This window comes from Lissotriton vulgaris, chromosome 2_1, assembly GCF_964263255.1.
Source record: "Lissotriton vulgaris chromosome 2_1, aLisVul1.2, whole genome shotgun sequence".
NCBI classification, from domain to species: domain Eukaryota; kingdom Metazoa; phylum Chordata; class Amphibia; order Caudata; family Salamandridae; genus Lissotriton; species Lissotriton vulgaris.
This window is the reverse complement of record NC_141687.1, coordinates 412,839,300-412,911,388: the sequence shown is the minus strand read 5'-3', so window position 1 is coordinate 412,911,388 and position 72,089 is coordinate 412,839,300.

Sequence of the window (72,089 nt, the reverse complement as noted above, 5' to 3'; positions counted from 1 at the left end):
GTTGTCATCCCTTGACTCTGAAGGATCAGTTTGTAGGACCTAACATATCATAAGATTTATGCAAGATCAACACCCAGGTGTGGGATCGAGGAATGTCTTAGATATATTAGTAGGATCCTCACCCACAAGTACTACCTATGGCATGCTTCATCACAGGATCCATGCCCACTACACCTAGTGTAAGTGGGTGGGTTCGACGCAGTTTGTAAACTGAGCTCTTAACTAAGAATAAGGGATTTTAGGTGTGCATTAAAATTGCCTTCTGGATCATCACTCCATTTTAGGTCCTTTGGAAAAATTAAAAACAAAGAGATGTTTTTGGGTGTTGTGACCCATAATATAAGTGGGTCGACATGTTTAATCCTTCTGTGTGCCACTCAGGGGCAGCAGGCGTTCTCCAGGACCAAAAACGTTGTCTAATCCCGACACTTCCTCGTTGAGAATACAAACACTTTATCAAACATAGTGAACATACAACATGAAGCATGCATGCGACTTACAGACCACAGAGGACCTTTTCCTCTTTAAAGCCACTAGACTGGGAAAAGGTAGATAAAGCTATATACCTTCACAAGGTTTTGGTTCTTGCCCCTTTACATAATAGTATATTATTCTCCTTGCACAACATGCTTTGGTATGCAATCATGTGAGTTCACTCCCCTATAACGCTGACAGGGCATCGCCCGGTATTTTGGATCACATGAAAACCATTTAAAAGAGAATTAAAAAATGCATGCAATAAGGCAAATTAAGGTGATAATCAATAAACAACATGCACACACAAGTGTCCGTAAGAAGGGTCCATCTTTTGACCTCCGTGTAACATGTACTCGTTAGGCATCATTAGGCAGAGGGGGTGGGCGATCCCTGTTGTCACATGCTGAGGAAAAAGGAGATAATGGGAATAGGGAACTTGCGTTCATCCTCAAGTTCCTGTTGGTCCCAAAGTGTAAATGCCCGAAATCTTACTTCATCAAAGGACATCGTCCTCCCTTAGTACCTACTTGGCTCCCTACATGCCTTGGGTTAATGGACCAGGCTGTTTTTAAATTGAGTTTCGGTTTCAATGAGCTCTGTCATGTGACCTGTGAATTTTGCGTGCCAAAGGGACACAGGCAGCTGGGAAATGTACTAAATGTACTAAAACAAAACACAGACTCCTGGTAACCAGGCTTAAAGTAGGGCACACTACCGTCAGTTCGGGCAAAATTATAATATTTACAAAATAATAAGTAGTGCTTAAAATTTTTGGGGACTTTTGAAAAATAATTATCATCTAAGATTATTAAATTGTACTTATCTAGAGTGTGCTCAGGGAGGAACTGCATTTTGGGGATGGGAAATGTAGTTCCGTCTCCCACGATCCTTGTTAATATAAGGTCATTGCCCTAGATTTTGTAAAGTCCGGTATATGATGTGCTACATGGGAGAATAAACAAGGCTATTCCATTACCTTCTCTATTTGCTCTTGTGTGTGAGGTCCGTAATGTGACCCGTGAATATTGTGCATTACGGAACACAGGGCTGCTGGGAAATGTAGTCCTGCCTCCCACATTCTGCGTTAGTATCCATGGTCAGATTGGTAAGGCGGGCACTCGTGCAGTGGGCCAGTATTCGAGTTCTAGCTGTGGGCTATTTTTTTGGGCAGCGCGGGGGCCAATATGGGCTGTGTCCGTGCAGTTCAGATGTGCAGCCTTTCTGGAGGCAGATGGGCCTCTTTTAACTCCCTTTTACCAACAGGGCAGAGGTGTAATTCCTGGTCTCTTGCTTGGTTGGCCAATTAATGTATGCAGATTGACAGGGGCAGGAGCCTCAGCAGAAGTGACCTCACTTATATTCAGGTGTGGCTCAGCATTGTGAGCAAATCCGTAAAAATGACACCTGGCAACATTTGTATTATTTTTTAAATCTTAGTGAAGTTAAGATAACATGCCTCTTTAATAGAACCCCCCCTCCTTTTCTAACACTTACATCACTGAAGCATTGTTTTGAAAAAAGATCTGCATATGTGGCCCACATTTTTTAAGGGCTCCTGGGCCAATTTTTGATCCCAAAGCAACCCTGTTACTATCACTGGGTATGTGGTCACTCTCTGTCCTTCAACACGTGGTAAGTGATATCAGCCACAGCCGTGCAGGTAAGAGTGGTGGGGCCGGGTGGGGGGATTTCAAAAGACGATTACGTGGGATAATTAAATAAATAATTAATTTTCCCTCGCCACCGTTTATTGCAGTACCCCCCACCCGGGCCCCACTACTCTTACCTGCACGGGCCGCGGCTGTCTGATATTAAAAAATCCTGTGTTTTGATAATACTAATGTTGCTGAGTACTGTGCGTGAACACGAAACAAGGGAAGGACATGGTAGTCCAGTCTTTTCAAGAATCTGTTGTATGTTATATTCCCAGTGGCTCCCTAGGGTTCAGGTCGGAAACATTACCGATTAATATGCCACTGGCCATAAGCAAACATGCCAAAAAACCCAATTCAGGCAGGAGACTACCGATTTTTCATGCCACAAATGGCTTTATTTTAGCTGTCTTCTGTCTAAAATTTAATTTTTAGGCCTCGCCTGTGCAGCGCACATGCACTGCTTAGGCAAAATAACCTATTGCTGTCGCCATGGTTTTTCACCCAAGCACGTGCACGCGTTCCATTGCCTTCAATGGCAACGTGTGCACGTCAGGAGATTCACTTGCGGGAGCGCACGCCACCATATGGTAGCAATTATCACTGCCGCAAGTGAATCGCGCAGGCTCCCCTCCTCCCGTGCGAGGCACAAGCACCTCCCCCTGCTGCCAGCAGCCTGCCTGGCGCTCCTCTCTCTGCTGCCGCGCAAGCTTGTTTTTTTCCGAACACTTTACTAAGGCATGTTTATTAATATCGTGAACGTACACGGATTTGTGATTTTTTTTTCTGCGTCAATCGGTGTAATATATTTACAGTCCTGGTACAGTTTTGGATGTTAAAACATGCAAGGCCAGTCCCGGGGCCTTTGTTTTGAATTTAATGCACTGGACTCTGTTTGCGTTCTGCCTGGGGCTAGACTTGAATGCAGGAATGTAGAATCTGGGAAGGGGTTCAAAACCTGACATGCCGTGCCGGCCTGGAAGCCAGGTTCAGCAGAGACCCTGTGCCATACATGCACCCTGCCACGTCCACACACTACATAGGCTGCACAGTGCTGCCATGTCTATTCACTAATGCAAAAGTTTGAGGCGTTTTATGTAAAAACGCATTGTACGCTGCTGACTGAGACAGACCCCCGTTCACACAGATGATCGCACTTACAGTAACGGGTAATGTTATATTTGACCTGCACAACACAACCTTTCCCTCCCCATTCTGCCAAAATTGTCAGAAGGTTCATTTGAATTACGTTCGCAGTTCTTAAAATAATGCACACACTACCCGCATAGAGATTCTATGTTCACAGTGGCATGAAATGTAAACCGTACAAGTACCACGTGGTAGAATGTATTTATTTTCTATACAACTTTTCAGTAAATAGTAGGTTTAAATTTAAGTCACTCTTTATGTTTTTTAAAACCATGGCAACTTTAAAAATCCGCAAAAAGTGATTGAGTTAAAAATACGGTAAACATTGAAATTTTGGGCGGATTGATTTTAAGAAAAACTAAACGTGTAAAAATGTGATATCTGAGAGGGAGGAGGCAAACTATTTGTTTTCTTCAATTACTAACCCTGTACTTATTATTTGTATTTTGCCTGTGGCATTCATGGATGTCGGACACAGGCTTTTTTTCATTTGATGTGAACTATATTTTGTATTTTACAGTTTGCTCTGTTTCAAAGACATGAGCGCACATTGCACTTTTTTTTGAACGATTGGTAAAAACATCGAAAGCATTAATTCCACGTTAACTATCTGGCAAGGAACCCAGACAATACTACTGTAAGTTTTATATATTCTCTTTTGTCCTAGGGGCATGCCCTTACTTTTGTGGCTTCAGCTTTTAAAACAAGCCTAATAAAACCTTTTGTGCGTTAATGAAGCAAAACGACTCAAAACAAAAATAGTTTTGTAGCTATTATCTCAACTTTTTTTTATCTTCTGGCCTAAAATGTTGCCATATATGATGCGCAATTTATGATGCGCAATTTATGCTGTGCAATTTATGTACTCGTATAACTGCCGACTCTGAGATTTCCAGCCTCCTGGATGTCCGTTTACCAGCGCGGTCGCTTTCAAGGGTCAAATTTTTAACATTAGTGAATATCCACTAATCCAGAGAGCGTCGATGGCCGCCTACTGTTTACACACCATTCCAACGACTTTCACAGTGGGACCTCAGTGGTGCATTAAAGACTCCTTTCTGGAGGCTGTTTAAGTGGAAATTATAGCCTAATGATTCCACCGTCGGTACATAATGCGGGTTTAGCGGCCCAAAGGGGTTCACAGAAGACGAACCCAGAGGCTAACTTGAAGTGTGAATTAGCTATCCAAAGGAACCATGCGTTCCCTCCGTTCGCCCTACTCCCACGAGCAGCCTATGAGGAGAGAGTTCACAGTTTCAGCTGCTAAAAGGGGACCACGCAGTTGTTGATAGTTATTCCTTCTGTGTGGCGACCAGGGAAACAAGCAGTGGCGTAGCCAATAGGTCTCTACTTTGGGAGCTTATAAGTGTTTAGCAATGCAACAGTTGATGTTGTTGCACCAAGGATATTGTGCTGGATAACTAAACACTTATAAGGTCCCAAAGGCGAGACATATTGTCTATGCCAATGCTTGTTTACAACAGAAGTCAATGAGCAATTATCATTCTCCCGATTTTTTACTTTAAATCTCCCACGTCCCTGTCTTAAAATGTTGGCCTTTATGCATAATTCTCCTGCGCCGTACTTCACAGATATTCATTGACTTGAGCCTAATGTGTGCCACAAAAGGAGTTGGGGCGCTTTGAAGTTTTGATACCCCACCACCCGCACTGTAAGAACTGCAAGGCCTGTATTTCGCCCCTCCTCCAAAAATTCATATTTAGCACTGAATAATCCTTGTGTCAATGCCATTGACCACACTTCAAGTTGTGTTCCTCTGACAGCAAGGGCCTGGAATGGTCATGCAAAAGTCCGAGTTGCAGCTGTTTTTTTTCTGATGGTTATTCGGTTTCTTTACGAAATTGTATTTGAGAGACTGCCTATTTTGGTACCAGTATTCTTTAAACATTGCATGATTTTTGTGAAAAACCCTGCTTTTATAATCGCACCAAGAGAGTTGACCAATAATGAGAACAACAATCACCGTAGTGTGCTTAATGTAAAACTATATTGTAAAATTGTTATCTAAAATAAAAAGCTGCAGGGTGCTATACTGAATGCTGTCTCTCCAAGCCAGGAAAAACAGCTCCATTAATCATTGAAGTGCTTTATGATGGTTATTTTCCATGAATTTTAAGTGGCTCCATTTCCAGCATTTGTGCGCTTTCTTTAAAATAAAATTGCTCGTTTTTCGTTTTGTTCTTCTGTGACTGTAACGTGATCTTAGCAATACTGTGAATGGAAGATTAAAAGACAAAACAAATGATGATAAAAGGCAGACACCAGTAAAAATGCAACACACAGTTGGCCATATGAAAGTAATTACAGGAGCCAGGAATGAAATACGTGCGGAGCAATTCCAAAACAAATTATTAACGGGTAAGAAATGATAAATAGATACAATCATTTGTTTAGACCAGGCGCATTTAAAAGAAATGAAGCACGAGTGCAAAAGCAACAGATCGGTAATAAACATGTTTACAATTTGCACTGACATTATGGAGACTTGCAGCTTTTACAGGGCCTCAAATACATTAAGCACATTCGTTTTGATAGTGAACAGCAGTCTAGTGACTTACTTGACGACTGTGGAACTAAGTTCTCACTTCTCATATGGCCGGGATGCCTGTCACCCCCTCCCAACACAATCCCCAAGGATGGGAAGACGGACGCAGTTCTGAACTTTTGGAAGGCGGGAGGGAGTTACCCTCCCGGCCGTATTTATTAAAATATGAAACAAAATTAAAACATTAAAATAAACGTTTCATATCATGTACAATTTTTCATTTATACATTACAATGCAGTCACGTTTATTGGCTAACCTTTACAAATCTCTAATACAAAGGTTCTCCTAGCCGAGTCTAAACATCCTGCAAATGCATACTTTCTAAATAAAAATTGTACATCCTAACATTACGGGCCAACGGCAAGGTCGTAACCGGTGTCAGATCCCTACTACCAGAACTCCCCCCTCACGTGTGAGGGGCGGGCGCACAGAGGACTGTACCTCTGTGCCAACTTCCAATTTCCCTTGTCTTAGCGGGGGCCCCTTATTTAACTCAACGCCATCTTAATGGTCGTCTGAGGACTCGTGTGAGGTGTCTAGAAGGGAGCGTGGACCCCCCTCCCACCCCACACTGTTCATCACATCCGCCGTCGCGGATATCCTGGCCCCGGGAAATTCCTAGGAGGGGCATTGAGCCGCCTCCTCCCCTGGGAGGGGCCTATGACCGCCTTCCCTTCGGCGACCCCATACTTAGTGGGTGCCGCCTCCCCGTGTGAGGGGCCAATGGCCCCTCCCCCCGGGCATCCATAATGGGTGGCGCCCCTCCTCTAGGGATCTTGAAATTACTGCTCACCGATCATGACCTTACCGCCACAGGCCGGATAGTTGACCGGCTATCCGGACCCCCCACACTCCTACTAAAGGTCATGATTATACAAACCCTTTAACCATGCTACGAAGTCTCCTATGAGTAAGACATTCCCCTCCCGGGACAAATGAACCCCATCTTCGAGATACATGTTATCCCCCCGAATACATCCATGCGGAATACAGTGCAACTGTCCTGAACGAAACAATCTACCCAGTTTGTTATTGACTTTCTTAACTGAATGATTCAAGGCTGACACAGAGAGGGCCCCCCGCCACACCTTCCTTGGAATCATGTGTGACCATGCTATCGTGCACCCCGGGATCCTCTTTGCCAACCAGCTAACAGTGGATAGAACCCGCTCGAGGAGTACTCGTCGACCGAGCGCCACCAAATCATTCCCTCCCAGATGCACTATGAGTATAGACGGCGGTGACCATGTCAGCCCTAACAGTTCCTCGACAAAACATTGAAACCGGTCAATACAGATCCCGCCCCTTCCGTGGAAGGTCACCCTGTACCCGTATTCCCCAGCTGCGTGAATCATGTCACCTACTTTGAATACGTCCGCGGCACGTCTCACGTATGAGTGGCCCACGACCCACACCACTCTTTCCTCAGCCGGTGGCCTTTGACCGCTGGTCCCCAGGTGTCGGGTCGACTGCACAGTCCGCCCCGCCTCGTAAGCTCGCGAAACTGTAAATCAAACAAAGAAAAGAAGCGTGAGTGCATGACATTAGCTTCACAACATGTGCAACCGCACATACCTTTTATAACAGGTCGAGGACCAACGCCCCAATTGTTTCACCTGTTCCACACTTTGACCCCTGGCTGTAGCCTCTGTAGCAGCCCCGATCCTAAAGGAATGGGTCCCAAAATCGCCCGGGTCCATGCCCGCTGCCGCGATTGCCATTGTAAGCACCCGCTGAAACTGAAACCTAGTCAGTGGGGTGGCGTCAGTGTGTCTCAGCAAGCTTCCCCCCCATGTTACAGCCCTTTGCGCTAGATATTCCTCAACGCACTTCACTGGGCACATGGGGGACCCCCGCATGCGCTGGACAACAATACTGTCCCCTATAGCACCTTGATCGGTCTTGGACATGGCTATTGTGATTACCATAGAATCACCCTTGATCAAAATGTGATCCCGACACAGTCCTCCCCCCACATCCTGCTTATTTTTTGCCACCAGCTCGCTCACCCGCATAGCCCCATGGAATGCTAATGCAAAAGCGGCCCGGAATAGCACTGCCTCGGACTGGGAAGAACATGTGGCGGGGAGTACTGACATCAACAAGGACAATCTCTGTAACCCAATCGGGCGCCTCTCGTCAGCTTTATGACCCTCGAGGCGTTGCCACCCACGTAGTGCCTTCTTTACCAGGAAGGACGATGTGGGGTCCTTGATGCCATGCGCCTGCGCCATGAATGCAATGGCAGTACTGTGCAGTAATTGACTACAAATTACATTTGAAGAGCTATTAATTGCTCTATCAAGCTGACCACTTTTTCAGTCAATGAAGATTTGAAACAAGAAGCTTCTAATTGATATTTGTTTATTAAATTTAGTTTGACTTTGAATTTGACTTTTTATTCAGACTTTGTTTTTTGTTTTTTAGTTAACTAAAAAACAAAAAACAAAGTCTGAATAAAAAGTCGCATCGTTTACCGAACGACCCTTAGGAGCTGACAAGTTATGAATTAACCTAAACTCACCTGGGTCCTTCTTGGGGACAACTCCCAACGGTGAACAAATGAAACTAGGAACTGGCGGGTGCCTATATGGGCCGGAGACCCGGCCCCGGGCAACTTCCTTCGCAATCTTGCTTTCTACCACCACCGGGTGCTGCTGAACGGACAGTTGATTTCTGCACAGTGAGTCCCCCCGAGAATCCCCCGCCGGGATGCGGAAACCATACGAGAAACCGTCCCGTAAAACCCCAGCGGAGACATGATCAGGGTATTCGTTTAGCCAGGGGATCATTGCCATGATATCTACGGGGGTAGGTAGTGGTACCCCTTGGCCTATATTAGACCTGTTTGGCACCTCCTCTACCCCCGGTATCCCCATTCTTGGCTCTGCACGAACTCTCAGGGTGTGAGGAATGTCCGCAACCTGCACACTCATGCCTGAACTTACATGTCCCTTGCGGCCTCGTGCACTTGCCTCTGTTAAAATTCCAGCAAACCCCTTTCCTACCCCCATTCCCACCACTCTTGGGTTGGTGATCACCTGCGGGGCTTGCTCGAAAGGGCGCCGCCGATTGATGGCGGGAAGGCGCCGACCCATACTCGCCAAGCGAGGACGACTTCGTCGTGCCCGGCAGAAGCTGCTTCTGCCAAAAGACGGAGTCGAGACAGTCCCACGTCAGAGACGAATCGTGCTCCTTGGCCTTACGAAACTTACTATCATAACCCCTCCATTGATCGCCCTCATATGTTTCATAGAAATCCATTATGCGTGTCTGATAACAGGCCAATTCAGTCATAATCTCTGGCTTACGTTCACCCATAATAGCAGTAAACATCCCAAAGGCCTTGGCCCAATTAGAGATCGTCTCATCCACCCTGAAGCCTGCCATTTTTGCGCACCACACACTCGGATGCCACAAATCCTTCTGAGCCTTAACATACTCAATCTCGTGATGGTCAGACAGGAGCGAAAACATATTTACATATTTATCAGCCCAAATCATCTCTTTCGTGGCCAGTGGAATATGCTGAACTACTTTCTCCCTTCTGGAGGGCAAAGACCCCCCATTTGCCATTGGCAATGGCTGCTTACCAGACTCCATAGCTTGTCCCGCTGATTTTCCACCGCCAGCCGCTGGTCCTTCCGAGGGAATCTGTGGGGGGACAAGAGGGAGATTCGTCTTTGCAGCATCTCGCGATTGTCGCAACTGTTTCATTAGCAACCTAGCCTCTTTGGCCGTGTCTCCGGGTGCCGCTGCACCCTCGGTATTCTTACCAAGCCATGCGGCCAACTGGGCGGCCAACTCCGGAGGCATTTCCTCCTCGCTGGTGGGCGTAACTACAACCGGAATCGGTCGGCCTGCATACGGGATCGGTACCGGTGCCTCGACTGGACTAACCGGGCTTACCGGGGGTGACTCGGGAACTGGGGGCTCCCCCCCTGCCACCCTATTCCCGGCCCTTTTACCTCTCCCTGCGGGGACTACTCCCGGCAATGCTGGTCCGATGACTTTCTTCGGTCTGCCCGTATTATTCATTGCAGCCATCTGCTTTTTCATGTTCGCCATATCTTTCACCAGCATGCGGAGCATCTGCTCCGTCCCTGCCTTCTTCCCGACCTTCTTGCCAGGCATCGTTGTCGGATACTCGACCCTTGCTGCTTAGCTGCTCAACTAGGTCCTGGATCCGGAGGTCCGAAGGCTCCTGGAATAAAAACACAAAAATTACAAATTCTCAAAAAATTGCTCCTTGTTCCGTCGAGGGCTCACGTGCAACGAGAGGGTGCAGCTTCCAAGCACAGGAACAAGAGGATGCTTCTTTGGATTGTTGCTCCCTTTATTCCTCTTCGGGAGGGCATGTACCCTCCTCTGGTACGCCTACGGGGCGGGGCCATCTGTGTAGGTGTCTAGGACAACCCTTCTTGGGCGGGAAAAAGGCGCGCCCCGGCTACGCCGCTTCGGGCATACCAGCCGAGACACCCCCCCCCGCCCAAAATGGTTTCCCGGGGGGATCCGGGCACCCTACCATACGTTCGGGGGGACCGAGTGGTCGCCCCTTTTCCATTCTGTTTTTTCTTGTGGGCAATTTTTGTGATTCTAAGCAAATCAATCAATAGTCTTTGTACCTAGTCTACTATTTACGCTAAATGTACGCTACCCTTGTAGTATTAAGCAATACATAAAAACAAAGCATTTACGTAAGGAGCTATTGTGCCGAGGAAAATTGTCAATTTTTGTAATTGAACAGAACTCTTTAAGTCTCGATGGAGACATCACTTGAGCTGTCACTTACAAGGCATTTTAGTGCCTTAAATTCGGACTTGGAGCCGCCCATTGCTTACCAGTCGTTGGCTTCATGGTCACTCTCCTGTGCTTGCTTCTCTTTCTTCAGCCCATGACATCTTCACCTACTCTTCTTGTGTTTGGCACTGCACTGGAGCATGGCCCAAGTACGTGTTTCCTTCCACTGCTCTTGCTTTTGGAGCTAGGTATAATAACTGAAAGCTTTCGGAGCCTGGATACAGATTCATGTCTCTCCATCCGAAGAGACTGAATACATAAAGGGTCATACAAAGGTCATGACTCCAGGCCTGGGTGGTCTTCCTACTAAATTTGTTTGATTAGAAAGAATCTTATACCTTAATTAATCAAGTAATGTGACAAGATACTAATGTGGGTTAGGATTAGCTCTGTTACACAATGAATGGCTTTGCCATGGGTCCATATTGGTCTATATTTTGATCTTGACACTATCAGACAGGATCCCCACATGTTCATGTTAGATGTTCATAGCAAGGGTGCCATCATTTCTAGCTAGATCTGTCTTGCCCTGATTTTGTGCCTTCTACCGCAATGTAATGCCTGACCATGTGGGAGAAATTGATCTATGGGTCCACTTTACTGTCTGTAAGTACTTCATTTTTGAAAAATGAAAGTTACTCTTTGGTGAGAAAAATGCATGCCATCGCTGTTAACACAGATAACATTTATACCTATGATTACCAATCTTGTTACTGCTTAGCACCTTTCATAATTATCATGGTGGGAAAGCACAGAAACAGAGAAAATGACAATGTTTACTGTCTTTACCCAAATTGAGCATGCTGTCTATAACTTACAAAGTTTTTAGTTTAGGTCCATTGAGGAACTATCTTCTACAGCTAATTGTCAAACTAAAGAGTCAACAAACACAAAATATAGCAGGAGAAGACAAGCTCTTCTCCTTTTCCAGTTCTTTCTCAAAGCTCTGTTACCAAGCCACGTTTGCTAGAAGTAGGAAAATAAAACAAACTTTAAATAAGACTCAGGTTCCAGCACTTTTCAGCCTTTGCATAAACATGGAAATAGATATTAAAGACAAGCAAAACGTTACCAAAAATCACAATATAGAAAATTAAAATCCTGATAGGCAACCAAGAATAAGCCTGTGTGCAGTGGGAAAGAACGCGTCTATTGTAGGGGAGAAATGCGTTGAATAGAAGATCAACAATCCCAATCCTGCTCGAGAAAGCAAAAGGCATAATTGAATTTCTAAAGGAGGTTTCTCTTCTCAGTCCCCACTTGGGGTTCAACTGTCCAGATGTGCAAAAAAGAAAAGCCAATAAGGAAGTCATGACATTTTTCTTTATATAGAAAAAAGTGTCTACTTTGTGCAAACAATGAATGTAAAATATAAAAATATAAAAATATCTCAACAAGTATAATTGAGAGAACGTTTCAGATAAAAAAAACATATGATACTCTAAACAAACAGTAGTATGATGTCTAGAGAGAAATACTACTCTGGGCTGATCTAAGATCTGATTGACAATGCCTTTCGCCAATGATAGATTGAGGCTCATCCAAGTTAGTCAGTGGTTAAAGGAGCCTGACCCAAAGCCCACTCTCTTTATATTGTAAGCAGTAGGTCAAACAGACAGTGCACTGTCAAGCCAGACCTTAAGAGAAAGGACATTGGGATGCCCTATACCACTTCATTGCTTGCCTCAGAGTTTGGGGTGGCCACCTTTCTGGTTGTCTTATTTAATGTTCCAGTTGGGATTTTGGAAAATGATGATTAAGCCTTGTTACTTCATATTCCCTGTTTTTGTTGGTTGTAGTTTTGTTTAGTGATTGATCTGTGACAAGACATCATGGTCGGATTGTTTTACTGAGGCAGCACTGAGATGGGCTCCGGGTCATGTTTAAAGACATCTGCAGTAATGTCAGAAACTTCCTTGATCAACTGGTTTTTCTTTTGATCCCATTCTTGACAGAATTTGCTGTTGAACTTCAGAAAGACTGCACATCTTGCCACAGCTTTTGAAGGCACCACAAGGAACCCCTCCGTGATGGCCCTTCCTCCGTTTATTTCCCCTTCCCTTTGGTTACTATGCTACCTTTTTATGATCTTGATACTTGATATGGCCGACACTGAAAGGCTCGTACACTGCCTCCTCATTTTTCTCTTGAATTCACTACAACATTGGAGGGTTTTATTCTCTGACCCGACTCATGCCTGTTTTCCATAAGACAGCAAGTTACCACTAGCTTCCAGACTCACTGTCAAAATTGGAAATGCAGTTTTGCCCCTTTCTTAGAGGCTGTTTGTCCTCCCATTTCGAGAAACTGTACCCAGCAAGACACCAGCCCATGGTATATCACGTTGAAGTAGTCTTGTTCTGTCGGCTTGCAATTAAAATGGTATTATCTCCATGTCTTCTTTCCCTTTCAGTCCATCTTGCCCTTCTGTATTATCTCAAGGTCTCTGTTTATGTTCTCTATTCTATGTCTGCTTCTGCTGCTACTACTTAGGGGTGTAACGCAGATTCTTGCAGCCCTGTAGGGGGACCCAAAACCTTCAGCCCCCCCCCAACCCTTTAGTATGGCTCATTCAGCCCAAAGCCAATGGATATCCGTGAGATATGGGAGACTTGACCTCATTATATTTCTGCTGAGCGGTTTTGTCACTGCTGCCTCTTCCTTACACTGGACCGTGGCAGAACAGTAGCTTCTGGGACAATTCTACTGTAACACATTTTGCAGTCCGTCATAAAGCATTGAGGGTGCAAATCCCTTTTTGACAACTCTGCCATATCAAAAATATAATTTACCCATTGTTTTAAAAAGTCCTCAATTCACGCTGCGCTCCATGCGTTTCTCATTGTAAACACAGAGCACAGCGTGCTCCACAGACTGGTTTAGTGTCTCAGCTTTTTTCAGCAATCATAAGCAGTTAGAGAACTGAAAATTAACTGATGCTAGAGCGGGGGCAGTTAATTAAGAAAACGAAACACATTGGAATGGCTGGCCGCCGTCTTCTCTGGCCCCTCTACCTTCTTCCTTTCTCCAGACCGGCTGGCAGCAGGAAGCACCCGCCACACAGTCTCCCCTGAGCCTGCAATGCAGCTTTGTGATTGGTCTGAGCGCCATGGTTCAGAGTTCAGACAGGAACAGGGAGCCTGTCCATGTTCGTCACCAGGCTGAGTAATGTAGCCTGGTGGGGAACATGCAAAGTGCGCATGAACTGTTTGGTAGGCCCAAGAGCGCCAGCCAAACAGTTCATGCGCACTTAGGAAGTGCAAACCACTCCTCCCCTGCTCTGGCCAGCCCCGCCCTGCCCCACATTGAACAAGGCCTCTGACTGCATGCAATAGGAAAAATAAAATGATAATAACGATACGTTATTGTTGTTTTATTTTTCCTTTTTGTGCAGTGGGGCAAAGCTCCACCACCTTAGTGGAGGAGCCGCCACTGACTTGTAGGAGATTGAATTTCTGCTCTGTACATAGAACGGACTTGTTGGCTTTGGAACAGGCGGATATTGAAGATTAAATACAGATGAGGCCCCTGACTGGGTTTTACTGCGCATGCGCATCACCCACCTGGAGCTTATCTCCAAGGCCAAGGCTGTCTTCCAGTCTCAGTCAGCGCTATACGACCATCTCCATGTATCACTCCTGCGTAAATCAATGTCCAGCGACTGACAAGGACCAGGCATCTGCTTGCACTTTTGAGCCTCAAGGCCCTCAAGCCAACATTTCCCAAGATGTATGTGTTTTAAATGGGATTTCCCATGGATCTTTGCGGCTATTGATTTACATAGCATCAATGTGGATGGTATTGCCAGGCTGCTGAGCCAGTAGCCTTGGGTTACAGGGCTTGTGCTCGCTGCAGAGGACAGTGGGCGATAACTCACGCTACACGCCCAATCAGTCTCAGAACAGCCAGGCTGCATCATTTATGCCGCAGACGTCTATTTGAGGCTTCGGCGAAACTGCCACTGTCTGCAGAAAAAGGACTATTAGTGGGAACGAGAAAGTTTCTCAGTTGCCACTCCAGTCTTACATTTTCCCTGAATTACGGAGCATTCGATTATTTTCACAATTTGTATTAATTTGTATCAAAGCAAAACATGCGAAAAGGCTAATTTCCTTGCATGAAGTGCTTCCATTTGTCCAAATACAAAGCAGCACATTACAAGAAGAGTGATACGCGCTTCCCCGACGTTTTACTATCTAATTCGACGAGAAATACCAAATTAATCTTTATTAAGCCTTTAGGATAGTCCACTAAAACTTGGGAAGAGGGAAGAAAAGCATCATTCTAATCTACCTATTTGCGCCCTTCGTGAAATGTCACTGTCAGGCAGAAAAAATTACACAAATACAAACACATCACCAGGCATTGTATCCTTCCATCCATGCACACAACTCATCTCTCGCGCCATGAAATATGCGCCTTAGACATACAGATAAGTCAGAGTTAACTGCCACAGCCTATATGGTAACATTTACTGGTACTGCAGCAGGGCACAAGACGAGGGTGCACGCGAGTAGACAGCGTCTACTCCCGACTCCACCTTTTCACCAGGAAGACGCTGTCTTCCCTGCCAAGAAGTTGGACCCACAGAAATATGCTGAACACACCCCGGTGTACTTTTCAGACACGGACATGCAGCAGCGCCAGCACGCTGTATGCTTTCATTCCGAGCGAAAGGTGCAGGCCAGGAGGGGCTTTGGGGTAGGTTCTTATTTTAAAATCCAGCTGAGCCCAAAAAGGCTGAAGTTAAAGTGCCTCCAGGCCTCCTTTTGATTGTGTATCCTGGCTGGGAGCTATCTGGAACTTCACACCTAGCTTCATATGCAGGGGAAGGGAAACAAATGCTTACAGCTTTTTTTATCACTTCACATGATTTGAGAGAGGCATGCTTTTGACTTCGTTTACTCCCTGTGTATGAGATATATACATGTACTGTAAGAATATCAGATGTGTTCTCTCACAATGTTTACACGTATAACAATTTAAGCACCACTTGCACGAATAACCTCAATCCAGGGGCCGGAGTGCTTTACATCAGGCATACACATTTGAAAGTGACAAAAAATCATATGTGTGTCAGTCAATGTACAGGATGTGTTACATCAGACGGTGAGGGGTAGAAGGTGTAGAAGCCATATGCCCTTCATATCTCACTGTGCTATATCAGGAGGATTACAAGTTATGGAGTGCAAGTAACAAAAGGATCTCTGTGTTAAAAGAAGCAACCCATTTACCCATCTACATAAATAAAAAATCTGTCATCTGCCTGTCACATGATGTGCTTTGCAGGAGACATATTAATCCGCTATGCTCCTTTGAATCAAAACTGGGTCTAGACAAAACAAAGATCTCTCCAGTAAGTGCATTAATCTCCAGAATTATTTTACCATTTTTATTATACCCTGTCATTTATTGGGCACACAAAGATCTATGCAGCAGGTGACTTAACCCATAAGATATTTTAAAAAGTACTTTGCAAAAAATTAAGCAGAAACAGATTTACTGCCACATTGCTCCTTGTTGCAAATTTCTTTTGTGGCAGGGTTAAAAAAAAAAGGAGAGATGTAAATTGAGGCCCAGATTTTGTGTCAGGTTTGCATCACTTTTTACTTTGTATTCATGGCAGACCTACTAAGCATATGTATGAGTTCTTAAGATATGATGTTGCTTATTGTGATGTCACTTCCTCTGAGGTTATGGGTTGTGATGCCACTCGCTGTGATGCCAAATGCAATGTTATGTTCCATGACGTCACTTGCATACTGCTTAATTTGGTTAGTCCCCCAACCTCTATTATTAGGACAGCAGTACCCAAGTGTACAAAGGCAAGACACATTTTCAGGCATTTTAAAACATTAAGGCGAAATATACATAAGGAATTTATATAGTCATGTTCTCCACGTTCTTCAAAGAAAACTGTCCACTTGGAAGGAGTGAAACAATATGTTAAACCTGGAAAGAGATGACGAAAGGGAACTTGCAAATTCCATCAGTGAGTGACCTGGAGAGATGCTGTTTGGGTAGTCCATGTTTTTGAGAGAAAACAATGAGGGTATTTCTGTCTAAGTGTTATATGGGGGATAGTGTAACATTGAACACATTTGATTTTATAATGGTAAGGTTGAGAAAACAATAACCTTAGATTTGGTTTATGGTAATGTAGTATTTCAGTTCAAAAATAAAGATTATTTAGACCATTTGGTCTTTAAACCACAGCTCACACATTATCATTTAGAAAAGTCTACACATTACAAAGTCATACTCTTAAGCAATAAAAATCAGATTATCCTTGAATCTTCACATGGTCAGCGACTGGCTGCCGCCCCCCTCCCATATGACCACACCAACCCCCGGACACATGAACATGAAACATGGTTATCTTTGGAAGGCGGGAGGTCGCAAGACCCCCCGGCCGTATTTATTAAGATATAAAATTAATAAACTTTAATTGCATGGTAAACAATTTATACAAAAATCAGCAGGACATTAGATACAATATTGTCAACAAGTTTGAGAGACTAACCTTAACAGAAACTCTATTACAGATTGTTTCCTAACCGAATCTAACATCCTCATCTAGATTTTTGTATACTACATTTCTGGCCATATGGCAAGGTCGCTAACCGGTGTCAGGTCCTACTAGCTGCACCTCACTTAGAGATGTGCGCATGCGCAGCCAGGCCTGGTAATTACCCGGTCCACGCCGTGAACTCCATTTACCCACTAAAGGAGGGCCCTTACTCTGCGCCATCCGGTGACGTCAGAAGTATACGCGCGCGGGGTGGCTACCAGCCTAAGGAAAGCGTGACTACTCCAACCCGCGCTCCTTTGCAGCACCAGTTACCTTGCCCCTGAAGTTCTAGGAGGGGCCAATGGGGCCGGGAATTCATATTCACCCTGCATATATTTCCCAATGGTTATCCCGCAATATCTAAATTTTCCATATCAGCAAGAAGCTCCCATGTTTGTGAACACGCCCTTACAAAATCGGGTGAAGGAATAATTTCCGTATATTGAACATTTTTCGATAGTCCAATAAAATGTCTAAAATGTTACATTTCATCCCTATCTTACACATACATTTGCCATCTTGTTGCATTAAGCCGGATTTTATTGCACTATTTATTATGACCGGGTTAATACCGATTCTTATCCCATGTACTCCCATTCTTAACCAACGATTCGGTAATATGTCTAGGTAAGGATAGCTTATATCTTTCTCCCAGCTATTACTCTTACATTTTACAGAGTCTTTCTTACTGAAATACTCTCGGTGTATTGCTCTAGACAATTCTTTAGCCCGCAATTTAAGTACACTCTTTGTTACATTGATTTGCAATGTCTTTGGATCTATTTTCACATTCAGGCGGTCACAAATGGTCTGGAGTTTACATCTTGTGGTTTTAGCCCACTTTAGCTCACTAGATTGAATTTCTTTCATGCACCATTGAGACACCTTTGTGACCTCCCCAAGACCCAAACGATTCCAGAATCTGAGTAGACTTAATTGCACCTAGGTAAGATAATCTTTATTGCTTGATTAATTAAAATCTTAGCAGTCTGTACAATAAACAGATAATTAGCACTGTTTCATATTCCCTTAAAAGCTGAGACACTGTATTCTAAAAACTAGAATTTTACTAGTTATAATTACATGTACTAAAATTATGTTACACTTCATTAGATCAGACAGAGTCTATATGCAAATCTAAGTGTTAAAAGCCAAGACACTATATTCTAAAATTGTGTTAAACTTCATTAGTTCGGGCAGAGTCTGAGCTTTCGTCTTCTCCTGGGTCCATGGGTCTTAGTTGGGATCATAGGTAAGCACCTGGCAGGGAACCTCAGGCGCAGTTGGATATACCCGAGTTTCTTCGCCTAGTTTTGCTTGTGCTTCTTCCATAAAACGGACAAAGCTGCAGAGTAGCCTGACGTTGGCCCCTTCGAAACACACCTTCACTGCCTGTCTGCAGGACCGAATATGCAGTGCGTCTATATGTGGTTTTAACAGTTCTCTCCTCTCGAGGTTGAGAGCCTTACAGATACACAGGAGATGCAACACATCTTCCTTGGTTTCTCCACATAGTCTGCAGAGGGTGGTTATTGGTGGTCTTTTCCAAGGGGGCATATGAGTTTGGGCATGTAGAATCCCCATCCTCATTGCCAAAAAGCGTTCCTTCAATGTTCTAGAGAAGCTGGTGCCTAGGTACGATTGTGGTGAACATTTTGAGTAGCTTTGAATTACGAACCAGCTGTGTGCCCTCTTGTTTAGGTCTGCTCGATCTTTTTGAATAGAGACGAGGTTTATTGACTTGTTAACTAGGGTTTTCACGTTATTGTAAGGGAGACCAGATTCCCAGATGTTCTGAAGGGCTAACTTGCTGATCCCTAGTTGAAGATAAGCCTTGGCCGGAGAATTGTTTTTCCGTATAATTTCTTTCCAAAGAAATGAGTTCAGTGATCCGGCCATGGAGCTCTTTATTTTGTACCAGGTTTTAACGTACACACCTTTCCGGTTTATTCTCTGGTTTGGGAATCCGAATTCCAATCTTAGTTGCGCTGGAGAGGTGTATTTTGGCAGCTTGAATATTATTCTCAGCGCTTTAGAGACTGTTTTGTCTAAGATTGTTTCGTCCTTCCCTCTCATGGCCTCGCTGCCGTAAGTTATCGTTAGGAGGAGCTTAGCTCATAGTACTTCGAGCAACGGAAGCAGGTTTGGACCAGTAATTTTATTTTTAAGGTTTTTCAAGGGGATAGCCAGGAGGGTCTCTTGCCTTTGCATTGCCTCTTTTTGTTGGTCGAATAAACCTTTGTTATTGATAATTATCCCTAGATATTTGTACTCTTTGACCACTTCGAGATTACAATCTCCCAGCTGCCATTTTGAACGTCTTTTTACACTCGCTCGTTTAGTACCATAGTTTTTGATTTGTCTAAGTTGATTTCCAGCCCATTCCTTGTGGCAAAGTCGTTTGTGGTGTTAAGTGAATGCTGTAAGCCTACTTGGGTTTGAATGATTAAGACCAGATCGTTGGCATACAGTAGGTTTGAAAGTGAGTGGCCACCCAGATTTGGCGCGTGGTGGTTGCAATTGTCCAATTCTATCGCAAGATCAGCTATGAAAAGGTTAAATAAATTTGGAGCAAGAACGCAGCCCTGTTTTAGGCATCTGGTCGTTGAAATCCGCCTGGACATGATGTTGCCACTCCCCAGCTTTATTTGAACCCATGTCTCGGTGTGTAGTAAAATGAGTTGGTTCAGGAGAGGAGGAGGAATTCCCTATCAGGCTAGTTTTGACCATAATTTTCCTCTATCGATACTATCAAAGGCGGCTTTGTAGTCAATGAAGCAAACAAATAACGATTGGCTGATTGCTTTTGCAGAGTCGGCTAACAGAGAGAGGGCCAGAATATTTGTGGTGGTCCCCAGGTTTTCCTGGAACCCTGTTTGGTTAAATGGGATTAGTGTTTTTTCCCTGGCCCAATCCTGTAGTTCGCCCAATATAAGGCCTGCATAGTATTTGGCCTCAATGTCGATAAGAGCAATAAGCCTATAGTTTTTTTGGGTCGCTCTTGCAGCCTTTTTTGTAGATGGGGGATATGATGGAACCTTTCCATAATTCTGGTATTATTCCTGTATTGGTGATGCTGTCAAAGAGTGGTTGTAGTGCCGTGGACCAATATTTAGGTTCTTGTTTGTATAAAATTGGGGGTAAACCGTTTGGCCCTGGAGCTCCCTCACGTCGGCTTTGGTTAATCCTACTCTCGATCATTTTGGGAGAGAAGCGCAATGGCAAGACGTTCCCTTGGAGGTCGCGAGCTCAGTTTTGTTTTGCCGATTGCTGTGTGGTTCAGGGTTAAAGTAGGTTTGTAAATGGTTTGCCCAAACGTCCTCGGTTATATGCAAGTTGATACCTGGTGCCTGTGGGTTCTCAATGCTCTTAACCGTTTGCCAGAATTGTGCGCCATTGTTCCTTTTTGTTCCTTTTTGCGATTCAGAAAAGGGGGTGGTGATGAACAGAGTGTCTGAATTAAGCAGACCACTCTTACCCAGTCCAAAGATCAGGGCTTGATCCAGCACCGTTATTTAGCTCACTGCACCATCCCAGCTCAGAACCTGGCTATATGCAAATTAGTCTGTCCCTGGCCCAGTTTTTTGCAGGATTTTGCAGGATTTTGCATTTGATTCTTCTATGTTGATATCTCCTTGTTAGGTGGGGGACCGGATTTGCGTATGTTAAAGCGGTGCCCTGAACACTGAGGGTGAGTTCTTGCAGTTGGTGGTCGCTATGGTCTGACACGCCGATCCTAAAGTCCTTAGTTAGGACAAAAAGGGGTAAAGCAAGGAAGGTGTAATCAATTGCTGTATTAACTAGTTGTCTGTGAAAGGTTGGGGCTTGGGGGCTGTCCCCTAGCATGCAGCCATTTAGCGCCACCAGCGATAGACTTTCCAGCTCTCTCAGTAAGTCCTTCGAAGTCTTAGTTGGTTTGCCCCACTTGTATTTATCCTGGAAGAAGATACCCCATGCTCGTTGGTTATCCTCTTCTGAGCTGTCTTGATTTTGGTCCTCAGCGAGGAACATATTAAAGTCACCAGTTATAATGTAACTCGATTGATCCGTCTCTGATTAGCTTGGTCAGTTCGGTTATTAACTGCTTTGCTCCATTCCTCTTGCTCTGCGGGTGTATATAAATGTTTGCCAAAATTAGGTGCTGTAGGTTTCTCTTTCTTTGTATTTGAAACTGAATTGCCATTATTTCGAGGGATGCAGTTTTCTTGCTAATTAGTTCTTTTGCTGCCTTGGGACCCTATGGGTAAGTAGTGCGCTATATAAATGCCTATACATTTACATTTACATTTACACATGCTGTAGACATGGCTTTAATCGAGACGTAGATGGCTAGTCCGCCTTTGCAGTGACTGTAGTTGGAGTTTCGAGCTGCGGGGAGGTGGTGGGTCTTGAAGCCTTCGAGATGGAGGGGGTCCTCTAGCCAAGTTTCCTGTAGGAGTACAAAGTCGAATTTTTGGAGATATAACTGAAATGAGTGGTCGTTGATTTTGGTCCCTAGACCGTTTATGTTTCATGAACAGAATTTTAAGGCTCCATACCATAATCCCCTGTTCGGTGTTGGGTCATGGGTTCTCTGATCTTAGATTTATAGTTTTGGCTAGCCAAGACCAGTCGGTTAAGAGCACCCGAATATTCCACACAGTTAGGCCTAATTCCAATCTAATTGCCCGGATCATTGCCGAGCTAGGGAGGGACAGTAAAGATTTTATTCATTTCCCTTCATCTTTATCCCAGGAGCTTTTACCATCAATACAAAAAACTTCTGAACCATATTGGAGTGGAGGGGAATCATTGCTTTATATGCCATCAACAGTGTTTTAGGGGACAGATCACCATAACTATGTTTGAATGTTTTCAGCCCATATACCGCTAGGTGTGCTTTTATTTTCTGTGCCTCCAGGTGCATGCCCCACTTCAAGGAACTTGTAAACCATATTCAGAGGTATTTGTAGTCATTTACAATATCTAGTTCAGTTTGGCCCAAGTATCAATTGAACTTCATATTCCTCTTCCGGTAGCACAACATTTTTGTTTTGTCCATGTTTACTGTAAGTCTTTTTGCTGTACAGTATTTGCTGCATATATTGGGCTTCCTTTGTAGACCCACCTCAGTTTGGCCCAATATTACTAAATCGTCAGTATACAGCAAACAGGACAAATACCTTCCATTTACTTTTGGGCTTGCGCCTCTGGCAGAAACCAAGATAAGGGGCAAATCTGCTAGGAATGTGGAAAAAAAGAAGCAGACCCAAAACACAGCCTTCCCTCAGTCCATTATTTATTTCTATTTCAGGTGTTAGGCCGCCAGAAGTATCTTTAATTACCTGCGACCAATTTTGGCTGTGCAGCTCCTGAATTAACAAAAAAAGATCTGCAGGAACCTCATAGTTTCTCAAGGCCTCCCACAAACAATGCCTATCCACCAAATCAAAAACTGTGCGAAAGTCCATGAAGCAGCAATACAACTTGCCCTGCAGCTCCATCGACTTCCGTGCCACAGCCCACAGAGCAAAGCAGTGATCGATAGTAGAATGTCCTTCCTTAAAACCTCACTGCTCTATTGGGACTCTCGACCGCCGCTCCACCCACTCCTTAAATCTACCAAGGATTATTTTTGAGAATACCTTTTCTCCAATGTCCAATAACTTGATTAATCTTTCCTTTCACCCTTTTTATGTAAGGGTCTAATTATGGCTCCTCTCCAAGATTTGGGGATACAGCCTGAGTCTAAAATGGCAACGAACATAAGAAATAAAAAAACTGCCCACCAATCAATCTATTTGAATTTAATTAAGAGAGCAGGGAGATTATCGGGAGCTGCTGCACGAGATAAATTCAACTTCTTGATTTTTTTACTTTCTCTACATTAAAAGCTCGCTTTATTGCTTCTACGCACATTGTCCAAATTGGTTTTTCCTTACTTAGTTCCGGGATCCTACTGGCTTTATATAAATTACCTAGATAGTTTACCCATGCCGCCTCGTCCACAACACAGCTCATATTTCCCGGGGTCCTTCCTGCGGCATCCTGTATCAACCTCCAGAACCCTTTTATATTTTTATTTTCTATTGTCTCTAGTAGGTTTACCTTTACTTTAAAAATCCTTTTCTGCTTCCTTACTAATGATGTGTATTCTTTCTTCAAATTGAGCAGGATCGCTAAATTCCCATAGTCGTAACATATCCTCTGACGTCGCTCTATTTTCCGAATGGCCCTTTTTTTATTGCGACATGCAAGGTTAAACCACCTGGGCCTTCCATTGCTATGTTGTGTTTTTACCTTAACCCGTTTCTTATCTTTTAGATACACTTTAAGACATTGCACCGCTTGGGCTATTTTATCTACGTACCATGCTACCTGATGACCTTCAACACTATCCTTCTTTAAATTTTGTTGAAAGCTTACTAATTTCTCAACATATTCTTCCTTCAATTTTGTTGTCAAGCGCTTTGGGTATTCCACATTTTGGGCGATCACTCTTTCACATGGACTTGTTGACCCCCTTAAATATTCACAATACATAGTCTTATGGTCACTGTCCTTGCGCTTGATTACCCAGAACTTTTTTTCCCATTGCGTAGGTCCAGGCCTGAATAAAAATATAATCTATAGGACACTGTTGACTGCCTACTCTAAATGTCTGTGTGGCTGGTCGGTCTGGGTCCTTCCTGCTATTGAAACATATTAATCCCTTAGAACCCAGATACTTCCCTAATGCTTCATCCTGATTGGTGGATAAACATGTGGACATTTTTGCTGACCCTATATTATAAGAGCTCAAAATTTCCAGTGATCTATCTTTCCATAATTTAATATGTGGTTAAAGTCACCCATTATCACCATTATGTCTTCCCGTACATTTCATTTAAATTAGTTATATCCTTTTTGAAGAGCCCCATTGCTGTATCATATTCTTTCTGAGAACCCCATTGAATATATACATTTATCTTTCTCTTCAATGCCTGGGTGAGATACCTTACAAACCAACAACCATTTACGTAATGTACTAATTAACCTCTTTCACTAGCCTGGTTGAGGTGAGAGTCATAATCCCACCTGAAGGGCGTCCACATTTTTTCATTTTACTGGCCGGTGTATGGATTTGAATAAACCCTTCGACTACTGGGGTGTTGCTGCATAGCCATGTCTCCTGCAAACAAATGATATCAACATACTTTGCCACGTGATTTAAACTATCCACCTTTGTATGTCCTACCAACCCGTTTATATTCCATGAAATTAATATCAGGCTATGGGACAACTCTGTGTAGTAATCAATTTCAATACGGCACCCTGACTCATTCAGACCCCATGAGCTTGAACTTAGGATACTATTATCTGAACCCCAATTGCCCTACTTTTTATTAGACTCCAAATTCTCTACCGCCATGGTAATATTTGCCTTCTCCTCACGCTCCCCTGCTGCCAACTTCACCTGCCTTTCCCCCAAACCTGCATGGAATCTCAGAAAGCCTCCCTCTCGCTGTTTCCCTTCTTCAATGTGAAATTATCCTTACCCCCTCTTTTAGTATCTCCTTCTCAGCTTTCTGAATAGCTGCCTTAACAAGAACTGAGTAGACTTGGACCTTTGTGTATTCGCCACCTTTGTTGTTACTACTAAACCCTAACTGTCTAAAATCCTTTGTACCAATTTCTTTGAAACTTGGATATTTTACAAAAGAAAATAAGAGTTGGGAGCGATTTAGAGGGACTATCTTCCTTTGTGTTTTCCTCCCTGTCTCTTGGTCAATAATATTTGTTCTGCTATTAGCATAGTATTAACCGTGACCAGCGTCATTGTCAGTGATAAATTCAATTGAATTGATGTCATCGTTCTTAATATTGTTTAATGCTGGGATTGATTTAAATAATCTCAGGATATTCCCTCTATTCAGTGTATCGTATCTGCCTCTGGATTCATATTCAGGGTTAAATATAAGCTGAATTGTTTCAGTTGGTTTTCTTTACATGTCACTTCCGTTGTTTGATTTATTTTATATCTGATTGTTTTTTCTCCACCACGTTTTTCAATTACCAGGTGATCCCAATACGGAAGTTTGTTTTTATGCTCCATTCTAGTTTCTAGGTTCCATCTTGCTAAATCATTCTTGTTTTCCCTTAGACCTAGTTCTGTGTTCTCATTGTGCAGCCGATCTTGTTGTTCGGAGGGTTTTATCGTTGTTTTTAATGGTGTATTCCCAGGCATACCATTTCTAAGATCATGTTTAGAATTGTATAACTGAACTTCAACTTCCTCCCTTCTTTTGTCTATTATCAATGGAGAGTTCATTAAAGCCATCTCATTTAATTTTATTTCATCTTGTCCCTTTTTAACCGCGTTATATGATGCTTGTTCCAGTAATGGTTCCTGTATGAATATTGGGAATATTTTCTTAGACTCATTCTTGTACAGTGGGGAGCTTTTTCTTTCCATAGTTGGTTCTTCTTGTTGCGGTCCTTGATCTTTTATTGTACCATTAGATTTTATTGATTCCTCATATTCATGTCGGTTAGACTTTTAGCTTTTCCTTGCTTTACGCAGTTTTTTCCTTTGCCGTTTTGACATAATGTAACCGTTTGGGTCTGGCTCCTTACAATCGTACTCTGCGATTGCTACTGTACTTGTAGCTTCCTCGTGTGTTACATCCCTTTTTTTGATTTCTATTGACAGGTCACTTACATCTTGTGCATTCTCTTTTTCCTCTAGCACACTCAAAGTTGTTATATCTTCTTTCATCACATTAGGCATGGATTTATTTTCCTCCTTTTTTTCTATACCCATCTCTCTATTTTTCTTATATTCCCTTCCTGCCCAATTTCTTTCTTTATAGCATTTTTTGTATCTTCTATTATAATATGCAGGACCTCTGGTATTGCTACAAGTTTATCCAGTAGTGGGGAGCAAATGCATTCAATATCCGTATTTTGCTTGTCATTTTGGACTCTGATTATTAAGCTGTGCGAGTTTTTTATCTATCCCCGCAACTGCTGTTGCCATCATTGTAAGTAGATCAATCTGAATGTCCCTTTTGTTCGATTGATATTTTAATGCCTCTAGTGTTAACGTTGATGTTTGATAGAATAGATCCCATTTTATTCCAACATTTTGCATTTTTGCTCCAGTTAAGTTGGTTTCATTTGACTTTTCATTTAGAGGTTCCGTTAGAGATGCACAATTTGTTGTACGGATAGTATTTGCCTTTGGGAACACATCCTCAATTGTTATATTATTTTGCCATATTTTAAGCATTTCCGTTTCTTCTTGGTTATCATAAGCAATATTGTGCTCCAGTGTGTTTGTTGGTCTGATATTGTTTTCATCGGCAAATGACTGAGGTTTTTTCCTAATTTCTACATTTAATTCCATTGGAATTGCTGGCAGCTTTGGTTTCATCATGCTGCTGTCAATTAGTGTATCTTGTTTCCGCAGCATTTCTAGGTCATTTGCGTCAACTGATTTGTCATTGTTTGTGTCCGGTAGGATGGTTGCATTTAGGATATCCTGATCTGTAATATGGAACTCATAGTCCTTCATTTGTAAATCACAAACTCCTTTCTGAGAGGTGATTTCAATGATTTGTTTATTGATTTTTTCAGTCAACATTGGGTTTATTGGGGTTTGTATATTATAATTTTCCGTATCCTTTTGCAAAATGATAAGAGCACCAGCAGGATCCTTCAGGAACTCAAACTTATCCGGGATTTTTCCTGATTTTGCAAACATTCTGGCTATTGGTGAAATTAAAGTTTGATTTGGTCCTAGAGTATTGGCCTTCACCTTTGGCTGCTGTATTTTCTTTATACGTCTGGCAGTTGTTCCCGTTGTTCTCACTTTCCCTGAGCGCATAGTTCTTTTATATTATCCTATTGAGACCACACCACCTCCTTTTTTCAATTATTTTCCGTATCCTCAAGCTTGGAGAGAGCACAATGCAGATATTTCAAGTTGCTGTTAAGTTTTTTTTTTTTTTTTCTAGAGATAAGAAGATTTTTGTTCTTGTATCGCAACTACCCTATTGTTCTGTAACTGCGGCCTGTGAGATGCGGCAGCGTTGCTCTGCACTCACGCTTGCTTTCAACCCACTCGCATCCAGATCCCACCTGTAGGGTACGGTGTACCAGGGAGTTTTCAAATTTGCAGAGGTGTTGTTTCTCCCAGCACGTGTCTCCGCGTCGCTCCACACTCACGCCTATATACAAACAGTGCACCACTAGCCCTCAAACTCAAGATTATTTAATCTTATTATTATTTTTTTTTTTGTCTTGTCCCTGGTCAGGCTTTACCCCGGTATTATCGTTTGTCTCAAGGAAAAGAGTTGTCTAAGGAGCTGGGTGGTAAGGGACCTCCTACTGAACTCTGTCTTACGTTGCCTTACGTTGCTGCGTGTCCAGACCTCCCCTCCACCCCTGTGCGCTTACCCTCCCAAGCCCGTCTGCCCTATAGGTGAGGGACAGCTGCCGTCAGGAAGGGAACAGGTACAGGGGCAGGGAAGCAGCTGGGCGCTGCTGCAGAAAAGCAGACTAGAGAAGCGATGGGGCGATAAGCAAGTGTCCCTTTGTGTCCCTATGTGCTAACAGCCTTTTTTACCAGCACACCTTTAAATCCCACAGTAGACAGTACTAATAGGGTCTTGGCAACTCCAACTCCTCAGCGTCTGTCTAGTGATTCGATAGCCTAGGATCAGTAGAAGTCCTCCTCACCAGCACACCAGCACACAAATCGACGAATAGGTAACCCCCCCACCCCAAAGAAACCAGCCAAGCACCGAGCTTTAAGGCTCCAAGCTCAGGACAAGACCTGCAGTTATGTACTTACTGGGCTTACTGTTGGCTTTGGCTTTGGACAAAGATTTTTTTGTCTTTTGTCTTTTTGTAGCTTTTTGGCTCCAGCTGCTGGTAGCAACGTTTCTACTACCCCTTTGGTAGTTCAGCGATATCGGGAAAAGTGCTGAGGGGTTTGCTGAGGGGTGATTTGAGCCAGCTCTGGTCGTGTCGTGCTGAGGCAATATTTAACGGTTCCTACCGCCGGTTAAAAAGAAGAGGAAGAGTGTTCGAGCTCCGTTTGCGTTTACAAGCGTCTACAAGCAGCTGGTTGCAGCGTTCGTCATCTGCTCGGGGCAGAACACAATCACTGATGCTGAACCGGCATTTAGGCAGTATTTCCGGCTCTAGCACCGTCCACGCAGCCGGCCGGATAGATACAGGGCAGCTGGGCGGCTCCAGCCGCGTTTTTAGGCAAAGGGACTTAGCGGCTCGGGCTACACCGGTCTTTCAAAATAGCGGAAGCAGTAGCGAGGCACAGTACATCTCCTGCTTCACCTCCGCTCCGCTTACCGCTTGCCTCTTTGCCGCTTTCCGCTTTGGTCTCGGGCTGCGGTCCACAGCAGTATCCCTCCTTCTCTCCCTCGAGGAAGCAGCAGCGGCAGCGAGTCTCCTGCTTCACCTTGCTCCTCTCCGCTTGCCACTTTGCCACTTTGCTTGCCGCCTTGCTCACGGGCACAGCACAGCAGTATCTGTCCGTCCGTCTGCCTGCCGGGTTGATGGCATTCTAGCGATTCAGGAAACCAAAGCCTCTCTCTCTGGCGCCACCTAGCGAGACTGTCAATAGACACGACTCCACAAGGAAGAAAGCGTTCCAAATGGTCAATAGGTTTAAAGTTCTTTTAAACTTGGACATTTTGCAAAAGAAAATATGAGTTGGGAGCAATTTAGAGGGCCTATCTTCCTTTGTTTTTCCTCCCAGTCTCTTGGTCAATAGGTTTAAAGTATATCCACATCGTATTCTTATTGCTCTTATCTGGAGTTTTTGTGTCCCAATCTCCTATTCCCTGCCATTCGTTCTTTCTAGGTAGTGTGTTCACTCTACTTCCTCCAACTGCTGAACTTCTAGGCAATTCTTTTCCTCCTAGCTTATTTCTATTAATTTTGGAACACTTCACCTCCCTGCAGGATTTCCGGTTGTAATTACATGGTACCCTTTTCCCTTCTGCATCAGCTTCTACTCCTACAGAGCTGGGTTGCCTCTCTATTTGCCTTCTTTCCCTTTTATTATTTTGCAGCATTCCATTTTCATACGTTTGTACTCTAGTCTGCAATTCCTTGCCCTTCTCTTTTTTGGGGGCCTTTTTTATTTCATATATATGAGTTGGTCTTTTATGAGAGTACCTAAGGTAACCCTGGGTGTTGTACTACGCTCCGTTCCCGGAGTCTGCGAAGTAGAGGCAACTTTGCGCTTCGCTGTGAGCGCAAGTTGTCGACTACTTCGCAATCTACAACGGAGCATAGTAGTTTTTCTTCCTGGTGCGCTCAATAGCATTCTTGTGTGTGCGGCAATGCCTTACCGTGGTTCTGCGTTCGCCTTCTCCATTTTCTCTCCCGGTCGTGTGCTCCACGATGTTTGGAAATCCAGGCGCACACTCAGGCACGACTGTGCGAACGCGATCACGTCATTTGGACGCAAGATCACGTCATTAGGACGCGCAATCTTCCTTGAGGAGCCATGTTGGTAAAATCGCGTTTCCGAACACACAGAAACTGCAATCTGGCACAGAATATCTCTCAAGCATGATAAATCCTTATCAAACATGATTATTTTGTTCAGGAAAAGCCCTCAGATTGTCATTTGGCTGTATTTTATTGTGCAAGGAGTCCTCTTTTTGTTTCTACTCTTTTTTTCAAGAGTAAGGTGGAAGTGCCCCTGAGTCTCTAACTGCCTGTTCCTGTCCACCAGGCTCCTCCCAGTGCTTTGTCCATGTGCTGTTCACTTTCATTTGGATTTGGAGCTGGAAGGATTACTTTTGTGCATGTCTGCTGCATCATAGCATTTTATTGGATTTATTGAGGACGTCTGTGTTTGAAATTCTCTTTTTCAAGTAAGTTGGAGTAATGATGCACACTTGTTTGTTTGATTTGGGCTTTTTTTATTATCTACAGTTTTCTGGGCTTTTCAATCCTTGTTAAAAATTATTTTTGAGGGAGGCCTGTCCTTTCATGAGGGGCCAACTTGTATTTCTTTAAAATTTCATCCAGTATAGAGGTACCCATCGGTCCAACCATGTTTCTGTGGTGTCTGTTAAATTTAAAGTTTTTAAACATCATGGATGGCATTGGATTCAATTGCAAACTCTGTTGTAGTGGAATTTCAGTTTTTGTGTGTAATTACATTTTGTCATTTTTTTGCAGCCAATAGGTAACCCTAGTAGTTCATGTAGTTAGTGTAGGCCTGCTTGAGTTCATTGTATTTACTTTCTGTGGGTGGCCTGGCCATGTGGTGGCAGACATTTTGTGTTTCCAGCTACTGTGCTTTTCCCATAGGCCTCCAAGCTTGTGGCCTACTCTGTCAGTAGCCCAGAGGTACTACTGGATTCATCATAGGTGCATGAAAGTTAATCAACTGTTTTTATGGTGTCTCTTTAATTTGTATATCATGTATGGCATGGATGGCTTTGGATTGATTTTAAAAATGTGATTTTTGGTGTGGAATTTCAGGTTTTGGGTGTGTGTTAAATAATATGGCACTTTCTGCCAGTAGGTAACCCTAGGAATTCAGCCCGCATAGTTTTGGTAACTTTGCACAGTACGACAACTCGACCTTACAGTTTTTGTCTTCTTCGCACTCTCAATTTGCCTGCTCCGGCACGCGATAACGACATTTTGTACAATTCGCGCTGCCGAACACGCCGAATTTGCAATCTCGCGAGCAATATGTCTTGAGTTGCATAAAACTTTCTCGAAAATGTTGGTTCTGTTCATTTTGCTAAAAAAACTCCTCATGTTGTCAATTGGTTGTAGTTTTTGGAGCATGGACCACTTCCTGTTTCTGTCCTCTATGTAATTTGTTGTTTGTGGGTGGGCTGGCCATGTGGGTGGCGGTACGGCCATTTTGTGAAGCCAATCATTGTCCTTTTGCCATAGCCATGTATTGTCTGTCTTCTCTTTCTTTTCATGTTGTTGTGAGTGGCCAGGTCATGTGGTGGTGGCCATTTTGTGTGACCTTCCTTCGTGCTTTTGCCATAGGCCTCCAAACTTGTGGTCTATTCTGCCAGTAGGCCTAGTGTAGCAGAGGTAGTCAGCGGGGGTGCTTGATGTAGCTGTTTCCATTTTAACAGTTCAATTTAACATCATTTAGGGCATGGATGGCATTGGATTGAATTTCCAAATGTGGTGTTTGGGGTGTAGGTAACTTTTTGGGTGTGTGTTAATAAATGCCTTTGTATGTGTTGTTGTGTGTAACTTTCAACCTTTTATCCATGGGTATTTTATTTTTTGCATTAACCTGTGATGTGTAACAGGCATCCTCATTTTAATGGCCATATAGGGATATATAGACCTGCTTGAGTTTATATTGTATGTACTTTCTTGTTGGTGGGCTGACCATGGGGGTGATGGCCATCTGGTAAAGCCAGGCATTGTGCTTTTCTCATAGGCCTGCTTTGTCTGTTTTTTATTCCTTTCTTATTTTAATTACTTTTCTTATTTTTTTTTTTGGGAACGCCTGTCCATGTGGTGGCGGCCATTTTGTGTGACCTTCCTTCGTGCTTTATAGGCCTCCCAACTTGTGGTCTATTCTGCCAGTAGGCCTAGAGTCCCAGAGGTAGTCAGCGGGGGTGCTTTATGTAGCTGTTTCTATTTTGTCTGTTCAATTTAACATCATTTAGGGCATGGATGGCATTGGATTGAATTTCCAAATGTGTTGTTTGGGGTGTAGGTATCTTTTTAGGTGTGTGTTAATAAATGCCTTTGTATGTGTTGTTGTTTTGTAACTTTCCAACCTTTTAGCCATGGGGGGTTTATTTTTTGCATTAACCTGTGATGTGTAACAGGCATCCTCCTTTTTCTGGCCATATAGGGATATATAGACCTGCTTGAGTTTACTGTTTTCTGGGCTTGACCCATGTGCCTGTGATGAGTGCCCAGGTGGCTGGGAGCTGTGGTGGTGGTAGTAGTAGTGTTCTGTTTTGTTTTTTACACATAGGCCTGTGTGTCTTTCCATTGTTCCTGTTGGCTTACTGTTGGTTACATCCCCATTGCATTTGCTATCTGCTGCAGGTCACTGATGCTGCATCCATCCGACATGATGCACACATTAAGGATAAACAAGTTCCACTTCCACTACATTTGTATTTTAGTTCTTTGCTATTCTTTTTACTCTTACTGAGTGTACTAATACTAGTGATAAAAATTAAAGCAAAAAAAATTCCACATTTGACTGATGTTCTTCTGCCTTCTTTGCTTGTAGGTGCACAAAAGACTAAGGATGGACGTCCCTTTGTTCTACGCCACGTGTGGTGTGACTCACCTGACCAGACATCTCTGCAACTTGAGCAACTGAGTGCTACTGCTGAAATCTGAAGAAGATGGGCCCAAAGAAAGCAGGTACCAGGTCCTTCAAGACCAAGAAAGTTGCTGAGAAGAAGAAGGAAGAACAGAAGAAGGAAGTGACACTTAAGTCTGGTGTTGACCCCAAAACCTTTTTTGGGAAAAAAAAGTACGCCTGCAGCAGCGGTGTCCGGGGTGCAAGCTGGGGCCAGCACCTCCACATCAGTGGGGCCAAGCCACCAAGCCCGGCCCAAGCAGATGAGTGTGGAAGAGGTAGCCAGCCTAATGGTGGAAAGCAGTGATACTGAGCCTGACCTAAACTTATCATTATCTCAAAGTAGTACACAATCAATGCGAGGGAACACAGTAGAAAAGTGGTGAACAACAACCACCTCCCGCTATAGTAGATGTTCAACAACCACAACCACTGCCCGCAATAGATGTTCAACAACAACCACATGCCCCGCCCGCAATAGTAGTTGTTCAACAACAACAACCACAACCACCACCTGTAAAAGTAGTTGTTCAACAACAACAACAACCACAACCACTGCCCACAATAGTAGTTGTTCAAGAACAACAACCACAACCTCCGCCCACAATAGTAGTAGTTGTTCCTCTCGAAGTTGGGGCAGTTCAGGAAATTGAGCCTCATGCTGAGCAAGAAGAAGAGGAAGCCACTCCTGCAGGAGATCTATTGTCTTCCAAATCCCCACCAAGGAAAAGGAGGGTTAGTCCATCGAGTTCTTCGCTAAGCATCCCTTCTGATGATCTAGATCTCAATTGGGAGTCACAACAATCTGAGCATGAGAGGGAGAGACATCCCAAGACCATGCTCGGGAAAAGGAAGGTTCCAGCAAGACTTACACTTATGGAGGTCGATGTAGATCAGCAGGATAATGATGATGATGATGAGTCAGACCCAGTCATCACAAGCATTACTCCTGGTCCCGAGGACATGGAGACCAACATTTTCACCCTATCCGAATGGCTCCGACTAGGGATGTAGCACGCATACCTCCAACACAGGCAATACCAAAACGACCTCTAGCTTCCATTTTTATATTAACAAAGGGCCAGCAGCGTCCTACATCCAGCACAAGGTCCCCCTCAGCAGAAGTAGGTAGTGGTACTACTACTGTGCAGCCACATAGTGAAATTCAACACACACCTTCCAGTTCATCCGGCATTGGAAGTGGCACCTCTAGAAGGAGACAAAAGTTAATCTCCCCAGTGTGGGACTTCTTTACGGTTAGAGCAAATGAGGATAACATTGCTATATGCTCCATTTGTCATATGTCTGTTAGTCGTGGTAAGCTTGGTACAAACTATGGTACTGGAGGCCAAATGACCCATTTGAAAGAACACCACTTAATCAGGTAGGAGGACCACCTTCATAGCATAAAAACTGGAACCATTGATGTTGGTGGGGATAAACTAGTACAAGGTCCACTCATGGTCGAACAGGAAGAAGAAGAGCGAGACATTCCATCTAGTAGTGGTACACAAAGTACCCCTGTCACCAGCACTGCAGTGGTACAGCCCACATCCTCCGCATCAGCAACATCTCAGTGGCACCAGAGTAAGAGTCAGCCGGAGACACCAAGGAGTACTGCTGCGAAGTCTGCGATGCAAAGTGCTTCGTCGAGCATAACCAAAAGAAATACCAAGCAGCGTACCATTCTTAGCATGTTTAGGCAGGAGCGAAAGTACGAGTGCAACCACCCAAAAGCTCGTTTGTACAATGCTAAGCTTGCTAAAATGTTAGCACTGGACGTTCTCCCTTTTTCTTTTGTTGAAGGGGTAGGTTTTCTGGAATCTGTGACAACCATCTGCCCAAAATGGAACATTCCCAGCTGCCACTATTTTGCCAGAGTTGCTGTTCCAGCACTTCAGCACAACGTGCTGGAATTGATTGGAAAATCCTTACATCAGAGTGCTGTTCATAGTATCCACCTGACAACAGACATGTGGAGCAGTTGCCAAGCCACCGATTACATGTGCATTACTGCACACTGGTTATCTTTTTCAGGTGTTAGAGACAAGCTAACTGCAGGCGTCGACGCTGTTGAGGTTTTTAATGAGACTCGCAGACATGCAACTGTAGTCATGTGTGCTATGGAGAAATCTCATACTGCTGCAAACATTTTGGCTGGGTTTAACAGCAAGGTCTTTGAATGGCTGCAACCAAGAGGCCTTAAGATTGGTTTTGTTGCCACCGACAATGGCAGTAATGTAGTGAAGGCCATGAAACATTGGGTTATTTCAGTGTCCTGTGTTTGGCACACTGCATTAACATTGTTGTCCAAGACTTTCTGAAAAATGAAAGCAAAGTCAGCAACTTACTGACCACCTGCAGAAGAAAATGCATGCATTTCAATCATTCTTTTAAAGCCCGGAAGCAGCTACGGGTCATTCAATGTGATCATAAAATGCCAGTCAAAGCACTCATCCAGGAGGTCCCAACACGTTGGAACTCAACTTATTACATGCTTGATCGTCTGTTTGAGCAGTACATACCACTTAATGCTTATGTCATGACAAGAAGATTAGGGGATCCTACTGTTAAAGCCATGACCGTTGAGATGTGGCAATGGGACCTCATTTAATGCCAGACAGAGATGCTACTTCCTTTTGAGGTCTTCACATGTGCAGTCAGCAGGGAGGACTGTACTATGGGTCAAGCTATCCCATTGTTGTACATGCTAGAGCAAGAGCTGAAGGAGGTGTCTGAAACATACGACGGTGTGGAAGAAAAACTTGACGCATGTTATTTGGCGGACGCCTTAGCGCCCCCTTATCTGAGAATACAAGGATTCAAAATACGATTATGTCACATCAGCATTAGATTACTGCCACAATTTTGGATCCACTGTACAAATTATTTCTGAACACTAACGCAGTAATTCCTTTTTCAGAAGGGGATGTTTCCAAGTACAAAACTTTAATAGCTGAGGAAGCCACTGATTTAGAAAATGAACGACTCTTAATTAGAGGCCTGCCAGTACCAGCCCAGGATAGTGCAAGTACTACAGGGCATCCTCCAGAGTCAAGTTCTTCTTCAGAGCATGAGAGCAGTGTGTTTGCTTCCAGCAATCAAAAACACTACCAATAACAACAGCACCAACAGGATCTGATTCATCAGACACAACCAAAAAAATAGCTGCTTGGCTTCTACAGGAAGGGATGGGTAAGTCCGTTACTGTCGGAAAGCCAAAAGAGGCCAAGCAAATCGGAGCACCATTGAACATTGAGCGGATGGTCCAGGCCTATCTGGATGACACAACAGAGGTGTTCATGGAGCAAAGCCCATTGGTGTATTGGTATGGGAAAAGAAGCCAATGGTCAGTGCTCAGCAGGCTGGCGATAAAGTATCTGGCTTGCCCTGCTGCAAGTGTCTCTTCTGAGCATGTTTTCAGTGCTGCTGGTGCCATTGTAACTGTGAAAAGGACCAGTCTCTCGCCCAAAAGCGTGGAGATGTTAACGATGATCAAAATGAATCAACACTTCATACCACCAGACTACAAAATACGTGAATCACAGCAGGAAGAGGAGAGCGAGTCTGAAGACATAGCTAGTGGGTTACATGGCCTACTTCTGTCCGAACCACCAGGGTTTGAGGATTAGCTCCACTTCCCTGACAACTAGGCTTTCAAATTGTTACTTTCTCCCTTCCTTTATTTGTGTGTATATCTGTCTTTCTGGTTCAAATCAAACCACAACAAATCCATCACCACTGTCTCTTTTTATTTACCTATTGGAGTTGCACGTCTGTGCATTTAACTGTTCACTCCACTCCTCAGTGTCCTGCTCCATCTTCCTGACTTGCCCTAAATACATTTCCATCTTGCCATACATTGGATGGAGATGGAGAATATAGCACAATAATGTAGCCTATAACAAGTGAAACGTACGTGACTATAGCCATCTTCTGTTTTGTTTCCAATCTGAAACTCATCACTGTGTTAAGGCTTCCACCTCTGTCTGCAGGCATACACAACTTTTCACTGTTAGAACTTGAGCAGGCATCCAAAACTAAAGTAAACTCGTGACTCGTCATCACTTTCAGAATGCTCGGCTGTGATCTGACAGCCAAAGAGAAGAGCTAGACAGGTATATGAAATGAATAATGCCATGCATTGCATTGGATGCTTGCTGACTCTGAGCAAATGTGCATGAAGTAGAACTATACTAGTAGTTTAATAATTAATAACCCGGTACGTGTGTTGTGACTTAAGTGATAGTCAATTTTTCCATGTTGTTTAGTAATATATATTAACCAATTGTACTCCTACTACTGCAGGTGCAGTCTGGACTAACTTAATCGTAGTCACTCACTACAGACTGAGTTGCTTTTGGTCTGTTGGGCAACACGTACACGTGCCACACCTGATGATGATGACCACCATACTATCTTTGCACGCTGTCAGGCAGTTGGATCTGAGATGATTGATGGAAGAAGTTTAAGGAAGTGCAATACAAGGTAAACACAACCAATTAACAAGAACCACAGCAGACCTAGGCTACATGTGTGGGCAGTGGTGGAGTAGAATAGTGTTATGATTGATGACTGACAATTGCGCATTGATTTAGTCACTTGATTTGGAAGATGCTAGGTTGCTGTATATGCCTTTTGTCTAGCTCTGCAAAAAATCATGGTAAATGCAGTTTGGGTCACGGACTCACGAGCGGCCCGGTGTCGTAGGCTTGTTCTGTGCTGGCTCCTATCTTGTTGTCCTTCTAGATTAATGCTGTGCAACTAGTAGAGTTAGACACAATGTATCCAAGCCGCCTCAGTCTGAAAGTCTTCTCTCTCACGAGTCTTGTCTTTTTTTGCACTTCACTGCATTTTTTTTTTTAAATCAGTTATTTTGTAATACCCCTTTTCTTTTTCCATCAACACTTACAGGCTGGCCTTTTACCCAGTGCTATTTTACTTTGAGCAACAACCCTTACCTTACCAGTCCTCATCAACCAGCCAGTGGAACCCAAGAATGATATTCAGAGTGTCCATGGAAGGCAGGACCAAGATGAATGATGAGATACACATTTTGGACCTGGATAATACAGTAACTTTAGTATCATTTTCATATTTTTTTTTATTCCTTTTTCCTCTTCATTTAGTTAACGCTTGGGTAACTTTGTTTGGTAATTGCTACCTAAAACTATTTCTTCATTTTCTTTGCTAGCTTTCTGCCCGCTACAGCACGTATTAGGGTTTCTCTGAGGGCATACAGCCTAGGCAAATGTCATATATAAGAAATACTTCCTTGTACTGTAGAATTGTGTATTAGTAGTTTAAGTAACACTCATATTAACCATCAAGTTATAAAATGTATCTACATCATGCATGCATTTCCTTTTCCTACCTTTACTTTAGATGTATTGGGTAGTGGATCATCATCAATCATCGTCTTCATTGTTTTGCTTTTGTTGTCTCCGTGCGTACTGTTTTTCTTTGTCAAACCTTTCCCCAAACCCCCATTCCCATCCATTCATCAAATCCCAACCCTCTTCCCCCAGGCTGTGTGGTTTTATATTGGGGTGTGATGTTACATTAAATCTACATCAACAATGTGTTCTCACGCTTGCTGGGGCAGATGTGGTGAAAGCAACACTAATTAAATGTCAACGAGGCAGGGCCAGGATCTTCTTCTTCTGCTGGCCCACCCAAGATCTGTGTATGTACAAGCTAATTAATTTTCTAAAGGGACCCACTGAATACATCTAATTAATTGTAGGCATTGTTTGGATTTAATTTTACAGCATTAAAGTTTACAAATTAGGATTGTGTTTAAGTGACTCCTTTAATACAACTACAGTTGAACTTCTTATCTTCTTGTACTTGGCAGTCCCCGACACCATTGTTTTCTTTCAGTTTAGCAGGTGCAATATTGTTTTTTGTCAGTCTTGTTATGTACTGTACTTTTCTACTACTCCCACATTGTATCTCAGGCAAATGACTGCCTCTTTGTTTTTGTTTACTAAGGCTATTGCCAGTGTCTACTACTACCATCACACAACCACAGAATCTTCTCCAATGTCTCAGGAAACAATGCAGCACTTGCGGTGCCGAACTTAATCATCATCAATCACAGGTAAGATAAGTTTGCTGGGAGGTATAATGGAGGAGATACTGATAGTTCTAATAGGACAAATATAACTCAGTGAGGGGTACATCATCTAACTCTTTGCATGTTACAAATGTGGGCAATTAATAAATTATTTAAATCAAAAACACTGGACGCTGCCCTGCATCTCCAATTAAACCTTGTGACATAAATTAATTAATGAAACAGTAACCCCACCACAAAACATTAACATCATATGTGTACATTTAAAATAAATACCATTTATTCATGATGACATAAAAAAATATCCTATCCCACACCTCACCCACCCCTCTCCCTAACCCCAACCAATGTCCAAGTCCAAAGAATGTCGCACAAAAACCCCAACACCCAATCCCCACCCACCAACAAAAGTATTAAAAAAGGGGCAAATGAACAGGGTCCATTACAATCGGTGGGCTTTCAGGTGTTTGTCCACCAATATCTTCACCCGCTCCTCTAATTGATCCTCCAGCTTTGCCACCCGGAGGAGATTTTTTTGCCAAAATGCATGGCACCTGCATTTGCATCCATGATGTGGGGGTGGCAGATGTTGAGAAATGCTGCCGGTGGGCGGCTGCCTGACCACAGAGCCGTATTCCTGCAGGCCGGGTCTGGCCGGGGCATTGGAAGAGGCAGCAGCTGCTGCCGCCGCCTCTTCCTCCTCCTCGGCCTGAGCCACCAGCCGGCGGTATTCTTCCACGATGGCCTGCAGTTTCCTTTGCTGGGCCCAACCTGCCAACTCCTTCCGGGACGGTTTTTTAGGAAGGAGTAGCTATACAGAAAGAAACAGAATTGTAACCGAAACTCTTAGCAAATCAGGAACACAAAATTAATGCAACACATAGTGGCACAGTAGCACTAGCAAGCGCAGTATATAAAATTGGTGGTAACTTTAAGTATCTATCAAGATTCTCCGTCCTGTAACATTTGTCGGACTTTTTCTCCGGCACTATACTTGCCTTTTTCATATCTCCTTTTATATTATTTTCAAAGTAAGACTCTGCTTCCAGTGACAGTCTTCACCGAAGATGAATACAATACATCCAGGGGGCATCCATGCATTAAAAGTAAATGTCTATAATTCTTTATTATCGCTCTACAAACCTTAGCTGGTTTCACTTTCACCAACAACCACCCATGCGTCCACTCCTTCCTTGCCTTGGCTTTGGGTTTGACACAAATACCGCGGATGATTCTTGCTATCCACTATATCTATCCACCCATATTGTGTCGCCCACCCAGGCAGGCATTTTCTTTCACCTTCCACCCATCCTTCAACATCCCATGCCTCGGATTCCTATCAGCCACCTGTATGCTGCTTCCAAAGTATCCTTCTATGGTAGTCGTATTACATGTCTTTCGTCCTTCCTCCTTCCATCCTACTTCACTTCTTTCACATTTTGTTCAACACATCTATCAAGCTCATCTGATCTGACTTTTAGTCTTCTCCATAACTTTCACAGCTGAGGTGGAGTCTGATAGAAGAGGCCTTGTTTACTCAACTCACGCTGGTAATGCTATTGCTAATGCATTGGCAATGCCAAGTAAAGGTGGTCTCATTCAACCGTTGTATATCGTCCAGTACAACTTCAAGTTCATAATTACTTAATAAGTCTCAGAGTACAGTGAGGGAAATGTTCCCTTCCACCTAGTAATGCGAATAAGTAATGAATATAACTTACCACCGCTCATGTTTCCTCCCCCACTGGTGCTCCTGTAGGTGCCGCAGCTCCTGTCCCCTCCAGGATGGCAAGATTTGCATCGCCGCTGGCCCCCGTCGGTACTGGTGGGTGGTAGTGGCTGCGCACCTATAAAAACAAGTACACCTTTTTAGATGCCTGCACACCTTCCCCTTTTTTTACTAGTTTTTTCAACAAGAAGGAAGATTGAAAAAACATTTAAATACAACACAAATCATCACAAGTCCAAATTGCGTACTACAGCAGAGTCACTAGACAGACATTACTATTAATATATTATGTTATATGGTCCCTGAGCTTATCTCATCTCTACTCCTGCTCTAGTCTTTGGAAAGATAGCCTGAGCCATGGAACCATTTTAGATCCATGTCTACTGTTTTGCGCATGTTACCTCGCAGCTTGTTGCGCAGTAAGACGCCTTTGAGGCCACATGAGTGTTGCATACAACCGAAGAGGTTGCAAAACAAGGCACGTTTTTGTATGTACTATGGAGTTTGGTTAGTTCCTATTGCTTATCCATAATGATACCCCTTTTGGCATGACTGCAAAAAGCTTGCATAATTGTATTTCATACTGTCTAACGTGCACCATTTTTCTCATTATTTATAGGCAGATGAGAAGATTTCTTTCTACGAACCCGAGATTTGCAGAGCTTACGAAAGATGCAAGTGTAACCAGTATACGTTCAATGGTGAGGGGTCTCCCACAATTCCCACTGTTCCCTATCGTGCACTAGTAGTTGTACAAATGTATCGTTTTGATCTTCTTTATTTTGCATGGTGGACCTGGATGTATTTAATTGAACAACTTACAAAGCTTGCTATTATTTAAAAAAAATAAACCTTTTGAACTACCACATAGACTCTGTAGTATATTTTGAGTGTCTGTGGTGTTGTAGACTTATACGAGTGAGTGAGCAAAAGGGTGTTACTTATGTTCTGGGTTGTATAATAAAATCATTGGGTATCTTCGTGTGGGGGCGGGAGTGGGACAAATGATGACTAATGACTGAGACACTATAGGTTGTCGGTCCGTGAATTGTGGGTTCTTCTGCGTTCTGTGACTGAGGTGTAAGTAAGGTCCTACCTCCCTATCACCAACATCCTATTTTTTTGTGCATAGTTCTGAATGTGGCTGTGCAGAGAATACCCACAAGAGTAGTAGTAGTATACTAACCTAACAAAATACTAGACAAACATCTGGTTGCGCATTTTGTTGGTGGCAATTGACAAAGCCTAGAGATTACAGAGGACAACTCAAAAGACAGGAGCCGACCCAGTGGCTACAGCTATTCTATCACAGCTTTATTCAAAAGAATACCTTAACTAAAGAGTGGCCAACAGGGCAAGCTTAGCTACTGACAGTCTAATAGTAGTTGCACTAAGAGTCATAGCAGAGGCAGTTTGAAGGAACTGAAAGGCAGGGACGGATACCCAAAATTTGGAAAACATAATGAAGATCAAAGAAGCTTTTGTTAAAATTGAATTAGGAAGGAAGCTTAATTAATCGGTTGGAAAAAATAAGGTGCATTAAAAAGTTAGGGAAATATAATTGTTAATAATAAAAGCACTGTGGGACTTACTGGGGCCAGCAGCAGGATCCTCAGTAGTGGTTGTCCCACCAACTAGGACCCCATCTTCTTGCCCCTGGGTTCTGCTGATCATGTAAGAAATAATAAAGAAAGAGAAAAACATTGAGTGCTATGAAACAAATACATCGTTAAAAAAACGCTCAAACATTTTAGGAAACAACAATTGCAATAAAATTGGCCTATCTAAATGACTACTGGCTTGCAGGATTCACAGACCGTCTACTTATAGAACACTAATCAAATATTCCATAATCATTCTGATTGCAGAATACTAACTAACGAAGCAAGTACCACCAGACCTACACCACCTATTCCAGATGGGCCAATTGTTCAGTAAGTCGGCATTTCCATTTTATTTTTGCCAGCAAAAATGCACAGATGAGATGGAGGACACATGCATAAATTTGTGTATACACGAAATTTTCGGTTGGTTGCGTCATATGTTGTTTCGCTACTGACTGAAAATGCTATTGCTGCTAAGCCTACCACTCACTAAACAAATTACAAAAAGGTTCTATGGAGGGCTGGGGTAAGAAGTAACTAAGCATTCATTGACAGAGGAGGCTTCATGCAGACCGTAAAAAAAATATGAACTAATACTAAGCAAACTTATAGCCATCCACCACTATTTCACTGAAGGACAATGGAAGGACTAGACTCTAGCAATATAATTAACTAACTTCAGTTCTTTACGGTAAACTCTAACATCAATAATCAGCCCAAGCTAGCGCAAAGTTACAAACAAGTAAGAGAAGTGCCGAGCAGCACCTGTGTCTTACAATCACAGAAAATTTTGAAACGGAATAGATCTGCAATGTAACTAAGCACACCAGTAATCGTGTTACTTATTCGTCCAAGAATTATACACAATACGTATACTACTATATATATATATTTCTAGCTACTCACCAAGCCCCACAACTTCGACACCTAGCAGATCCAAAAGGTCCTGCTCCCAGTCCAGAATGTCTGCCCACCAGTGGTCAGCTGGCAGTGACGCTCCTCTGTGGGGTAACTGGAGCCGGGCCTGCCGCCTGCTGCCAAGGTCAAGGGGAGTTGGCGCTGGATGAAAAAAAACAGGCGGCCACCTCCGCCTCCCCGAAAAGTTGCCGGGGCTTCACCCCTGCAGGTCTCATTCTGCCGCAAGGCAGCTGGTTCTTGGGCGCAGGCGCTTTGCCCTTCGAGCCGGTACTGCTGCTGCCCTTTGCCATGGTTCTGGGGTGGAGGCGGAAAAGAAAAGTTAGAATAAACGGAAAAAAAGTTAGGGGAAAGAAGTAGCAGTGTAAAGAAAGAAGTAAAATAAAACAGTAGAAAAGTGAAAAAAAACGTTGTAAAAGTAGAAATAAAATGCAAAATATAAACTTAGGGACAGAGAGAGATAAATGATAAGTAAAAAAAGTCAGAAAAACTGTGAAAATTAGTAAAGATTGCAGAGATGAAAGCTGGATAGAAAGCTAGGCCCAAAACCATAGCATAGAGTGTGAAAAACAAGATGATCGCGCCCATGGCGACACGTGGGTAAGTTTGCGCGATATTTCTCGCTAACACGCACTTTGTCCGCGCGAACAAGTAGATGCGTTCCCGAACAAGACTTGCACAACGCGAACACGTTATGCGTGACCCGGAACAGGAAATAAGGCAACGCGAGTGGGCGGGACAATTGAAAAAACAAGATGGCTGAGCCCATAGCTCACTGCATGGTTAAGTTTGTGCGCTACAATCCCCCGAGCACGCAGACAGCGCCCTGAACACGCACAATGTGCTCCGGAGCAAGAAAAACATCTCGCAAACGGGTCGAACAAGGTACTACGCATGCTTGCGAAGCTCGCGTAGTGCAAGAATGTCTACGCGTAGCTTCGCGTAGCGCTACTACATGGACTACGCCCACCCTTAACCTAAGGTTCTGGTGTTGTGGCCAAGAGAAATCTCCCCACCTCCTTACCAGCATCAGCCATCTGGTGATGTACACATCATGCTAGGCACAATCCACCACAGTGGCTCCTGTATTCCCTTCAATATGGCCTCTATTAAGGGGTCTTGTACTGGTCTAACCGTTGTTGGCATCTGCCCCCTTATCCCCTGTAATTCTTCTATCATTCTTTTAAATTGTTTTTCATGATTATTTAACAGGGTATTATTTAACACTGAGACTACAGCCCTTGTAACATTTTTTGTAGCATCAGCATAATGTCCAGCATAGAGGCAGAAGATGATGTCGTATTGTCTAAGCCCAGCATGTCATTCCGTAATATTTCATTTACGGAGTCTAGGAGCTTAGGGATTTGGTTTCCTACATGATCCGTACTTCTGTCAAACGTAGTTCTTGTTGCAGAATTTGACAAATCAATGCGGACCCCCACATCTTTGGACCCGTTCCCTGCCGATACCTCATCCTCAACCCCTAACGAGGAAAAGATCTGAGGCGAAGATGAAAGTCTTGGTTCCATGGGAGGGTTGATGTGGTTTAAGTCACTCTGTTGGGAGGAATCGACAATCTCTGCGACCTACTCTACACTTTGTAGCTCCTTATTACCTTCTTGGGCTTGGTCTTTTCCCAGTGTGAGTGTACTCTTAAAGTGCTTTCCCACAAAGTCCATTGTTGATTTGGACACTAAGCCACCTTCTTTCCCACAAACTTGTGATTTATTTGCTGCATTGGGTTTCTTTGTGATTTTCCTCAAGCATTGGCAAACATAAAGTTTAAAAACTTTTGAAAAATTTGAAAGAGTTACAGTGAGTTCTATAGCCGGGCTTGGATGGCCAAATCTAGCAGAGATGAGGTCTAGGAAGCCAGAAAGGACACTTTGCATAGTTACTTGGCCACCAGATAATTATTAAAGCATTTCTAAACTTTACAGGACAACCACCATAGAACTCAATGGGGTGGTCCTGATGCACAAAACGATGCTCAAAAGAATGCTTGGGTTGTGTTGTGGTTGAATGGGGTGCCTTGATGGTGGATTGTCAGACCACGGTGATGTTGGGCGACTTTGGACATGGTGATCGGGTTCCTCGAAGTCCTCTATATTACAATAGTCCAAAAGATGATGCTGCATCTCTGATTACGTTACACTGCGATAGGATGCAAATTGCAAATTCTTTGGTGAGGGCTGGTGTCCCTTTCATTCAACAGATCTAAACTGGGACAGCACTGCTGGGTTTGGCAGACTCTGTACAGATTTTGACTATTTCATATTTTTCCTTGTCATGTCCGGCGACTGGCAGCGGCAAAACCTCTGCAGTGGCTACCAACATGTCGATTTGAACTATTTCAGCTCTTGTTGTCCTGGAGCAGGTTCCATGAGATCAGCAGACTGATCCTTGGAGAGACTGGTCTTGGTGAAGCTGGGAAATCATCTTTTCCTTAGGCCAGGAGCCACAGGCCTAATCCCAGTCTCGGTATTTATTTATTTAAAAGTTTTGTATAGCGCTAACAAGACCCAAACGGGTATCAGAGTGCTTTACATAGGTAGGTTGACGGACAAAACGGGGCAAACAATAGGGGCAAAGCAGGAATAAAATACAATAACAGTAATGTACCACAGTAAAAACAGGAATGGAGAGAAGGATGTCGGAGCCATGCCATTCCAGAATATCATGTTTGCCAGGTCAGCACTTTAGCCCAGAGAGGAAGTCATAAGTAGAGTTTTCAATTCCACTTTGAAGGACTCTGTTGATGGGATCAGTCTAATTTCCGTAGTAGGGAGTTCCAGATTCTTGGGACGACACCTGAGAAGGTACGATTTTAGGTTTTTGTTTTTTAAAATGTGTTAGGTTTCAACAGTAAGGTGCTGGAGCTCTTTGAAGAGTGGGTACCTCCCGAAAGGACTGCTTTATTTTCAAGGAATAGAGGAGTGTTGAAATGAAGTGCTTTGTGGATCATGCATTCCAGTTTTAGTTGGATGCTTGCCTTGAATGGTAGCCAATTTAGAGCTTTCAAAATCGTGGAAATGTGGTTGGATTTCTTGGAGCCCCTGATGATCCTTGCCACAGAGTTCAGTGAGGCCCTGAGCGGTACCAGCCTGTATCTTGGTAGATCACAAAGGGTTGCACTGCCATAATCTAGTTGGAAGAGCACTCGTTCTTGCACAGCAGATTTTGCAGTCCTCGGGGGAAGGAAGGGTTTGAGTTTCCTAAGAATGCTCAGATTAAAGTTCACTTCTTTGGTATCAATGCTGATGTGCGCTTGCATGTTCAAGTTTTTATCCAGCACCATTCCCAGGGATTTTGCAGAGTCTATGAAATGTGTTGTGCAGTTGAGAGCGGAGAGATTATTTATAAATTTCTTCATGATGAGGTGTTGCTTGGGTGGGAGATAAGGAGAAATTCTGTTTTGAGCGCGTTCAGTTTGAGATGGTTGAGCGTGAACCAGTTTTGAGTTTTGTGCAGGGTTCCATTGAGAGTCGTGATATCGTCTGGTGAAGAGATTTTCAGGTATAACTGCGTAACATCAGCATACATGTGGTAATGTATGTTATAAGCTTTGAGGATTTCAGTAAGAGGTTCAATGAAAAGGTTGCACAGGGAGGGGGAGAGAGATAACCCTTGTGGTACTCTCAGAGTGCAAGGCTTGGGATTGGAGTGGGTTAGATCGGTTTTGACTCTTGAAGATCTGTTATAGAGAAACGAGACAAACCATTTTAGAACTATGCCAGAGAACCCCATCCTATGTTCCAAAAGGTTCAGGAGGTTATCATGTTTGATGGTGTCAGAAGCTGATGAGAGTTCTAACAATATTAAAAGGCAGGATTCATTCCAGTCAAGCATATTAAGAGCGTAGTCAACTATATATGTGATGGCCGTTTCGGTGCTATGACCCTGACGGACGCCAGATTGGAATTGATCCAGCAATTTGGTTGCGAACTGGAGCTGAGTGTAGACCGGGTGGGAGTGTTGATGCATTGATGTTTAATCAGATCAAACAGCCTTTTGGGGCAGTTTTTGGCATAGCCGGTTGGCATCTGAAGAAGGACGCATTTGCCATTCTTTTCAGCCTAGGTAGACCAAAAATGCAGCTGGTGCAGTCCTCTCAATGGTGCAGCCTATTTTTGAGCAGCTCAAGGGGAGCAGGGAAGTCCTTCTTCTGTCCTCTCTTCTTCTCCAACATGAACTGAGGGGTAAGGTGCCAGAGGTGCCCTCTTTAACCCAGGAAAGTGTCCAGAGGGGACCATATGGTTACTAGCCAATGGGCTGCTAGGTCCCCTCCTCTTTAGTGACAATGTTATTCTGATATGTGTCATCTGGCTATTCCAGAGTGCCCCATTCTTGCTCCTTTCAAGATGGCACAACCCTTTTTTGGCTGTCGGGAGGAGGACAGGCTAACCTATTTGTGTGGCTATCAGTGGGCTACTCACCAATGGGAAAACCAGTTTGGACACAGGTTTTCCTCCCTTAGCTCTGTCTCCTAATTGTCTGCAGCAATCCTCACCAATGAATAGCTCATGAGCTCCTGGTAGCTCTCCATCTACTGTGAGTAGCCCTCCTATTTGCAGTCCAGCCTAATAAATTAGAAGCTTTTGTTTTGTTGAATTAACATATGTATACCAAACTTGAAAAGTGTGTATTTGATATGAACATTTATGTATTTTCAAAAATCATAATTTCCAAAATCTATTTAAATGTGATATTTGAATGATAAATCATGCTGCCTTGAGAGACTAATTACAAATATTATTACTTTGGCGCCATGGGGCATTGCATCTATGACTGTTATGTATTTCCCTTGTAGAAGCATTCCAAATTGACTAAGCCATTTTTACATTACTGTTGGCAATCCTGAACTGGGGAGATCACGGCTGGTAAAGTTGCAATGAGTGCTTACAAATGTAATCTTGTCTGATGTGTTCAACACTAATATTATTAGTAGCTCAGGATGATTTTCATAGAACATAAGTAGCTCTTGTTAGTGAAAATGTCGGATACCCCTGATCTGCAGGAACAAAAAAAGGCATCCTTCTCAAGGATGTTGTTTCAAGAGGCATTTCAAAGGCGGCTTCACCTTTGAAGCCTCGCTTTTGGCTTACACCCTGAGTGGCTATCTTGGAAGAGGAGGTGACACCTAGGCATGGGCGGAAAATCCGTTTCGCTCGCGGATTTTGCGGATTTTCGGTAAATTCGCAATCCGCGAGATTCGCGAATCTCCCGCAAAATCCGCAAATCCGCGAGCAGCGGATTTTGCTCGCACTGCTCGCACTGTTCGCGTGAGTTCGCGGCTTCCTAGTACAACTTCGCGCCCCGCGAATAAGTGCAAAATTGCAGAAATACGATTTTAGCAAAACTGAAAGTACTTACCAGGTTGAAAAGTTCAGGCTCATCATTAGTAGCCATTTCCTGTAGTGCTTCCTGAGGGGCCCCTCCAGAGTTCAGTTGCCAGTTGCAACTATTATGTGACCCTGCTCTGAACCTCAGAATAGTTACACATATGCCACAAAGGTCCTGAATTACAGCTAAGGGAGACAAGCAGGAGCCAGGCTGGAGGTTCAAATCCATTAATCAGCCCCTAATTCATTATTGTCAGTTGGGGCAGGGCAGGTGTTGTAACTAATTTTGCAACAATGAAAGCACTTAGCAAGTTCAAAAGATCACTAATCAGGAAGCACTAAGGAAGCAGGTGCCAGCTAAAAAAATATTCTGTGACACATTAATCAGCCCCAAATTAATTCAGGTCACTTGAGGCAGGGAAGGTGTGCTTGCGTTGCCACAATAATGTACACTGCTGGACAACCAGAGGGTGCTGTGATGAAACAGAGGGTGGCATGGGTGGGCCAGAGGGTGGCATGAGTAGTCAGAGAGTGGCAGTGGTGACAGAGAGTGGCAGTGATGAAGAAGAGTGTCCCAAACAGGCTGGACACGTAGAAACAACAAGTTCGCGAAACTTGCGACCCGACAGGTAAGTTCGCAATTTGCGACATTGTACAAAACCCTCGCGAACTGGCTGAAACCCACGCAAACACACACAAAAAAAAAAATCCGCAAATTCGCGAGAATTCGCGGATTTTGCGGATTGCGAGTTCGCAAATCCGCAAAATTCGCGAACGCGAGATTCACAAAATTCGCCCATGCTTAGTGACACCTCACTCTGCAGCAAATGCCTTTGTTCCCAGGCCTTAGAGTCATTCACATATCTCCACAGGCAATCAGAAAGCCATCTATGTACCACTGCCTTTGTGGGTCTACTGGACTAGCAGTACTGTAGAGTGGCAACTCTCTAAAAGTTGCTTAGCTTTAATAGTGACTTAAAATTTGGCCTCTGCATTAGGTCGGGTTTAATGTTATAATTAATTTGATATCTTACTTGACTTTGTTTGCCAGCTGGTAACCCTGTGTTAGCCAATGGGGCTCCTAACATTTCCACAGCAAAATGACAATCTCGAAGTATTGCTGCTAAGGCATATCAAGAATCATGTGTATTTCTTAATAATATACAGCTCCCTGCAATAGGACCCTGTAGTCCTTCTTTAGGGGAGATTTACATATATTACTTAAGGGAAGTGATGGCTTTGCCATTAGGTGTAATGGCATAGTCGAACTGACAGCGTCACACACTGCCCTATCAGTCTGCAGCAGCAGACTGAGGTCTACTTTGTCTCTGTCACATGCAGGGTGGCACAAACAGTGTATCAGCCCTGGGTGAACACTCTCTCATACATGCCCATGGTACCTGAGATTCCATACACTAGCGACTTATAAGTAAGCCTGTATATGCCAATTGAGTGTATCCAATTGAATATAACTTGATATAGGGTTAGAACACTGGCACTGGGGTCCGCTTAGCAGGTCTCAGTGCACTCTCAGAGTCGAAAAACCCGCAGCATCAGTCCAAAAATGTGGGATTGAACATGCAAAAAGAAGAATTTGCATACACAAATAAACATTGTTTCTTTCTTATGTGCAGTTTTTGAAATGATGCTGTGACATATAAAATCATACAGTAACTCCCAATCCTCCCCACTCCAATTCACCCCAGACTAATCCACCCCAATCCAGTACAATCCACCCCACTCAATACAATCCACCCCAGACCAATCAAATTCACCCCAGACTAATGAATTCCAGCACCCAAACTCCACCCCACATCAATTTAATCTTCCCCACTCCCAACAGCTCCACTCCAATCCACCCCACTCCAATCCACCTCACTCGAGACTAATCCACCCCAATCCAATCCAATCCAATCCATCCCACTTAATCCAATCTACCCCACTCAATCCAATTCACCCAAATACAGCCCATCCCAGACCAATGCAACACACCCCAGACCAATCCAATCCAGCCCAGACCAATCCAATCCGCCCAGACCAACCCACTCCAATCCATCCGATGTCACTCCAATGCAATTCAATCCAAGCCGCCCACCCCAATATGCCCCATACTAATCTTCACAATACACCCAATCCAATCCACCTCATGCCAATTCATCCCAGTCCAATGCATCTCACTTCAATGCATCCTAATCTAATCCATCCTAATCCAAACTAATCTACCCAAATCAATGCAATCCACCCCACACCAATCCAATCCACACCACACAATTCAATCTATCCCATACCAAAAGCATCCACCATACTCCCAAATCCAATCCAATCTAGACTACTCAAATCCAACCCGCCCATAACAATCCACCCCAATCCAATAGGCCCTAGATCAATCCATCCTAATCCAATCTGTCCCAATCCATCCCACTTCAACCCTGCTCAATCCAATCCACCCTACTCTACCCCAATCCACCCCACCCTACCACAATCCACCCCACTCCAATCCTCCATATTCCATGCACAGCAATCCAATCCACCCCCCAGCAATCCAATCCACCCCCTCCATTTCACTGCACACCAGTACAATCCACCATACTCCAATCCACCCCAATCTAATTCAGTCCACCCCACTCCAATCTAATCCACCCCACTCTAATACTCAATTCCAATCCAATCCATCCCATCCCACAACAATCCAAACCACCCCAATCTAAACCAATCGAACCTACCCCATTCCAACCCAATACAACCCACCCCTCTCCAGTCAAATCCACACCACTGCAATCCATCCACTCCAATCCATTCCACCCCACTCCAATTCAATCTATCCCACTCCAATCCAATCCACAGCAAAATAATCCACCCACTTCACTGCAGTCCATCCATCTCTAGCCCGCACCAACCAACTCACCCCAATCCACCCTACCATGCTCCAATTAAATACACCAGACCTTAACCCAATTCACCCACTCCACCCTCATACCAATCCATGCCTATCCAATCCACCCTATGCCACTGCAACCACCCACTCCAATCCACCTTAATCTACCCCACTTCAATCTACCTTAATCCACCCCACCACACTCCAATCCGATTTACCACACTCCAATCCAATCCACCCACTCCATCCCCATGCCAATAAAATCTATCCCATGCCATTCTAACCATCCACCCCAAATCCACCCTAATTCACCACACGCCAAGCCACCCTAATCCACTTTATCCCACCCCAATCCAATCCATCCCACTCCAATGCAATCCAATCTAATCCAACCCACTCCAGTCCAATTCACCCCACCCCACTCCAATCAAATCCACCCCACTCCAAAAACTCCACCTCACTCCAGTCCAATCCATTCAACCCCACTCAAGTCCAATCACCCCACCCTAAAAAACTCACCACAATCCACCCCACTATAACCCATCCCACTCCATATACTCCTCATTCAATACAATACACCCCACTCTAAGATACCCCACTCATTCCATTCCACTGCACTTCATCCCAACCCACCCCACTCAATCCATGCCACTCCAATTCAATCCACCCCACTCCAATCCAATACACCCCACTCCAAATCCAATTCACCACAATCCACCCCACCCCACTCCTATCCAATTCATCTCACCCAAATCCACTCCAATCCAATCCACCACATCCCACTCTAAATCCCCCCACTTTAACCCACCCCACTCCAGTTCAATTGACCCACATCAATTAAATCCATCCAATCCACCCCACCCAATTCACCCCACTCCAATCCACTCCATTGCACTCCACCACACCCAACCCCGCTCCACTCCACTCCATTCCACTCCAATTTATCCCACCCCATGCCAATCCACCCCACCACTCTCCAATGTAATCTGCCAAACTGCAATTCAATGTATCCACTCCATCACCACACCAATCTAATCCACCCATTGCCATTCCAACCACGCACTCCAATCCACCTTAATCCCTCTCATTTCAATCCACCATAATCCACCCTACCCCACTCCAATCCAATCCACCCCACTCTAACCCAATCCACCCACCCCACTCCAGTCCAATCCAACCCACCCCAATCCAATCCACACCATTCCAATCAAATCCGCCCCAGTCCACTAAACCCCACTCCACCCACTCTAAAAAATCCACCCCACTCCACTCCAATCCAATCTACCCCACTCCACCCAATCCAATCCACCCCACATCAGTCATCCTCAATCCAATCCATCCCATTCCAATCCACCACACCACACCACACTCCATTCTAATCCACTCCACCCCGCCCCACCCACCCCACTCTACCCCCACCCCACCCACCTCACTCCTGTCAAATCCATTGCATTGACGCCAATCCAGTCCTCCCCACCCCACCCCACTCCACCCAATGCAACCCCCTCCAATCGAATCAACCCTACTCCAGTAAAATCCAGACCATGGGTGCTCATAAACTTTCTCTTCGGGGCCAATTCTACGGTGTGGTGTGTGGCCGAGGGCCACACCGGTGGGGGCGGGGTCAGAGGGGGAGTGGGTGGGGCTAAAGCAAAAAACATGGTAAACCATGAGGTTGAACCCGGCATACACACACACACTCACACACACACACACACACACACACACATGCACACACACATACACACACACATATATATATATATATATATATATATATATATATATATATATATGATATCTCTCTCACTCTCACTCTCACTCTCTCTGTCTGTCTCCCTCTGTCTGTCTACCTCTGTCCGTCTCCCTCTGTCTGTCTCCCTCTGTCGCTCTCCCTCCATCGACCTCTCCTGTCACCTTCATCCCGTCGCCTTCCTCCCTCTGTCTCCCTCTCCCTCTCTGTCACCCTCTCTGTCTCCCTCTCTGTCTCCCTCTCTCTGTCTCCCTCTGTCTCCGTCCCCTCTGTCTCCATCTCCCACTGTCTCCATCCCCCTCTGTCTCCCTCTCTCTGTCTCCCTACGTCGCCCTCCCTCCGTCGCCTGTCTCCCTCTCTCTCTCTGTCTTCGTCTCTGTCTCCCTCTCTCTGTCTCCCTCTCTCTCCGTCCCTCTGTTTCTGTCTCTCTGTCTCCGTCCCTCTGTCTCCCTCTGTCTCCATCCCTTTGTCTTCATCCCTTTGGCTCTGTCCCTCTGTCTCCGTCCCTCTAATCCGTCCCTCTGTATCCCTCCCTCTGTATCCCTCCCTCTGTATCCCTCCCTCTGTCTCTCTCCCTCTGTCTCCCTCCTCCCCTGTCGCTCTCCTCCCTCTGTCACCCTCCTCCCTCCGTCTGTCTCCCTCTGTCACCCTCCTCCCTCTGTCTATCTCCCTCTGTCGCCCTCTCTGTCTTCCTCTTTGTCTCCCTATCTGTCTCCATCCCCCTCTGTCTCCATCCCCCTCTGTCTCCGTCCCCCCTTTCTCCCTCCCTCTGTCTCCCTCCTTGTCTCCCTCCCTCTGTCTCCTCCCTCTCTGCCTCCCTCCTCTCTGTCTCCTCCCTCTCTGTCTCCCTCCCTCTCTGTCTCCCACTCTCTCTGTCTCCCTTCCTCTGTCTCCTACTCTCTCTTCCTCCCTCTGTCTCCCTCCTTCTGTCTCTCGCCCTCTGTCTCCCTCCCTCCCTCTCTCTCTCTCTCTCTCTCTCTCTCTCTCCCTCTGTCTCCCTCTCTCTGTCTTCCTACCTTTGTCTCCCTCCCTGTCTCTCTACCTGTCTCTCTCCCTACCTCTGTCTCCCTCCCTCTCCTCCATCTCTCTCCCTCTGTCTACCTTCCTGTCTCCCTCCCTCTGTCTCCCTCCGTCCCCTTCACTCTGTCTCCCTCCCTGTCTCCCCCTCCCTCACTCCCTCTCCCTCCCTTTGTCTCCCTCTCTCTCTGCCTCCCTCTCTCTGTCTCCCTTCCTCTCCCTCACTCTGTCACCCTCTGTCTCCCTTCCTCCCTCACTCACCCCCTGTCTCCCTCCCTCTGTCACCCTCTGACTCCCTCCTTCTCCCTCTGTCTCCCCTGACTGCCTCTGTCTCACTCTCTCTGTCACCCTCTGTCTCCATCCCTCTGTCTCCCTCCCTACCTCTCCCTCTTTCTCCCTCCCTCTGTCATCTCACCCAGTGTGTGTGTCAGCCCTCAGCCCGGGCTGAGACAGCTTCCAGGCACACACACAGACACAGCCGCACCCCAGTACTTCACAGGTCTTTAAAAGACCATTTACATGTTAATGAGGCTTTCTTATATTTCACCTGTTAGCGCCCCTGCAACTTCACTCTGACAATCATTGCAATCCCTCAGCTCCCATTGAGCAAAGTCTGTCAGAGACAGGCTGCTGCAACTGGCAGTGTTTGCTAACACAATAAAAAAAAATTTTAAAACACAGATAGGATGTCTGCAAGGTCCGCGGGCCGCCAAGGGAGGCTTGCCCGGCCGCTGGAGGCCCGCGTGCCGTACTATGAGTACCCGTGATTCAGACCATTCTACCCCAATCAACCCAAACTCCAATCCAATCTACCCTACTCCAATCCAATCAACCCTGCTCCAATCCAACCGACTCTACTCCTCTCCACTCCACCCTTCTCCAGTCCATCCCACTCAATCCAATCCTCCCCACTCCAGTCCATTCCACCCTACTCTATGACAATCCGCCACAAACAACACCATTCCAATTTAAACCACCTCATCCCACTCCAATCTACCCAACTCCACTGCAATACATGCAGTCCAATACACCCCACCCAATCTACCCTACCCCAGTTCAATCCACTCTACCCCAATCCAATTCACCCCACCCCTCTCCAATCCACCCCAATTCAATCCACCCCACCCCAAATCACTCCACCCCAATCCAGTCCCCTCACCCCTCCCCTCCAATCCAATATAATCGAGTCCACCCTACTCCACTCCTCCCCACTCTAGTCCAATCCAATTCACCATAATTCTCCCAACTCCTCTCCACCCTACTCCAATCCAATCCACCACTCCCCAGTCCAATCACTCCATCATCCAATTACTCCAATCATATCCACCCACCCCAATCCACCCCACCCCACTCCAATCCACCCCACTCCATTCCACCCACTCCACTCCGCCACACGCCACTCCACTCCAGTTCAGTTCAGCCCACTCTACTCCAATCCAATTCACCCCACCCCTCTCCAATCCACCCCAATCCAATCCACCCCACCCCAAATCACTCCACCCCAATCCAGTCCCCTCACCCCTCCCCTCCAATCCTATATAATCGAGTCCACCCTACTCCACTCCTCCCCACTCTAGTCCAATCCAATGCACCATAATTCTCCCAACTCCTCTCCACCCTACTACAATCCAATCCACCACTCCCCAGTCCAATCACTCCAATCCAATTTACCCCACCCAATCCAATCCACATCATCCAATTACTCCAATCTTATCCACCGACCCCAATCCACCCCACACCACTCCAATCCACCCCACTCCATTCCACCCACTCCACTCCGCCACACGCCACTCAACTCCACTCCACTCCAGTTCAGTTCAGCCCACTCTACTCCAATCCAATCCATTCCACTCTACGCCAATACAATTCACACCACTACCTCAATGCACTCCAAACCCACTCCACCCTATTCCACTCCGCTCTAGTCCACAGCATTCTACAATACTCTTCCACTGAACCACTGAACTCTACTCCACTCTACTCTACACTGTATGCCCCTACTCCAATCTACGATGCTTTACTCCAACAAATCTGCTCTATGACACTCTACTCCCCCTACTCCACTCTGCGACACTCCATTCCACTAACTTTTGGCCATGCTGAACAGCAGCCACAAGGGTGTACAACATGGCTAAAACACATTGCTAAAGCCACAAGCTCTTACAGAGGTTGTCATATGGATACTTCGTTACATATATTGCGTTAAGTTAGCATGAGTGTATTACATGTTTAAACAGCCATTTTTCCTTCGGCTTCAGTTTTGCACACGACACCTACTTGTTGTTGTCGCTTTCAACCTAGAAGCGGTGATGTGATTTATTTGAGAATAATATGTTATTACTATGCTATCAGCTTTGCCTGGTACACTTGGTACAACTGTCTGCATACTGAGAGCTGCACACTCTAAGAATAACATAACACAAGGTTGCTGGGAGGCCTGATCCTCGCACCACATTAGACATAACACAAATAATGTTGATGCCAACATTTTGGGCTCTACGCGGGTTTAAGATAGAGTTACAGGGAATGAACGTAGACACTTGGTGCTGCGCATGAAGAGAGCTGGTAGCTGTTGATGTGATCTACTCCTACTGACATTTAGAGGTATGGGTCCGCCCTGCTAAAGCCCGAATGAGACCTTCTTAGATATAAAATAATATGCTAAATAGGGTGCGCGAAATATAGGTGATATAGATTTCTATAGATTTTGCATTGTAACATGCTATCACCTTTTGCTTACTATGGATTAGTGACTATGCTGCTAACTCTGATTTTTATAATCTGCATTTTGGTATTATACAAGATACTGCGTTTGAGAACCTTGCATTGAATAATAAATATTTCAAACTTGCACGTGTGTTCTTTGACTCTCAGTTTTGGTTTGAAATGATTATATAACGAAAGAGTGTTCATGTGTTCCACGATTCCTGAGGTATTCTAAAGATCATGTTCTGGTTTGTCTAAGACATGGATCATTTCATAATGATCCATGAGACACTGTAGCTAGCTAGGTAAGGGGATTTCTGACACTGAGATGAGTTTTGGATCATCCTAACTCACTGAGGTTCTAGATCTCTATGCACAGTTCTGTGGGAGAACGGAAACCCTGCTACATGGCGCCCGTACGTTGTTGGCCTTATATCATGACACTCGAGTAGTATATCATTCAAACCTTGACACCTTCATTCCCGTTTCCGGTAAACGGTGGTGTCGGAAAAACCTACCTATTTTTTGAATAGGTCTTTTTAAGCTTGAATTCTTCTAAAAACGGTTTCTTTGAATTACTACCCAGTTGTGCTACAAAGTGTTCTTTGTCTTTTTTCTCTTCCTGTGCTACCATGGCCGTGGACATACCGCAGCATAGCCGCATCGCGGTTCGCGACCACTTGCGGGCATATAATGTCCCTGTGGAAGGCTTGGCTGTGGTTCTAGTGGTGAGTGCGGAACATTCGTACCCGTACGAATTGTTTTATTCCTGGGTGACATTTCCGGAAGTGGACGCTAATTCGGGTGTCTTCCATTCATACACTGCCTCGGCTGTACCGGCGGCTTATGCTCCGTACAGGGCACTGGAAGTACCTATCGATGCTTGGCAGCACGGAGTTTGGTTTGGTGGCGCCCTACCCCATTCCTTGACGGCTCCGAGGTTAGGTCCTTTGTCCATTCCGGGCACAAATTGGCCCGCTTTGGGTGGATTTACTCCTCACCCTAATCGCGCTACTTGTAATGTGGCTGACCTGCGGCGTCTTCATGAAGTCGCGGTTGGAGTGATTAGGGCGCTTGTTCATTACATTGGTCGTAATGTTCATGGCGCAGCCCCCGCAGGTGCGCAGCTTCGAGCAGAACAGGCTGGTTTGAAAATCAGTCCTGTCATGGTGAATTCCGTTATGGGCAAGAAGCCCCAGGATAAGGATGATTTTCCTTACTGGCTTGCCGAGAAATTCGACCAGCTGGAGGCTGTGTTTCCTAATACGACTCCGGGTGAAAAACACCGGATTCTTACGCTCAGTTTACCGAAAGATTTAGCCCCTGAACTTGCTGACTGTGAAACATGGGGTAAGACTTTTGCAGCGGTTTACTCGAGGTGCTATGGCAACCCGTCTGTGTCAAACCTTTCTGCGGTCCTTAAACGTGTTCAGGATGATCACGGACCAGAGTCGGCGGTTGAATTAGGTATGCGCCTGAGTGGCTCATTTGAGACTGTTTGCGGTCTTATCCTTGCAAATGTCAAGGGGGATGCAGTGAACTTTCAGGTGGCCAATGCTCTGGCGTTAATTCCCGATGCCGATAAACCCCGTCAGTTAGCAAGGATTATTGTGGCGGCTTATAAAATGGTTGGCCGCACTTCTAAGGGTGTAAAGGCTTTTTCTGAAAAGGAGAAGAAACAGCCCCAGGGACAGTCTTCGGAATCGGGCGGACAACCCAAGTCCAAAAAACAAAATTGGCCAAAAAAGCAGAATCAGGGTAAGCAACAACAACAGCAGACACAGGTTTCTAGTCCGGCGCCTTCACAACCTGCGCAGTCAGATCGAGTTTATGATTTGCGCGATCGCGCGACGATTAAATCGCCTGAAAGATTTCAGGCTTCTGACCAACGCTCTCCTCGTTCCTTTCAGGACTCATCGGCTCCGTCAACCGGTGGTGGAGGGGGCGGCAGGGGCCGGGGTGGCCAGCAAGGACGTGGTCAGCCCCGCACGCGAAGTGAAGGGGATCAGTGGGACGACTCTACGCCCAAGAGACCGCAGTTTGCCAAGAAGAATGTCGCAGCCTTAACGGCGCATCGATATGCCCTAGATAGTGAGAACGCGGCTTCGGAATCTGACGTGGGCTCTGACCTTGCTGGACAGCGCGGTGGAGATTACCATAGTGAGAGAGGCCCTCCGTCCACTGTTGAAGGTGACGGCGACTGACACTTATGTTGTGATTGAAACGGCTGATACACATGTTGCTCCCCCTGAACGACTTTTTGAAATTGTCCTGTTAATTGAGGGTGACATGCAGCGAACTGTAAAAGGGGTATTTTGGGAAAATCTTTCGTCTACGTATGACATTTTGCTTTCGGAGGCTGACTGGCCCCCACCTTTTGTTCTCGCAGCTCCGCGAGGGGAGGAGGTGATCCTCCCCAGTTTCGCGCACACTGTATCGAGAGTGGAAGCACTGCATTTTGCAGAAGAGTGGGCTCTGGCGCTTGCGCCGGCTGTGTACCGAAATCAGTGTGGCTGGGATAAATTGTCCCCTAGCCATGAGATTCCTTTACAGTCACAGCCGCAGCCTCAACCTCAGTATCCCATACGGCGTGAAGCTAAAGCTTCTGTCGCGGCTATCCTTGAACAATTGGAATATCAAGGTGTAATTGAAACGTGTGTGTCACCAATGAATAATCCCCTTTTTACTGTGAACAAGCCGGACGGCTCATATCGTCTGGTTTTGGATTACCGGCATTTGAACTCACATTGCCGTAACTGTGCAGTACAGAATACTCACGGCTCTGCCCTAGTGAATAGTCTTGAGCGTAAACGGTTCAAAACCACGCTTGACATTTCCAATGGTTTTTATGCACACAGATTAGATGGTCTAAGTTCCCAATGGACCAGTTTTACGTGCGGCGGCGTACAAAAAATGTTTAAACGACTCCCAATGGGCTATAAGAATAGTCCTGGAGTGTTTTCCACCCGCATAGTCTCTCTTTTGGAGAGCTTCGATCCAGTTGCTTGTTCTTATGTGGATGACATTTATCTCACAGACGACGAACTTTGGGAGCATCTGTGTCGAGTAAACAGCATAATTTGTAACTTTGCAGACATGGGTTACAAGTTTAACTTTGCAAAATCACACATTGCGGAGTACACAGTGTTGTTTCTGGGTTATGAACTTAACCACGAAGGAAAGGGGTTGGCTCCTCACTTCCTGGAGAAGTGCGCGCAGTTGCGCTCTCCGACAATGCTGAAAAAATTACAGTCTTTGCTGGGTTTTTTTAATTTTGGGAGGACATACATTCCGGAATATGCCCAGCGTATCAAGCCTTTGTATGCCTTAATACAACCATCTTTTTCCAAATCATGCTGGCGGCCTGAGCATTCAGCCGTTCTGCAGTCTTTGCAGGCTGATTTGCTCGCTTCTGACTACTTACAGACTCGTGATAACCAGACCAACCTGGTGATAAGGATTATCCCTGGGACGGTGGTTTTCACGTACCTGACTTTTAATGAAGGGGATACTGTACCTATTGCTTACAAGTCACATTTATACACTTCGGCTGAACTGCGTTTTTCCACTGTGGAGAAAGTTTTAACGGCAGTACAGATGGCAATTCTTAAGGAACGTGCCCTGTCACAGGGAAAACGCATGTTGGTGGTTACCCCGTGTCCTGCCTTGGAGGCGGTCACGAAAGCCAGTGTACCGAATTCTAAAGCTTTGCACCCTCGGTGGATTCAGTGGGCTACTTCCTTGACGTCCCAGGATGTCACGTTTATTTTTGACGCCGCTTTACGGTCGCAGGAGAATTTACAGTATGAATTTGTTCATCCTGCTCCTTTAGCGATGCCGCCGTTGGAGGATTTCCATTGTATCATTTACACTGATGGTTCGGCGCAGGTTGCGCATGGCTCTAAACATGCCTACGTTTCCGCTTGCGCCATTGTAGTCGGTGCCATGGTGAACGATGAGTTCAAGTCCAGTGTCGTGCACACGCAAACACTAGGGGACTGCACCGCACAATTAGCAGAGCTTCGTGCTCTTATGCTCGCATTGGAGTACGCTGATCCTTGTGTGACGACTTTAATCGTAAGTGATTCTTATTACTGTGTCCAGTCTTACAATGAGAACTTATTCTTTTGGATTCAGAATGATTTTCGTGATTCCAAAGGTAGCACAATAAAACATAAAATGATCTGGGTCCGAGTGGCGGAACTTAAAGAAAAGCTGCCGCTCGTGTTTGTGATTCATACTCTCGGCCATCAGCGCGTGGGGGTCCACGCTGTTGATAATTCGCTTGCTGATGAGGCAGCGAAGTCTGCGGTTTCAAAATACTTAGTTGCAGCAGTCACGAGGTCCAAAAGCAAAATAGATGATGACATCTTGGCGGCTGTTGCTGCCACGGAGAGGGGAGGTAAATATCCTGCGGGGTTCCCTTCGAAGTACACATACCACTTAAGTCCCGATAAGGTTCCTTATGTGAAAATTCCTGAAGTTGGCGAACGTCTAGTTCCCAACTCGGGTGGCAGAGCTTCTCTGATTACAGCGGCTCATGAAGGTGTGGCGTCTGCGCATGCGGGCGTCTCAGCCACTGTAACTCAGCTACAACAAAGGTTCTGGTGGCGGGGACTGTACAAACAGACGCGCGATTATGTCCTTATGTGTGACATTTGTCAGCAGATTAAGCCTTCTACTGCTGCGCGTCCGCCTCAGACACAGTTGTACATCTCTAATAAACCGCTTAGTTGCGTTTATTTGGATCACTGCGGTCCTTTTTCCTCTGATACTGCGTATAAATACATCTTAGTAGCAGTTGACTCATGCACACGCTTTGTGTGGGTATGGCCGCATCGAAGCGCTGATTCGCGGACTGTCATTAAGGATTTGCGTGTCTTTGTGGGAATTTTTGCCTGTGGTACTTTCCATTCGGACCAGGGTCCGGCTTTCGCCTCTAAGGCGTACAAGGATGCTATGGTTTCGTTGGGAGTCCAAGTCAAGTTTTCAAGTCCCTACAGGCCTGAGGGCAATAGTGTAGTAGAACGAATGAACCGCGACTTAAAGCAATCTTTGACAGCCCGAGTTATAGGCACTGGTAGAAACTGGCTGACCCACCTCTATGGCGTGCAGCGTGCGCTTAATAATCTCCCTAGAAGGTCTCTGGGTGGGCGGACCCCATACAAAATGCTCTTTGGTATCAAGATGTACGTCCCTGACCTCGATGGTGCAGACTGCCAGGCCCAGGCCGCGGCCTTTGACGTAGATGAACATTGCAATGTTTTACAGGATCTACAAAAGACCAGAGACAGTCTTGCTAAGGAACACTTGCCCTCCACGTCGGATGATGCGTTGCAGATCCCGGTAGTTGGCTGGCTACCCCAAGTTGGAGAACTGGTTCGAGAGAAGATCGATAACAAGAAAGAATTTGGTCCCTCATATCGAGCACCGGTTCGAGTTCTTGGAGTGAAGGGCACAAGAACAGTCATTTTACCACCACTTCCAGGTCGTAAAGAAAACAGATTTATTTCTATTGACAATGTCAAGACACACAGGGTGGCCGATTCTTCATAGCATGACACCGGCTGTATCCTGTCCTTCCATGGTGAGGCACTCTGTGCTGGCTATTACATCTGGTGCAGATCAGGAGGTGTCCCTCGAGATGCCTGCTATATCCGGACCTTTGTTAAATACTATTCCTGTTACTAACATCGATGAATTGACCTATGCAGATCCTGCTGATTTATCTATGTCCGATTTACAAGCTCGTTTGGCTAACCAGTCCAGATTCTCTTTTGACTCTGATTCGGAACTTTCAAAGAAACCATCGACTATTGCAAAATATGCCACGTTGTTTAAAAAACATTTTCTAATTCCACCTTGGACATACGTTTGGCTGATACTATTTTCATTTTATCTTTTTATGTCAATTGGTTTTGTGTTTTATTTTTTCCGCCTGATCGATGGCCATTATGTGAAAGAAAGAACAGGAATTCGGTACCTTAATGGAACATTGGCCCCTCTTTCCTCCTCACATTCAGCACACAGACTAAAAAGAGACTTAAATACAGTAGAGATTACTGCTTGGCCTGTCCTTGATGGGATTGTGTGGGATGCGGTTAGGTTTCAGATACATGGCCCCACAGAAGTTATTAATGTTCCTAATGTGTTTAGAGTAAACATGGGAGATGTGATTAAGCAAAATATTTGTTCTGATGATTGGGATCTTCAGGCCGTAGAAGCATTGTTCTCTGATTCGAAATATTATGCTGCCTTTGATGCTGAGGATTTGTACTTAGATTCTGTCAATTATGGTGATTTGTTTTGTTATCAACATTATGGAAATCATTTCTTACACAAAACAAGTTCCAGGAGGGTTCCTGTGAACTACACACAGTGGGAACATTGTCCTGCTCCTTTACAGGGGAGCTCAAGTACATTTCTGGGAAAATACTCTTATTTTACAGATTTTAATCAATCAAATCCTGAGTCGTTTTATTTTAAAGTGAAACAGAAATTCATGTCCAAAGTTAGACTTACTGATACAAAATTGCTGTATTCAAAGTCCTTTCTAGACAGGTTAGCTATAGATGGCTATGAGTTATGGAAGGAGGCTATTGACCTTAAATCGGTTTGGGGTACCAAAGATTGGCAGGTACAAGGCACTGAGGCTTTGCATCGTGCATGTCTCATACCGAATCACATGTTGTTTTTAAATTCTACTATTTCCCAAACAACATGCTTTGGATTGGCTACATCTAAAAAATTAAATACACCTACTATCCCTGATTTGGAAGAATATTCAGGTTGGAGTAATTTCACTACATTGTCCATCAGTGGGATACAAGCACTTTTGCACAATTCCTCCTTTAATATTTCCAGTTTTGATTCGGAGGGGTGGCTTTTGTGGCAAAGAAGCTCTGATTCTTGCCAACGTCGTTTTTTGGGTTTGTCTGAGGGTTTTACACACATCAGGCCGGATCCCCGTTTTGAAACAAGTCACACTGTTACTACTTATTCAGTAGGCAAATTGTGTCAGAACTGGTTACAGCATTCAACTTTGGCTGCAGTTAAACTGCATCTGTCCCAGTTGAATGAGAATATAGAGCTAAATGATTTTATAAAAGGCCAGGCTAGGGGTAGATCTAAACGCTGGCTTTATGCTGTGTACAATGAAATTTGGAAATTTTCACAGATTGAGGCAGCTAAACGCCTGAGAGCTATTGATCAAGCAAATTTGGAAAAAGTGCTTGCAGTGGTCGATAACAGTATTAACATGCTTTCTTCCAGGATTTACACGTTGGATAATATTGTTTCTTCTGTTGTTGATATTGTACATGATGAAGTGTCCACGTTATACCATGGTCAAAATCAATTACGTTCTGTAATGCAGTTTGCATGGACCCTACAGACACTTAAGGCTGGTCGAGTTCCCTGGAACTCATTGAACGTTTCGTCCCTTTTCGCCCCTTTTAATCTGACTGAAAAGCAACGCATGCTTTCAATGCGTGATGCGTCATTTTCTATGTTACACATTGAAAAGCTAGAATCCTTACCTTTCTCTGTTGCTGAAACCACTACTGCCACGTGGCTTATTCATGGATTAATTACATTACCATTTCCCTTATACAAATTTACTAATTGTATGCGGTATATTGCTATAGGACGATATGAACCACTAGGCAATGCATTCCTCCATGAGGCATGGTCATTACCATACACATACAGATGTCTGAAGGATGGAAAAGAAGTGAATCTTAATGGTGAGGAATGCACACAGTCACCAGACCATTCATTAATATGCAGACACATTCAGTTACACGGTTCTTGTAATCAGGACCGGCCAAATTTAGCATGTGTTTTAAAAGGCACGCCAGTTCCAGCAGTAGTTCCCACATTTACATTATTGACTAATGGTAGTTATTTGCTTTTAAACAACGAAGTATGTTGTGGGTTATTAATTGGTGTGGCTTATGTGGTAACTGTATCAGAGCGTGTGGTGTGTTGCAAAAATGTTCTATACCCACCCACGCATGGGTCTTCAGATGTCTCCATCTGGCCACGGATTCCAACCTTGGAAGCGAAGTTCAATGGTTTAAGCAGAATAAGGGCCCTTTTGTCTCAAAAACAAGTGACCCTGAGTTCGGCCCGGGAAAATTATGTCCTTCACATAGCTAACACACGCACAGAGGTGCAGGCACTTTTAAATACTGACTTGCCGTTTCATTTCTGTGAGCTCGTGCACCAGATCTTTAATGCATCTTCCACGACTGGGCTCGCACATTTTTTTAAATTGGTTAGCAGTGGCCTCGTGACTACATTTGAAAAAGTTTTTGGTATCATTCCCACGTTTTTCCATTCTATTTTTTCGAGTTTGTTTGGTGGACTACCTGTTTTACTGGCTGTGGCTGCGGGCATTTTGTTGTTGTTTTTCTTTATAAAACATGGATGCCCATCCTGCGCAAGAAGCCGTTCAACGCCTCCTGACACTGTGCCGTAATCGGATGCTCAATTACTATGGAACATTGCCGCTTCCAGCATTAAGCACGGCTTATAGATTGTCATTTCGGTTCACCGACTTCACGTGTGTCCAACCTGTGTTTCACTGCCTGAGCTGCGAGTTCGATTGGGCCATTGATTTGTGTCTATGCTTGAGGACTGCTCCTGACGTCGATTTTGATCAGCTAATGCGTCCCGTAGTGGCTCACGAGCTGATTTGTTCTGGCGAAAGAGTTATGGCCTTGGCAGCGATAAATGGAGTACTGGGCCAATGGGAGATCTCTGCAGCGGCGCATGCCTTTCTGACACACAGCGTTCTGGTGAACCCACCGAGTTGTCCTCTGACGTTACAGGAGGATCCGATGCTGGAGGAGCACGTATGTTCTTTCCCATTGCTGAATTGGATTGCTGAACTATTTTCGGATGATGGCAGTGATTTCATACTGGAGGCTGTTGCAACTTTCTTTGCATATACTGTCGAATCGTGAGATGCCTGGGAGGATTGCTTTGTTATGAAATTTGACTTTCCCCTTGCTGAATTGGAGGGATGGACTGTGTTCAGATGATGGAGAGTTCAATCATGTGATGTCGCTGAGAATAACGTCAATGTGGCACATGACTTTGGATATCGGATAAGTGCCTTGTTTTTTCTCTTACAGACATTTGAATTAATGCGACCTGGTCCTACATTTCATATTTTTGAGACCTGGCGGATAACTTTTGGTTCGAAAGTTTTGTTTTTATTTTTAGATTTGAGGCCACTGTAGGCATTCATACATATTCATTCATACATAATTTTTTTAGCTTATTTTAGCTCAAGATTATTGAACTTTGCTTTCATTTTATGTATCTGATTTAGTATTGCCTTTTCCCTTATGTTTGACGGTGCTCGGATCAATGGGGGGGTGTCATATGGATACTTCGTTACATATATTGCGTTAAGTTAGCATGAGTGTATTACATGTTTAAACAGCCATTTTTCCTTGGCTTCCGTTTTGCACACAACACCTACTTGTTGTTGTCGCTTTCAACATAGAAGCGGTGATGTGATTTATTTGAGAATAATATGTTATTACTATGCTATCAGCTTTGCCTGGTACACTTGGTACAACTGTCTGCACACTGAGAGCTGCACACTCTAAGAATAACATAACACAAGGTTGCTGGGAGGCCTGATCCTTGCACCACATTAGACATAACACAAATAATGTTGATGCCAACATTTTGGGCTCTACGCGGGTTTAAGATAGAGTTACAGGGAATGAACGTAGACACTTGGTGGGGTAGCTGTTGATGTGATCTACTCCTACTGACATTTAGAGGTATGGGTCCGCCCTGCTAAAGCCCGAATGAGACCTTCTTAGATATAAAATAATATGCTAAATAGGGTGCGCGAAATATAGGTGATATAGATTTCTATAGATTTTGCATTGTAACATGCTATCACCTTTTGCTTACTATGGATTAGTGACTTTGCTGCTAACTCTGATTTTTATAATCTGCATTTTGGTATTATACAAGATACTGTGTTTGAGAACCTTGCATTGAATAATAAATATTTCAAACTTGCACGTGTGTTCTTTGACTCTCAGTTTTGGTTTGAAATGATTATATAACGAAAGAGTGTTCATGTGTTCCACGATTCCTGAGGTATTCTAAAGATCATGTTCTGGTTTGTCTAAGACATGGATCATTTCATAATGATCCATGAGACACTGTAGCTAGCTAGGTAAGGGGATTTCTGACACTGAGATGAGTTTTGGATCATCCTAACTCACTGAGGTTCTAGATCTCTATGCACAGTTCTGTGGGAGAACGGAAACCCTGCTACAAGGTGCGACCAATCGGCTTTGCCAATGCTTGTTTCTAGTTGTATCAGTCCATGTGTTTTTCAGCCTATCTTAGTTGTTTGCTGTTCCTTGCCCTGCCATTGTTGCTTGTCCTGTTTTTGTTGCTTACCCTGTCATTGCTTGCCCGTTGTTGCTTGTTTTATTACCTTTTCCTTATTGATGTTGCTTGTCCTGTTGTTGTAACTTCACTCCTACACCTGCTGTTCCTTGCCCCGCCCCTGCCACCAGAAAAAAAAAGTGCAATGACATGGGCAGCGCTGGCCACCTCCTGCTGATTGTTTTCTACCTTTTACCCCAGCTGCACAGCAGCAGTCATGCTGACGCTAAGGCATTCCACAAAGGCACCCCCACCACCAAAATGTCCTTGCAACAAATGGCTCCCCTGCATAAACGGACCGTGTGGGCTGCTGGGGCGCAGAGCATGTTCGTTTTGTCCACATGATCTGATCCTGCTCTGTACATCACTTTGAGTATATGTGCGTGGGAGCTATTATTTCCAGAGCTTGTTTACGACCAATTACTACTTTTTACTGTGTACTGCACACAATATGTACTTCCATACTCTCTGCTTGAACTCCTCGTTATAAATGCAAGGTTCATTTTTAGATTGGACATAGGACCATGTCTTAGTACTTAGAGTAAACACATTTTGTTGAAATGTTAACGATAAAAATTAATTGTGCTCGCTGTTGAGCAGTAATCGAAAGGCATGACTCCATTTCAGCGTACACCTCAAACTCACCCTGTTTTCTGAAAAATAAGTGTTATTATTGCCAAACTCAACGCTTTTCATGTTATCTGTAACAACAGTATAAAATACAGAGTAAGTCTACGTGGTACTCAGATCTGCTGCTAGCAGGTTTTCCATGGCCAAACCACCTGAGCAGTAACTGTAGCATTATTTGCTTAATCTGACACAAACTAAATATAGATCATAAAAAACAAATTATATCCAGGACCTCTTTTTTGAACAGGGATTTTATTTGCTGTGTACAATTGTACCCAAATTATGTTTACAGTTTCCCCACGTATTTAGCTTTCTCACTGCACTGAGGGCCAGATGTATGGCCGTTTTTTTGCTGTTGCAAACGGGAAATTGGCCCGTTTGCGACCCCAAAATAGGTTGGCCCTATGTACAAACCCTATTTTGCGATTCAGTAAACTATTACCGACTCGCAACATAGGGTTTGTGACTCGCTATTAGGAAGGGCATCCCTTCCTAATAGCGAGTTATACTTCAATGTACAATTGTTTTGTGGCCGCATTTGCGACTACAAAACACTCGCAGGTTAGCACCCATTTCAAAGAGGTGGTAAGACACTCGCTAACGGGAAAGGGTCTCCAGGCCCCCTTCCCTTTGTAACTAGCAGCAAAAATATTTTTTAAGAGTAGGCAGTGGTCCTAAGGACCACTGCCAACTCTTAAAAAATGAAATAGAAACGTTTCATTTTTTCTTATTTAAATGCATCCTGTTTTCCTGCATTAAAAAAAAAATGTTTTACAAGAAAAGCGAAAATAATATTAATATGTTTAACAAAATACAGGAATTCATGGAGGTTTAGGAACTTCTTGTTGTAACGGGGACAAAGGCAGAGAACTCTGAGCACTTAAATCAAAAAATAGTGTAACTGGACTCCACAATTCTTTTCGCTTGCCAGCTAAAGCCAAGGGGTAGACAAAAGTCGTATCTAACCTGTGATTATAGCAAACAGCATACCACCAAGCCTGTATATCTTTTATTACCTTATATCATACCAGTTGCCAATTTTGCTTATATTTATTCTCAATTTTTGATGTTTCTTTTTGTAGCTTATATTAATATCTTTAATTATCTTGATGTATACTTTTGCTTGTTATTTTCTTTGTCTCACTTTGTAAGCTTATCTCATATTCTTTCAATAACATTTTTCTGAACTTAAAAAAATATGTTTTATTGAAAAAGCAATAACAGACATGGTGGTCTTATGACCCTAGCAGGCCACCATCCCGGTGAGTGCCGGCCATTCCCAATGGGTCGCAAATTGAGACCTGCCTCATGAATATTAATGAGACAGGCAATTTGCGACCCCATTAGGAATCGCAAACAGTGTCTGAGACACTATTGCAAATTCCATTTTGTGAGTCGCAAATTGCAAGTCGCAATTTGCAAGTAGCAAAATCAATGCAATTTGTGAGTCGCAAAATAGAAGGGTTGTACATCTGACCCTTAGTGTTATACTCTATTACCTATGTAAGTAACAAGGGGGCATATTACCAACAACTAGCGATAATTTTTGTCTCTAACTTGTTTAGAGACAAAAATTATCGCCGCACATCGGCGATTCTTATCGCAGATAAACCTTGCTATTAGCAAGGTTTATCGCAAATGCGATAAAAAACGGCCGCAATGCATGAATATCGCTGAAAAGTCAGCGATATTCATGCATTATCGAGCAAATGCTCTTAGCCATGTTATCCACCTCCCATTGGATAACATGGCTAAGAACTGCTCAGGGCAGGTGTTAGCTTTTGGAGATATTCGCGCTTAGCGCGAATATCTCCAAAAGTTTGTAATAGGAGATAGCGATGTTAGGGACTGTTTCCAGTCGCTAACATCTTGGCACGCCCACTTTGCATGTCATTAGTGATAATTATCACTGACATGCAAAGCGGGGCCCAAGAAGGTCGCTATCTCCTTTTAGCTGTCACTAACTGGTGTTAGCGACAGCTTGGTAATAGGGAGATAATTTTATCTCCGCTTTCTTGGCTTTTAAAGCCAAAAAAGCGGAGATAAACCCCCTTGATAATATGCCCCAACGACCCCCTGACAATTGGAATACAATTCCTAAGACAGGATAATATATAATGAACAATACATACCTAGGCAACTTTCTGATATTATTCCTTTAGAAAATAGGGTAATGATGAACTCAGCGTAACAACCAATTTATAAAAAATATATTTAAAAAATGTATTTTATTAACAACAGTTCTTCAATGTCCCACGTACATAATGGTTATTATGGATTAAAAATACAAATGTATTCGTATAAAAACACCAAAATCACAATTGTTAGCATAAATGGGATCACAATAAAACCAAAAAGTGGCAGACTAATATTTCTTCGACGCGCGTTTCGGCACAAGAGACGCCTTCATCAGGAAAAAAGCCACAACAATGTTCTTTGTGTAGGCAATAGATTTGAAGATCACTAAGAGACAGGTTCTCCGTATTTTAAATTGCCTGGATAAGACCTCATTTGTTTAGTGAATAATCTTCAGATATATGGTAGCATTCACCGCCTTTACAAGACTTTTCTGGATACGAGATAGAGCATAAGCTTAAAAGTCATCTGATATGTGGTGTAACGCGTTTCACAATTTAAAAAAAAATGTATGTGGATTATGTTATTCCGCTTGCATTGCGAGCAACCCAATAGTCGGGATAATTATCCTGATTTGAGTCGCCATGTGTTTCACGATTAAAAAAAGGTATTTAGTGCTTATGCTGTTCCGCGTGGATGGCGGACAACCAAATAGTGGGTGTAAGGGTCCTCCTCAATGCTGTATAACTATGGGTAATTTCCCGTATCCGTTAACTGCGGGCGTGTTGGCGGTGTTGGCGGTTGTGTCTGGAATGTATTTTTCATTATATACTCTATTGCCTATACTCACAATAACTATTATTGGGAGATCAACCCATTCTATTGGACCCTTTTTCTAAATAACCAGATCCGCGCTCACGCCTACCGTCCAACTGTCACTTGCCACCCCCTGTATTCTAGGGGCCACACACTCGGCGACCTCTCCTACACCCTACACAGCCTCTGCCACACCCTATAGGAACTGTGTCACACTTTACGCACCCATCAGACATACCTCATCCGTACCTTACCTACCCGGTGATGTGTAATAGAGCCACTGCCATATTGTACATATGAACCATGCTCTGCTCATTCTTCACCAAACTCTTCACACTCTCTTCCACATTCTACAAATCCTGGGCCCCTGTCAACACACCCTCTCATACTCTGCACGCCATGTGCCACTGCCAAGTAGGGCACTGTCATGGCTACATTCGTACATTTGATGGCATGCCCTGCAAAATATTGTGCTTGCATACCTATAGCCTGCCTCTCAAATGCATTCTATACACTGTTAATCCCTTTCACTGTGCATCCTAAACCAATATGCACAGCAGCACTTTTCATACTGGGACACTTCTGCAAATCCTCATTCACACTCAACTCACTAGCCATGCTCTGGAGTAGCCATTCTGTCAAACTGTCAGCTAGCACCCGTTTGTCCACTGCACTCTTCTCCTGCACATTTCACATTTCATTACCCCCCCAACAAGCATTGGCATAGCCAATAGGTCTCGCCTTAGGGACATTATAAGTGATATTGTTCTACATAGTTAAATACTTATAAGTTCCCAAAGTCGAGACCTATTGGCTATGCCAGTGCTTGTTTACTTAGGTTTATGTCAGCCAACATAGTACTTAAGAATTAGAGTGCAAAACAATAGAACTTAGCCATAAGTTCCAGTGCACTATGTCAGCATTATATTCCTCAGCTACCCAAAGCCAATGCTGAATTTGAGCCAGCGGTTGCAGATGGAGCCCACCACCACAAATTTTTGGAGCCAGCACTATTTTTTTGCTTCATCATGACTTTAACTCAGAGCAAGAGAGGGAAACATGTACAAAGAGAAAGAAGGAGGATGAATGTATTTGTTTTCCTCGTCTTCATTGCTTGACATTTTGAAAGTGTCACACATAAGCAATCTGAAAGCTTGGCAGCTATGCTTACCCAGTGACTGCATATATTCGCGGCCATGTGGTGGTTGTGCCAGCCCACTTTCCCTCAGCAGTACTACCTTCTCTGGGCCAAACAGTTCCTTGGTGTATGCATTAAGAAGGCTGTAGTCCTCTCCCACGTACTTCCCCTTGTTCATGTTACAGATGATGAGAATGCCCTGCATGCCGGCTTCCCATTTCACATTTGTTGGGTCCGCAATACTGAGCCCGGCTTCTCCACTCATGGTTGAAGTGACGATCACAACGGACAGTCCGTTTCAAACCTCGTTGATGTCTAGAGCAACCCGTCACAACACAGGGGGCGTGATCCACATGCTCCTGGAATAAATACTAGACAGCGCATCCGAATATATACATGGAAAGGCACATTAGAGCGGCAGCCACATTGTACGTTGATACTATTTCCACTTT